Below are 72,089 nucleotides of genomic sequence, written 5' to 3' on the forward strand. Positions count from 1 at the left end.
GCCCACTGCTTGGTCCTGGGGAGTGCAAGGCCAAAGTCTCTCAAGTGGGCGGTCTGCCCACTACTTGGTCCTGGGGAATGCAAGGCCACAGTCTCTCAAGTGGGTGGTCTGCCCACTGCTTGGTGCTGGGGAGTGCAAGGCCACAGTCTCTCAAGGGGGTGACTACTGCCACTGATTCTGTAGGGGGCATTGTGCCCAGTGTTCTTCATCCTGGGAAGGATGGGTGAGTGGATGGCTTCTCCACTGGTTCTGGAGGGGGCATTGTGCCCAGTGACCTTCATCCTGGGGAGGCTGGGGTGAGTGGATGGCTTCTCCACTGGTTCTTGAGGGTGCTTTGTGCCCAGTGTTCTTCATCCTGGGAAGGATGGGGTGAGTGGATGGCTTCTTCCACTGGTTCTGGAGGGGGCATTGTGTCCAGTGTTCTTCATCCTGGGGAGGATTGGGTGAGTGGATGGCTTCTCCACTGGTTCTGGAGGGGGCATTGTACCCAGTGAGCTTCATCCTGGGGACGATGGGGTGAGTAGATGGCTTCTCCACTGGTTCTTGAGGGTGCTTTGTGCCCAGTGTTCTTCATCCTTCGAAGGATTGGGTGAGTGGATGGCTTCTTCCACTGGTTCTGGAGGGGGTGTTGTGCCCAGTGAGCTTCATCCTGGGAAGGATGGGGTGAGTGGATGGCTTTTCCACTGGTTCTGGAGGGGGCATTGTGCCTAGTGATGCAGATCTTGGGGAGTGCAAGGTCACAGTCTCTCACCTGGGTTTCACACCCACAGGATTTTCTGGGGCCAGGCCGCACAACAGCCCATGGATGCAGGACTACACATCATTTGCCAGCGGTGACGGCTGCTCACTGGTGGCAGTGGTGCTGCTGGTTGAGCTGGCAGTGGTGGGGGGAGGCTCCAGCCCAGCCCCTGCAGCCTTGGACGGCTTACCACTGGGGCTGCTGCTGCTGGCAGTGGTGCTGGTGGCGGTGCTGGAAGTGGTGGGGGGAGGCTTCAGCCCTTCCCCTGCAGCCTCGATGGTTTTCCACTGGGACTGCTGCAGCTGGAAGTGGTGCTGGTGGCGGTGCTGGCTGTGGTGGTGGTAGGCTGCAGCCCTTTCCTTGCTGCCTCGGACGGCTGAACAACCATAGTTGGTGGTGGTGGCTCCGAATGAGTCTCAGCACCAGAGCTCCTGTCCTTCCTGTCTGCAAGTGCAGGCCCCTTGCCCTTCCCCGGGGCAGCTGGTGGTGCCTCCTTGCCCTTCCTCAGGGCAGCTGGTGGTGCCTCCTTGCCCTTCCTCAGGACAGCTGGTGGTACCTCCTTGCCCTTCCTCGAGTCAGCTGGTGCAGGCACCCTTTCAGTGTGGCTGCCTGGTGCCCGGTATCCTCTCCCTCCTGGAGTATCTGTTGTCACTACAGTGGCCGTGGACTGGGTGGCTGAGGTGCACACCTGGGTTCAGTGGGGGGGAGTGGTACGGATGAGGTCAACGGTGGAGAGGTAAAGCTTCTTAGCGATATTGGGGTGGGAAGAGGGTGAAGGTTTGGGAGTGGAGGAAGAGGAAGAGGTTGTAGGAGGTGTCAGTCTGCTGTGTTTGGGTGCCGGTGCATTGGCTGGATGCTGTTGTGAGGTAGATGGCTGTTGGGTGTCTGAGTGCCTGCGTTTGTGTACTTTGGGAGGAGGGGGCACAGACACAGTGGGAGAGGACACAGGGGACGTGTGCATGGAAGTGGGGGTGGTTACTGCTAGTGAGGGGTGTGTAGTGATGGTGGTAGTGGATGTGGATGTAGTGCATGCAGGTGGGAGTGGAGACGCTACTGGGAGGGAGGTAGACGAGGAGGAGGTGGCCACAGTGGAGACAGTGGATGTTGGTATGTCTGATTCTGGATGGTGTTTGTGTGAGTGCCTGTTGGATGAGCAACTCTTGAGTGTTGTCTTGTGTGCATGCTGGTCTGCCTGTGTGCTTGGGATGGGTTGGGCTTGAGGGGAATGGGACTGGGCAGAGGAAGTTGGAGGGGGGAGGCTGGAAACAGGGACAATGGCTGCTCTCGGGGACGAGGCCAGAGCCTGGATTAATCTCTGTTGGGCTGCCATGTCAGTGTGAATGCTCTCCAGGAATGCATTTGTCTGTTGCATTTGGGCTGCCAGCCCCTGGATGGCATTCACAATGGTTGACTGCCTAACAGAGATGGATCGCAGGAGGTCAATAGCCTCCTCAATCAGGGCAGCAGGGCTAACTGGGGCAGGGCCTGAGGTCCCTGGGGCGAAGGAGATGCCCACCCTCCTGGGTGAGCAGGCACGGGAAACACGCTGAGGGGCTGCTTGGAGGACGGTGCTGGTACAGGGGATTGCGGCTGTACTTGTAGTTGGGGTGGGCACAGAGGTGTCCGCCACCACCAGGGAGCTTCCATTGGAGGAGGTATCACTGTCAGGACTGTCCTCTCCAGTCTCCGTCGTGGTGCTCCCCTTGCCCTCTGTCCCATTGGTGCCATCACCGTCTGTGGATTCGGCATCCTGGGTCCTCTGGGATACAGCTCTCTCCGTCCCGGTGCCTCTGCTCCTCTGCCAGATGATGCTAATGCACAGAAGGACAGGGTGACATTCAAAAAGGGGGGGAAGAGACAAAGGATACACTTGGTCAATGGCAGCAACAACACCACCGTTGGCGTACACAGCACCCTCACACACAGGGAGCAGTCCTACACAGTAGGCAATACACTACCAGTCACAATGCCAGTGACCAGCCCATGTACAGGCACACCTAACGCCAATTGCAGCATACCTGAGACCCACAGACCCCTGCCCAGTAGTGGATGCCTACTAGCCAGTTTGGAGGAAGTTTATATCAGACCCTGCCCAACATGGGACCTACCCTGCAGTGTCAGGCCTGGCCTAGGGGCACCAACAGGCCCACATCCCCCACCCGGAAGCCACCCCACCAGGTGTAAGGTTGTAATGAAGGGCACTGTACTCACCCCCTTGTGCCTTCTGTGATGCCCCCAAGCACATATCCAGCTGTGGATAGGCCACCGCCAGTATGTGGGCCATCAGGGGGGTCAGAGTTTGACAGGCACTGCTTCCTCGTTGGGAGGCCATCCCCAGCTGGGCCTCCACCGTCTTCCGTGCCCAGCGTCTAAGGTCCTCCCACCGTTTCCGACAGTGGGTGCTCCACCTGCCGTAGACCCCCAGGGTCCGCACTTCCTTGGCGATGGCACGCCATATACCCTTTTACTGATGGGCGCTGACCTGCAGAGAAATACACACAGACAAATGTATCAGTTGTAGGAGGGTAGCCTATTTCTAGACTTGTTACCCCCACTTTTGGCCTGTTTGTGTGTATATGTCAGGGTGTTTTTACTGTCTCACTGGGATCCTGCTAGCCAGGGCCCAGTGCTCATAGTGAAAACCCTATGTTGTCAGTGTATTTCATATGTGTCACTGGGATCCTGCTAGCCAGGACCCCAGTGCTCATAGGTCTGTGGCCTATATGTGTTCCCCGAGTGGTGCCTAACTGTATCACTGAGGCTCTGCTAACCAGAACCTCAGTGTTTATGCTCTCTCTGCTTTTAAAATTGTCAGTGCAGGCTAGTCACCATTTTCACCAATTCTGATTGGCACACTGGAACACCCTTATAATTCCCTAGTATATGGTACCTAGGTACCCAGGGTATTGGGATTCCAGGAGATCTCTATGGGCTGCAGCATTTTTTTGCCGCCGATAGGGAGCTCAGACAATTCTTACACAGGACTGCCACTGCTGCCAGAGTGAAATAACGTCCACATTATTTCACAGCCGTTTTCACTGCACATAAGTAACTTATAAGTCACCTATATGTCTAACCCTCACTTGGTGAAGGTTAGGTGCAAAGTTACTTAGTGTGTGGGCACCCTGGCACTAGCCAAGGTGCCCCCACATTGTTCAGGGCAAATACCCCAGACTTTGTGAGTGAGAGGACACCATTACACGCGTGCACTACACATAGGTCACTACCTATGTGTAGCGTCACAATGGTAATGCCGAACATGTATAGGATCATAAAATTGGCCCACCCAATACCATTCTGGTATTGGGGGGACAATTCCATGGATCCCCGGGTCTCTAGCACAGAACCCGGGTACTGCCAAACTGCCTTTCCAGGGTTTCCACTGCAGCTGCTGCTGCTGCCAACCCCTCAGACAGGTTTCTGCCCCCCTGGGGTCTGGGCAGCCCAGTCCCAGGAAGGCAGAACAAAGGATTTCCTCTGAGAGAGGGTGTTACACCCTCTCCCTTTGGAAATAGGTGTAAAGGGCTGGGAGGAGTAGCCTCCCCCAGCCTCTGGAAATGCCTTGATGTGCACAGATGGTGCCCATCCCTGCATAAGCCAATCTACCCCGGTTCAGGGATTCCCCAGCTCTGCTCTGGCGCGAAATTGGACAAAGGAAAGGGGAGTGACCACTCCCCTGACCAGTACCTCCCTGGGGAGGTGCCCAGAGCTCCTCCAGTGTGTCCCAGACCTCTGCCATCTTGGATTCAGAGGTGTTGGGGCACAATGGACTGCTCTGAGTGGCCAGTGCCAGCAGGTGACGTTAGAGACCCCTCCTGATAGGTGCTTACCTCTTTGAATAGCCAAGCCTCCTTTCTTGGTAGCCAAACCTCCTTTTCTGGCTATTTATGGTCTCTCCACTGGGCTATTCCTCAGATAACGAATGTAAGAGCTCACCAGAGTTCCTCTGAACTTCCCTCTTTGACTTCTCCCAAGGATCGACCGCTGACTGCTCCAGGACACCTGCAAAACCACAACAAAGTAGCAAGACGACGGCCAGCAACATTGTAGCGCCTCATCCTGCCGGCTTTCTCGACTCTTTCCTGGTGGTGCATGCTCTGTGGGTCATCTGCCTTCACCCTGCACTGGAAGCCAAGAAGAAATCTCGTGTGGGTCGACGGAATCTCCCCCCTGCTAACGCAGGCACCAAAAGGCTGCATCACCGGTCCTCTGGGTCCCCTCTCATCCTGACAAGCCTGGTCCCTGGAATACAGGAACTCTATCCAAGTGACTCCCACAGTCCAGTGATCCTTCAGCCCAAGTTCGGTGGAAGTAAGTCCTTGCCTCCCCACGCTAGACTGCAAACCTGTGTTCTGTGTGATTTGCAGCTGCTCCGGCTTCTGTGCACTTCTCCAAGGATTCCTTGGTGCACAGTCTAGTCTGGGTCCCCAGCACTCCATCCTACAGTGCTCAACCCTCTGAGTTGGACTCCGACATCGTGGGACCCTCCTTTGTGAATCTGAGCCAGCTCAGGTTCACAAATCTTCTAAGTTCCTGCTCTGGTACTTCTGCTGGTGCTGCCTGCTTCTGTGGGGGCTCTCTGAGTCGCTGAGCACCCCCTCTGCCTCCTCCTCCAAGGGGCGACATCCTGGTCCTTCCTTGTCCCTAGCAGCACCCAAAAACCTCTACTGCAACCCTTGCAGCTAGCAAGGCTTGTTTGTGGTATTTCTGGGTGGGAACACTTTTACAACCTTCAGCACGAAGTGGGACATCTTCCATCCAAAGGAAAAGTTCCTAGTCCTCTTCGTTGTTACAGAATCCTAGGTTTCTTCCATCCAGAGGCAGCCTTCTTTAAACTTCATCCTGGGTTTCCTGGGCTCCTGCCCCCCCTGGACACTATTGCGACTCTTGGACTTGGTCCCCTTGCTTTGCAGGTCCTCAGGCCCAGGTATCCATCTTCAGTGCTTTGCTGGTGTTTGTAGTTCTTGCCGAATCCCCCTATCACGACTATTGTGTCCTTTTCGGGTGGTAGTGGTGCTTTACTCCCACTTTTCTGGGTCTTGGGGTGGGGTATCTTGGACACCCTGACTGTTCTTTTACAGTCCCAGTGACATTCTACAAGCTCCCATAGGTCTGGGGTCCATTTGTGATTCGCATTCCACTTTTGGAGTATATGGTTTGTGTTGCCCCTAGACCTATGTTCACCTATTGCATCCTATTGTAATTCTACACTGTTTGCATTACTTTTCTTACTATTACTTACCTGTTTTGGGTTTGTGTACATATATCTTGTGTATATTACCTTCTTACTGAGGGTACTAACTGAGATACTTTTGGCATATTGTCATAAAAATAAAGCACCTTTATTTTTAGTAACTCTAAGTTGTGTTTTCTTATGAGATTGTGCTATATGATATAAGTGGTATAGTAGGAGCTTTGCATGTCTCTTAGTTCAGCCTAAGCTTTGCCATAGCTATCTTCTATCAGCCTAAGCTGCTAGAAACACCTCTTTTCTACTAATAAGGGATAATTGGACCTGGCACAGGGTGTAAGTACCACAAGGTACCCACTATAAGCCACGCCAGCCTCCTACACAGGTGCAGAGGACATGGCCTGTTTGAGCTCATCAAAAGCTTTCGGGCAGCTAGCTGTCCACAATACCTTTTTAGGCATCTTTTTACTAGTGAGGTCATTAAGAGGGGCTGCAATGGAGCCATCATTCTTAATAAACCTCCTATAGTACCCTGTGAGGCCTAAAAAGGCTCTCACCTAGGTTTGAGTTCTAGGGGGAGCCCATTCCATAATGGTCTGGATCATCCCCTGCAGTGGTGCAATCTGTTCCCCACCCAGCAAGTGGCCCAGATAAACCACTTTCCCCTGCCCTATCTGGCACGTTGAGGCCTTGATAGTGAGGTCTGCCTTCTGCAGGGCCTCCAAAACTTTCTACAGGTGGATCAGGTGATCATCCCAGGTGGAGCTAAAGACAGCTATATCATCCGGATATGGTGCACTAAAAGCTTCTAACCCTTGCAGGACTGTGTTCACCTACCTTTGAAAAGTGGCAGATGCATTCTTCAGACCAAAGGGTATTACAGTAAATTGATAGTGCCCTCCAATGGTTGAGAATGCAGTTTTAGGTTTTGCATCTTCTGATAACTTAATCTGCCAATACCCTGCAATTAAGTCAAAAGTGCTCAGATACTTGTCAGAGGCTAGTGTATCAATCAGCACATCTGCCCTGGGTATAGGGTGAGCATCTGTCTTGGTTACTTGGTTGAGCCCTCTATAGTCAACACAAAACCTCATCTCTCTTTTTCCATCTTTCCATCTTTACTGTGAGGTTTTGGAACCAGCACCACAGGGCTAGCCCATGGGCTTTCTGAAGGCTCAATCACTCCTAAGTCTAACATTTTCTGAACCTCTTGTTTAATGCAGTCCCCGACATGGTCAGGCTGCCTATAAATCTTACTTTTGATAGGTAAACTGTCTCCAGTGTTGATTGTGTGTTCACACCAAGTAGTGGTACCTGGTGAGAAGAGTTCAGAAAACTGTCTTAAAAGATTTACACAGTTATCTTTCTGCTCAGCAGTAAGACAATCTGCCAGTACTACTCCCTCCACTAAGCCATCAGCTTCAGTGGTGGAAAAGAGATCAGGGAGAGGGTCACTATCTTCTTCCTGTCCTTCATCAGTTGCCATGAGCAGGGTGAGATCAGCCCTGTCATAGTAGGGTTTTAGGCGGTTGACATGGAGCACCCTAAGGGGACTCATGGCAGTGCCAAGGTCTTACCAAGTAGGTAACCTCACCCTTTTTTTCAACAACTAGATGGGGTCCACTTCATTTTTCCTGGAGTGCTCTTGGGGCCACAGGCTTTAATACCCACACCTTCTGTCCTGGGTGGTACTGTCATTCAGGTCATGCCATTGCTTTTGCAGCTCCTGGCTGGCCGGAAGGTTTTTACTGGCCTTTTTAATGTACTCAGCCATTTGTGATCCTAGGCCAAGTACATAGTCCACAATGTCCTGGTTAGGAGCTTTTAGAGGTGGTTCCCAACCCTCCTTAACAAGTGCAAGGGGACCTCTCACAGGGTGCCTAAAGAGGATTTCAAAGGGGCTAAAGCCCACTCCTTTTTGGGGCACCTACCTGTAAGTAAAAAGGAGACAAGTTAACAGGACATCCATCTTGCCTGGCATGTTACCCCCATATTTCACTGTATATATGTTGTTTTAGTTGTATGTGTCACGGGGACCCTGCCAGCCAGGGCCCCAGTGCTCATAAGTGTGCCCTGTATGTGTTCCCTGTGTGATGCCTAACTGTCTCACTGAGGCTCTGCTATCCAGAACCTCAGTGGTTATGCTCTCTCATTTCTTTCCAAATTGTCACTAACAGGCTAGTGACCAATTTCACCAATTTACATTGGCATACTGGAACACCCTTATAATTCCCTAGTATATGGTACTCAGGTACCCAGAGTATTGGGGTTCCAGGAGATCCCTATGGGCTGCAGCATTTCTTGTGCCACCCATAGGGAGATCTGACAATTCTTACACAGGCCTGCCAGTGCAGCCTGAGTGAAATAACGTCCACGTTATTTCACAGCCATTTACCACTGCACTTAAGTAACTTATAAGTCACCTATATGTCTAACCTTTACCTGGTAAAGGTTGGGTGCTAAGTTACTTAGTGTGTGGGCACCCTGGCACTAGCCAAGGTGCCCCCACATTGTTCAGGGCAAATTCCCCGGACTTTGTGAGTGCGGGGACACCATTACACCAGTGCACTATACATATGTCACGACATATGTATAACGTCACAATGGTAACTCCAAACATGGCCATGTAACATGTCTGAGATCATGGAATTGTCACCCCAATGCCATTCTGGCATTGGGGAGACCATTCCATGATCCCCAGAGTCTCTAGCTCAGACCCGGGTACTGCCAAACAGCCTTTCCCGGGGTTTCACTGCAGCTGCTGCTGCTGCCAACCCCTCAGACAGGTTTCTGCCCTCCTGGGGTCCAGCCAGGCTTGGCCCAGGAAGGCAGAACAAAGGACTTCCTCAGAGAGAGGGTGTTACACCCTCTCCCTTTGGAAAAAGGTGTTAGGGCTGGGGAGGAGTGGCCTCCCCCAGCCTCTGGAAATGCTTTCATGGGCACAGATGGTGCCCATTTCTGCATAAGCCAGTCTACACCGGTTCAGGGATCCCCAGCCCTGCTCTAGTGCGAAACTGGACAAAGGAAAGGGGAGTGACCACTCCCCTGACCTGCACCTCCCGTGGGAGGTGCCCAGAGCTCCTCCAGTGTGCTCCAGACCTTTGCCATCTTGGAAACAGAGGTGCTGCTGGCACACTGGACTGCTCTGAGTGGCCAGTGCCAGCAGGTGACGTCAGAGACTCCATCTGATAGGCTCCTCCAGGTGTTGCTAGCCTATTCTCTCTCCTAGGTAGCCAAACCTCCTTTTCTGGCTATTTAGGGTCTCTGCTTTTGGGAATTCCTCAGATAATGAATGCAAGAGCTCATCAGAGTTCCTCTGCATCTCTCTCTTCACCTTCTGCTAAGGAATCGACTGCTGACCGCGCTGGAATCCTGCAAAACTGCAACAAAGTAGCAAAGACGACTACTGCGACCTTGTAACGCTGATCCTGCCTCCTTCTCGACTGTTTTCCTGGTGGTGCATGCTGTGGGGGTAGTCTGCCTCCTCTCTGCACTAGAAGCTCCGAAGAAATCTCCCGTGGGTCGACGGAATCTTCCCCCTGCAACCGCAGGCACCAAAGAACTGCATCACCGGTCCTCTGGGTCTCCTCTCAGCACGACGAGCGAGGTCCCTTGAACTCAGCAACTCTGTCCAAATGACTCCCACAGTCCAGTGACTCTTCAGTCCAAGTTTGGTGGAGGTAAGTCCTTGCCTCCCCACGCTAGACTGCATTGCTCGGAACCGCGTGTTTTGCAGCTACTCCGGCTCCTGTGCACTCTTCCAGGATTTCCTTTGTGCACAGCCAAGCCTGGGTCCCCGCCACTCTAACCTGCATTGCACAACCTCCTGAGTTGTCCTCCGGCTTCGTGGGACCGTCTTCTGCAACTTTGGGTGAGCTCCGGTTCACTCCACTTCGTAGTGCCTGTTCCGGCACTTCTGTATGTGCTGCTTGCTTCTGAGTGGGCTCTTTGTCTTGCTGGACGCCTCTTCTGTCTCCTCACACAATTGCCAACATCCTGGTCCCTCCTGAGCCACAGCAGCATCCAAAAACCCTAAGTGCAACCCTTGCAGCTAGCAAGGCTTGTTTGCGGCCTTTATGCACGGAAACACCTCTGCACAACTCTTCACGGCGTGGAACATCCATCCTCCCAAGGGGAAGTTTCTAGCCCTTGTCGTTCTTGCAGAATCCACAGCTTCTACCATTCGGTGGCAGCTTCTTTGCAACCACAGCTGGCATTTTCTGGGCATCTGCCCACTCCTGACTTGATCGTGACTTTTGGACTTGGTCCCCTTATTCCACAGGTACTCTCGTCAGGAAATCCATCGTTGTTGCATTGCTGGTGTTGGTCTTCCTTGCAGAATTCCCCTATCACTACTTCTGTGCTCTTTGGGGAACTTAGGTGCACTTTAGACCCACTTTTCAGGGTCTTGGGGTGGGCTATTTTTCTAACCCTCACTGTTTTCTTACAGTCCCAACGACCCTCTACAAGGTCACATAGGTTTGGGGTCAATTCGTGGTTCGCATTCCACTTCTAGAGTATATGGTTTGTGTTGCCCCTATCCCTATGTGCCCCCATTGCATTCTGTTGTGACTATTCATTGTTTGCACTGTTTTCTATTGCTACTACTGCATAGTTTGGTATTGTGTACATATATCTTGTATATAGTTGCTATACTCATACTGAGGGTACTCACTGAGATACTTTGGCATATTGTCATAAAAATAAAGTACCTTTATTTTTAGTATATCTGTGTATTGTGTTTTCTTATGATATTGTGCAAGTGACACTAGTGGTACTGTAGGGCTTCACTCGTCTCCTAGTTCAGCCTAAGCTGCTCTGCTAAGCTACCTTTTCTATCAGCCTAAGCTGCTAGACACCCCTCTACACTAATAAGGGATACCTGGGCCTGGTGAAAGGTGTAAGTACCCCTTGGTACTCACTACAAACCAGTCCAGCCTCCTACAACATCCCATCTCCTTATGAGTTTTTTAGGGAGTCCCATTATCATACCTTTGAGAGTTTTATTACACCTCTTAACTAGACCATTTTTTTGTGGATGATAAGGGGTAGTGAATTTGTATGTTACACCACACTCCTTCCACGTTGCCTTGAGGTATGTAGACATGAAGTTGCTACCTCTGTCTGACACCACTTCCTCAGGGAAGCCAACTCTGTAAAAGATTCCCAAGAGGGCCTTTGCCACTGCAGGAGCTGTAGTGGTCCTTAAGGGGATGGCTTCAGGGTACCTAGTGGCATGGTCCACTACCACCAGGATATACCTATTGCCTGAAGCTGTTGGAGGGTCAAGGGGGCCAACTATGTCAATCCCTACCCTCTCAAAGTGCACCCCAAACACTGGGAGTGGGATTAAGGGGGCCTTTGGAGTGCCACCAGTCTTGCCTCGAGCTTGGCAGGTCACACAAGAGCAACAAAACTCTTTAGTGTCCTCTGACATATGAAGCCAGTGAAACAGGGGAACAAGCCTGTCCCAAGTTTTACTTTGGCCCAAATGCCCCGCCAAGGGAATGTCATATGCCAAGGTAAGAAGAAACTCTCTGTATTGCAAGGGAATGACCAATCTCCTGGCAGCTCCAGGTTTAGGGTCCCTTGACTCAGTATACAAGAGGTTGTCTTCCTAATACACCTTATGGCTATCACTGACATCCCCATTCTGCTGTTTGACAGCTTGCTGTCTCAAACCCTCTAGTTTGGGACAGGTCTGCTGTGCCACACTCAGCTCTTCCCTAGCAGGCCCCCCTGCACCCAAAAGCTCAGCAGTGTCTGCTGCCAGCTCCTCTGGGTAGATTCTGCACAGGGAGAGGATTCCTCTTCCTCAAAATGTGAATCTTCTGTTGAGGGAGGGATAGTGGGCAAGGATTTACCATTCCTACCCCTAGCTTTTGGTAGTACTTGGTCCATTGTTCCAGGATCCAAGTTTCCCTGTCCTTTTTGCTTTTTGGCCTGAGCCCTTGTGAAAGCAAAAATATGCCCAGGAATGCCCAGCATTGCTGCATGCGCCTCCAACTCCACTTCAGCCCAAGCTGATGTCTACAAATCATTGCCTAGTAAGCAATTGTAGGAGGCTGGACTGGCTTGTAGTGAGTACCAAGGGGTACTTGCACCTTGCACCAGGCCCAGTTATCCCTTATTAGTGTATAGGGTGTCTAGCAGCTTAGGCTGATAGATAATGGTAGCTTAGCAGAGCAGCTTAGGCTGAACTAGGAGACGTGTGAAGCTACTACAGTACCACTAGTGTCACTTGCACAATATCATAAGAAAACACAATACACAGATATACTAAAAATAAAGGTACTTTATTTTTATGACAATATGCCAAAGTATCTCAGTGAGTACCCTCAGTATGAGGATAGCAATTATACACAAGTTATATGTACACAATACCAAAAATATGCAGTATAGTCTTAGAAAACAGTGCAAACAATGTATAGTTACAATAGGATGCAATGGGGACACATAGGGATAGGGGCAACACAAACCATATACTCCAAAAGTGGAATGCGAACCACGAATGGACCCCAAACCTATGTGACCTTGTAGAGGGTCGCTGGGACTATTAGAAAATATTGAGAGTTAGAAAATTAGCCCTCCCCAAGACCCTGAAAAGTGAGTGCAAAGTGCACTGAAGTTCCCCAAAAGACAAAAAAGTCGTGATAGAGGAATAATGCAGGAAAGACACAAACCAACAATGCAACAACTGTGGATTTCCAATCTAGGGTACCTGTGGAACAAGTGGACCAAGTCCAAAAGTCACAAGCAAGTCGGAGATGGGCTGATGCCCAGGAAATGCCAGCTGCGGGTGCAAAGAAGCTTCTACAGGACAGAAGAAGCTGCGGTTTCTGCAGGAACAAAAAGGGCTAGAGACTTCCCCTTTGGTGGACAGATCTCTCTCGCCGTGGAGAGTCGTGCAGAAGTGTTTTCCCGCCGAAAGAATGCCAACAAGCCTTGCTAGCTGCAAATCGTGTGGTTAGCGTTTTTGGATGCTGCTGTAGCCCAGGAGGGACCAGGAGGTCGCAAATTGGACCAGAAGATAGAAGGGACATCGAGCAAGACAAAGAGCCCTCTTAGCAGCAGGTAGCACCCGCAGAAGTGCCAGAAACAGGCACTACAAGGATGTGTGAAATGGTGCTCGCCGAAGTTACACAAAGGAGTCCCACGTCGCCGGAGACCAACTTAGAAAGTCGTGCAATGCAGGTTAGAGTGCCATGGACCCAGGCTTGGCTGTGCACAAAGGATTTCCACCGGAAGTGCACGGAAGCCGGAGTATTTGCAAAAGACGCGGTTTCCAACAATGCAGTCTGACGTGGGGAGGCAAGAACTTACCTCCACCAAACTTGGACTGAAGAGTCACTGGACTGTGGGAGTCACTTGGACAGAGTTGCTGGATTCAAGGGACCTCGCTCGTTGTGCTGAGAGGAGACCCAAGGGACCGGTAATGCAGTTCTTTGGTGCCTGCGGTTGCAGGGGGAAGATTCCGTCGACCCATGTAGGAAAGTACCATCTTGCCTGGCATGTTACCCCCATTTTTCACTGTATATATGTTGTTTTAGTTGTATGTGTCACTGGGACCCTGGTAACCCAGGGCCCCAGTGCTCATAAGTGTGCCTGAATGTGTTACCTGTGTAGTGACTAACTGTCTCACTGAGGCTCTGCTAATCAGAACCTCAGTGGTTATGCTCTCTCATTTCTTTCCAAATTGTCACTGACAGGCTAGTGACCATTTTTACCAATTTACATTGGCTTACTGGAACACCCTTATAATTCCCTAGTATATGGTACTGAGGTACCCAGGGTATTGGGGTTCCAGGAGATCCCTATGGGCTGCAGCATTTCTTTTGCCACCCATAGGGAGCTCTGACAATTCTTACACAGGCCTGCCACTGCAGCCTGAGTGAAATAACGTCCACGTTATTTCACAGCCATTTTACACTGCACTTAAGTAACTTATAAGTCACCTATATGTCTAACCTTTACCTGGTAAAGGTTAGGTGCAAAGTTACTTAGTGTGAGGGCACCATGGCACTAGCCAAGGTGCCCCCACATTGTTCAGAGCCAATTCACTGAACTTTGTGAGTGCGGGGACACCATTACACGCGTGCACTACATATAGGTCACTACCTATATGTAGCTTCACCATGGTAACTCCGAATATGGCCATGTAACATGTCTATGATCATGGAATTGCCCCCTCTATGCCATCCTGGCATTGTTGGTACAATTCCATGATCCCAGAGGTCTGTAGCACAGACCCTGGTACTGCCAGACTGCCCTTCCTGGGGTTTCTCTGCAGCTGCTGCTGCTGCCAACCCCTCAGACAGGCAGCTGCCCTCCTGGGGTCCAGCCAGGCCTGGCCCAGGATGGCAGAACAAAGAACTTCCTCTGAGAGAGGGTGTGACACCCTCTCCCTTTGGAAAATGGTGTGAAGGCAGGGGAGGAGTAGCCTCCCCCAGCCTCTGGAAATGCTTTGTTGGGCACAGATGTGCCCAATTCTGCATAAGCCAGTCTACACCGGTTCAGGGACCCCTTAGCCCCTGCTCTGGCAAGAAACTGGACAAAGGAAAGGGGAGTGACCACTCCTCTGACCTGCACCTCCCCTGGGAGGTGTCCAGAGCTCCTCCAGTGTGCTCCAGACCTCTGCCATCTTGGAAACAGAGGTGCTGCTGGCACACTGGACTGCTCTGAGTGGCCAGTGCCACCAGGTGACGTCAGAGACTCCTGCTGATAGGCTCCTTCAGGTGTTAGTAGCCTTTCCTCTCTCCTAGGTAGCCAAACCCTCTTTTCTGGCTATTTAGGGTCTCTGTCTCTGGGGAAACTTTAGATAACGAATGCATGAGCTCAGCCGAGTTCCTCTGCATCTCCCTCTTCACCTTCTGATAAGGAATCGACCGCTGACCGCGCTGGAAGCCTGCAAACCTGCAACATAGTAGCAAAGACGACTACTGCAACTCTGTAACGCTGATCCTGCCGCCTTCTCGACTGTTTTCCTGCTTGTGCATGCTGTGGGGGTAGTCTGCCTCCTCTCTGCACCAGATGCTCCGAAGAAATCTCCCGTGGGTCGACGGAATCTTCCCCCTGCAACCGCAGGCACCAAAAAGCTGCATTACCGGTCCCTTGGGTCTCCTCTCAGCACGACGAGCGAGGTCCCTCGAATCCAGCGACACCGTCCAAGTGACCCCCACAGTCCAGTGACTCTTCAGCCCAAGTTTGGTGGAGGTAAGTCCTTGCCTCACCTCGCTGGGCTGCATTGCTGGGAACCGCGACTTTACAAGCTACTCCGGCCCCTGTGCACTTCCGGCGGAAATCCTTCGTGCACAGCCAAGCCTGGGTCCACGGCACTCTAACCTGCATTGCACGACTTTCTAAGTTGGTCTCCGGCGACGTGGGACTCCTTTGTGCAACTTCGGCGAGCACCGTTTCACGCATCCTCGTAGTGCCTGTTTCTGGCACTTCTTCGGGAGCTACCTGCTTCAGTGAGGGCTCTTTGTCTTGCTCGACGTCCCCTCTCTCTGCAGGTCCAATTTGCGACCTCCTGGTCCCTCCTGGGACCCAGCAGCGTCCAAAAACGCAAAACGCACTATTTGCGTGTAGCAAGGCTTGTTGGCCTCCATCCGGCGGGAAAACACTTCTGCACAACTCTCCAAGGCGTGGGGGATCCATCCTCCAAAGGGGAAGTCTCTAGCCCTTGTCGTTCCTGCAGTATTCACAGTTCTTCAGCCTAGTAAGAGCTTCTTTGCACCAACCGCTGGCATTTCTTGGGCATCTGCCCATCTCCGAGTTGCTTGTGACTTTTGGACTTGGTCCCCTTGTTCCACAGGTACCCTCAGTCAGGAATCCATCGTTGTTGCATTGCTGATTTGTGTTTTCCTTGCATTTTCCCTCTAACACGACTATTTTGTCCTTAGGGGAACTTTAGTGCACTTTGCACTCACTTTTCAGGGTCTTGGGGAGGGTTATTTTTCTAACTCTCACTATTTTCTAATAGTCCCAGCGACCCTCTACAAGGTCACATAGGTTTGGGGTCCATTCGTGGTTCGCATTCCACTTTTGGAGTATATGGTTTGTGTTGCCCCTATCCCTATGTTTCCCCATTGCATCCTATTGTAACTATACATTGTTTGCACTGTTTTCTAAGACTATACTGCATATTTTTGCTATTGTGTATATATATCTTGTGTATATTTCCTATCCTCTCACTGAGGGTACACTCTAAGATACTTTGGCATATTGTCATAAAAATAAAGTACCTTTATTTTTAGTATAACTGTGTATTGTGTTTTCTTATGATATTGTGCATATGACACTAAGTGGTACTGTAGTAGCTTCACACGTCTCCTAGTTCAGCCTAAGCTGCTCTGCTAAGCTACCATTATCTATCAGCCTAAGCTGCTAGACACCCTATACACTAATAAGGGATAACTGGGCCTGGTGCAAGGTGCAAGTACCCCTTGGTACTCACTACAAGCCAGTCCAGCCTCCTACATTGGTTGTGCAGTGGTGGGATAAGTGCTTGAGACTACTTACCACTCTTGTCATTGTACTTTTCATAAGAGAAAAATATACAAAACAAGGTCAGTGTATATACACATAGCCAAAAAGTTTTGCATTTCCTCTTTTCACTCTTTTCTAAGTGCTGAAAAGTACTTCTAAACTTTCAAAAAGTTCTTAAAAGTTTAAAAAGTTTTTTTCTGTCTTTCCAAAAAGTTCTGAAAACTTTTTTCTCTTTTTCTATCACTTTAACTCTCTCTAAAAATGTCTATCACAGGCCAAAATGTTGAACTGTCCAAACTTGCATATGATCACCTTAGCTGGAAAGGAGCAAGGAGTCTCTGCATAGAGAGAGGTTTGAGTGTAGGGAAGAATCCTTCCTTAGAACTGTTAATTAAAATGCTTAGAGTACAGGATAAGGCCATAATTGCCCAATATGGTGAAAAAGTAGCTAATGGTTCTCAATCTGATCCAGGGACTCCCCCAGGAAAAGATTCAGGAAAGAAACTTCTCAGCCTGCCCATTACTAGACAGTCTAGCATAGTTGGTACAGAGGTTGAATCACACCATACTGATGGTGTGCTCTCACATTATACTGTTAGCCAAGCTGTTAGGGTGCCCTCTGTAAGGGACAGGTCTCCTTCTGTTCATTCCCATCATACCTCTGTATCTAGAAATGTCCCTCCCACCCACCCTGATGACAGATTGTTAGAAAGGGAGCTCAATAGATTGAGAGTGGAACAAACCAGACTGAAGCTCAAGAAGCAACAGCTGGATTTGGATAGACAGTCTTTAGAATTAGAGAAGGAAAGACAGAAGTTGGGTTTAGATACCCCTGGTGGCAGCAGCAGTATTCCCCATAGTCATCCTGCAAAAGAGCATGATTCCAGGAATCTGCACAAGATAGTTCCCCCTTATAAGGAGGGGGATGACATTAACAAGTGGTTTGCTGCACTTGAGAGGGCCTGTGCTGTACAGGATGTCCCTCAAAAGCAGTGGGCTGCTATCCTATGGCTATCATTTAGTGGAAAGGGTAGGGATAGACTCCTTACTGTGAAAGAAAGTGATGCCAATAATTTTACAGTTCTTAAGAATGCACTCCTGGATGGTTATGGCTTAACCACTGAACAGTACAGGATAAAGTTCAGAGAGACCAAAAAGGAGTCTGCACAAGACTGGGTTGATTTCATTGACCATTCAGTGAAGGCCTTGGAGGGGTGGTTACATGGCAGTAAAGTTACTGATTATGAAAGCCTGTATAACACAATCCTGAGAGAGCATATACTTAATAATTGTGTGTCTGATTTGTTGCACCAGTACCTGGTAGACTCTGATCTGACCTCTCCCCAAGAATTGGGAAAGAAGGCAGACAAATGGGTCAGAACAAGGGTGAACAGAAAAGTTCATACAGGGGGTGACAAAGATGGCAATAAGAAGAAAGATGGTGAAAAATCTCAAGATAAGCATGGGGATAAGGGTAAAACCAAAGATCCCACTTCAAATCTTAAACACTCTTCAGAGGGTGGGGATAAAACTAATTCTTCCTCTTCTTCCCAACCTGCACACATTAAAAAGCCTTGGTGCTTTGTGTGTAAAAATAGAGGCCATAGGCCAGGGGATAAGTCCTGTCCAGGTAAACCCTCTGAGCCTACCACCACTAATACATCAAGCTCTAGTGCCCCTAGCAGTAGTGGTACTAGTGGTGGGACTGCTGGCAACAGTCAAGCAAAGGGTGTAGTTGGGTTCACTTATGGGTCCATAGTGGAAACTGATGTAATCAGTCCCAAGACAGTTTCTGTCACACCTAGTGGCATTGGCCTTGCCACACTGGCTGCTTGTCCCCTTACAATGGATAAGTACAGGCAGACAGTTTCAATAAATGGTGTTGAGGCCTTGGCCTACAGGGACACAGGTGCCAGTTTCACTTTGGTGACTGAAAACCTAGTGCACCCTGATCAACACATCATTGGACAACAGTATAAGATTATTGATGTCCATAACTCCACTAAGTTTCTTCCCTTAGCTATAATTCAGTTTAGTTGGGGTGGAGTTACTGGCCCTAAGCAGGTGGTGGTATCACCTAGCTTGCCTGTAGACTGTCTCTTAGGTAATGACCTAGAGGCCTCAGGTTGGGCTTATGTAGAGTTTTATGCCCATGCAGCTATGCTGGGCATCCCTGAGGAATTGTTCCCTCTCATTTCTACTGAAATGAAAAAGCAAAGGAGAGAAGGCCTGAAAACTCAGGATCCCTCTCCATCAACAGGTAAAAAGGGTATCACAGTATCCCCTAACCACCCTACCATTCAGGATACCATTCCTGTGGTGGGAGAAACCTCTCCTGGGGTGGCACCTGTTCCAAGGGAATCATCAGCTGGCAAAGCTGGACTCCCTGAGGTAGAAGTACCTCTCTGTGGGATAACTAACATTGGTGACAAAAAGAACACCATTTTAGTTAACATGGAGCATCCCTCCAACCCTCCCAGAGAAACTTTAGTGCAGAAACCCTGCACTGCCTCACAACACTTAGGACAGCATCCCTGCCCTAGTGTGGAGCTCATAGGACAGCATCCCTGCCCGGCTCCAACTCAAGAGAAACAGCATCCCTGTTCTCTCTTCCAGCCAAATGGACAAAGTTTGTGCCCAGCTATGGCTTTATTGAGACAGCATCCCTGTCTGGCATTTCCATCACTACAAATAGGTTCAGTGGACAATTCCCACTGCTCTAAACTAAAACTTACTGATAGAAACTCTGAAAATACATCTTCACATTGTTGCTTAGCTAAAAAACTTCAAACAGGGTGGTTTACATCCCCACAGGGAAGTAACCATATAGTGGATGATAAAGGGAGTAACCAGTCTATTGCAGAGCTACTCTCTACTTATCACCACTTAGACAATAAAGTCTCAACTGGCCAAGGTTAGCCTTATTGTCCTTCGTTTGGGGGGGGGTTGTGTGAGAAGGTAGCCTCTTTCTAGCCTTGTTACCCCCAATTTTGGCCTGTTTGTGAGTGTATGTCAGGGTGTTTGTCACTGTTTTCACTGTCTCACTGGGATCCTGATAGCCAGGCCTCAGTGCTCATAGTGAAAACACTATGTTTTCAGTATGTTTGTTATGTGTCACTGGGATCCTGCTAGTCAGGACCCCAGTGCTCATAAGGTTGTGGCCTATATGTATGTGTCACTGGGACCCTGTCACACAGGACCCCAGTGCTCATAGGTGTGCATGTATGTGTTCCCTGTGTGGTGCCTAACTGTCTCACTGAGGCTCTGCTAACCAGAACCTCAGTGGTTATGCTCTCTCATTACTTTCAAATTGTCACTAACAGGCTAGTGACCAATTTTACCAATTTACATTGGCTTACTGGAACACCCTTATAATTCCCTAGTATATGGTACTGAGGTACCCAGGGTATTGGGGTTCCAGGAGATCCCTATGGGCTGCAGCATTTCTATTGCCACCCATAGGGAGCTCTGACAATTCTTACACAGGCCTGCCACTGCAGCCTGAGTGAAATAACGTCCACGTTATTTCACAGCCATTTTACACTGCACTTAAGTAACTTATAAGTCACCTATATGTCTAACCTTTACCTGGTAAAGGTTAGGTGCAAAGTTACTTAGTGTGAGGGCACCCTGGCACTAGCCAAGGTGCCCCCACATTGTTCAGAGCCAATTCACTGAACTTTGTGAGTGCGGGGACACCATTACACGCGTGCACTACATATAGGTCACTACCTATATGTAGCTTCACCATGGTAACTCCGAATATGGCCATGTAACATGTCTATGATCATGGAATTGCCCCCTCTATGCCATCCTGGCATTGTTGGTACAATTCCATGATCCCAGTGGTCTGTAGCACAGACCCTGGCACTGCCAGACTGCCCTTCCTGGGGTTTCACTGCAGCTGCTGCTGCTGCCAACCCCTCAGACAGGCAGCTGCCCTCCTGGGGTCCAGCCAGGCCTGGCCCAGGATGGCAGAACAAAGAACTTCCTCTGAGAGAGGGTGTGACACCCTCTCCCTTTGGAAAATGGTGTGAAGGCAGGGGAGGAGTAGCCTCCCCCAGCCTCTGGAAATGCTTTGTTGGGCACAGATGTGCCCAATTCTGCATAAGCCAGTCTACACCGGTTCAGGGACCCCTTAGCCCCTGCTCTGGCACGAAACTGGACAAAGGAAAGGGGAGTGACCACTCCCCTGACCTGCACCTCCCCTGGGAGGTGTCCAGAGCTCCTCCAGTGTGCTCCAGACCTCTGCCATCTTGGAAACAGAGGTGCTGCTGGCACACTGGACTGCTCTGAGTGGCCAGTGCCACCAGGTGACGCCAGAGACTCCTGCTGATAGGCTCCTTCAGGTGTTAGTAGCCTTTCCTCTCTCCTAGGTAGCCAAACCCTCTTTTCTGGCTATTTAGGGTCTCTGTCTCTGGGGAAACTTTAGATAACGAATGCATGAGCTCAGCCGAGTTCCTCTGCATCTCTCTCTTCACCTTCTGATAAGGAATCGACCGCTGACCGCGCTGGAAGCCTGCAAACCTGCAACATAGTAGCAAAGACGACTACTGCAACTCTGTAACGCTGATCCTGCCGCCTTCTCGACTGTTTTCCTGCTTGTGCATGCTGTGGGGGTAGTCTGCCTCCTCTCTGCACCAGAAGCTCCGAAGAAATCTCCCGTGGGTCGACGGAATCTTCCCTCTGCAACCGCAGGCACCAAAAAGCTGCATTACCGGTCCCTTGGGTCTCCTCTCAGCACGACGAGCGAGGTCCCTCGAATCCAGCGATGCTGTCCACGTGACCCCCACAGTCCAGTGACTCTTCAGCCCAAGTTTGGTGGAGGTAAGTCCTTGCCTCACCTCGCTGGGCTGCATTGCTGGGAACCGCGACTTTGCAGCTACTCCGGCCCCTGTGCACTTCCGGTGGAAATCCTTCGTGCACAGCCAAGCCTGGGTCCACGGCACTCTAACCTGCATTGCACGACTTTCTAAGTTGGTCTCCGGCGACGTGGGACTCCTTTGTGCAACTTCGGCGAGCACCGTTTCACGCATCCTCGTAGTGCCTGTTTCTGGCACTTCTCCGGGTGCTACCTGCTTCAGTGAGGGCTCTTGGTCTTGCTCGACGTCCCCTCTCCCTGCAGGTCCAATTTGCGACCTCCTGGGCCCCAGCAGCGTCCAAAAACGCCAAACGCACGATTTGCGTGTAGCAAGGCTTGTTGGCGTCCTTCCGGCGGGAAAACACTTCTGCACGACTCTCCAAGGCGAGTGGGATCCGTCCACCAAAGAGGAAGTCTCTAGCCCTTTTCGTTCCTGCAGAAACCTCGGCTTCTTCTGTCCAGTCAAAGCTTCTTTGCACCCGCAGCTGGCATTTCCTGGGCATCTGCCCATCTCCGACTTGCTTGTGACTTTTGGACTTGGTCCCCTTGTTCCACAGGTTCCCTAGATTGGAAATCCACAGTTGTTGCATTGCTGGTTTGTGTCTTTCCTGCATTATTCCTCTAACACGACTCTTTTGTCCTTAGGGGAACTTTAGTGCACTTTGCACTCACTTTTCAGGGTCTTGGGGAGGGTTATTTTTCTAACTCTCACTATTTTCTAATAGTCCAAGCGACCCTCTACAAGGTCACATAGGTTTGGGGTCCATTCGTGGTTCGCATTCCACTTTTGGAGTATATGGTTTGTGTTGCCCCTATCCCTATGTTTCCCCATTGCATCCTATTGTAACTATACATTGTTTGCACTGTTTTCTAAGACTATACTGCATATTTTTGCTATTGTGTATATATATCTTGTGTATATTTCCTATCCTCTCACTGAGGGTACACTCTAAGATACTTTGGCATATTGTCATAAAAATAAAGTACCTTTATTTTTAGTATAACTGTGTATTGTGTTTTCTTATGATATTGTGCATATGACACTAAGTGGTACTGTAGTAGCTTCACACGTCTCCTAGTTCAGCCTAAGCTGCTCTGCTAAGCTACCATTATCTATCAGCCTAAGCTGCTAGACACCCTATACACTAATAAGGGATAACTGGGCCTGGTGCAAGGTGCAAGTACCCCTTGGTACTCACTACAAGCCAGTCCAGCCTCCTACACACAGGCAAAAACAAACATACATACAATTAAAAATGGGGGTAACATGCCAAGCAAGATGGTACTTTCCTACACTCTGCTGTTGTTTTTATGTTCGCAGAGGGAGCTGGTGGGGAGGAGGGACTGAACACACACCCACAGTGTAAGACGAACAGGCAAATTCTAAAAAAAACAGTCCCTTGCACTTCATACCTGTAGGAGGCTGGACTTGCTTGTAGTAAGTACCAAGGGGTACTTGCACCTTGCACCAGGCCCAGTTATCCCTTATTAGTGTATAGGGTGTCTAGCAGCTTAGGCTGATAGATAATGGTAGCTTAGCAGAGCAGCTTAGGCTGAACTAGGAAACGTGTGAAGCTTCTACAGTACCACAAGTGTCACTTGCACAATATCATAAGAAAACACAATACACAGTTATACTAAAAATAAAGGTACTTTTTTTTATGACAATATGCCAAAGTATCTTAGAGTGTACCCTCAGTGAGAGGATAGCAAATATACACAAGTTATATGTACACAATACCAAAAATATGCAGTATAGTCTTAGAAAACAGTGCAAACAATGTATAGTTACAATAGGATGCAAGGGAAACACATAGGGATGGGGGCAACACAAACCATATACTCCAAAAGTGGAATGCGAACCACGAATGGACCCCAAACCTAGGTGACCGTGTAGAGGGTCGCTGGGACTATTAGAAAATAGTGAGAGTTAGAAAATTAGCCCTCCTCAAGACCCTGAAAAGTGAGTGCAAAGTGCACTGAAGTTCCCCAAAAGACAAAGAAGTCGTGATAGAGGAATAATGCAGGAAAGACACAAACCAACAATGCAACAACTGTGGATTTCCAATCTAGGGTACCTGTGGAACAAGAAGACCAAGTCCAAAAGTCACAAGCAAGTCGGAGATGGGCATATGCCCAGGAAATGCCAGCTGCGGGTGCAAAGAAGCTTCTACTGGACAGAAGAAGCTGCAGTTTCTGCAGGAACGAAAAGGGCTAGAGACTTCCCCTTTGGTGGACGGATCCCACTTGCCGTGCAGAGTCGTGCAGAAGTCTTTTCCCGCCGAAAAAATTCCAACAAGCCTTGCTAGCTGCAAATTGTGCGGTTAGCGTTTTTGGATGCTGATGTAGCCCAGGAGAGACCAGGAGGTCGCAAATTAGACCAGAAGATAGAGGGGACGTCGAGCAAGACAAGAAGCCCTCTTATCAGCAGGTAGCACCCGGAGCAGTGCCAGAAATAGGCACTACAATGATGCGTGAAACAGTGCTCACCGAAGTTGCACAAAGGAGTCCCACGTCGCCGGAGACCAACTTAGAAAGTCGTGCAATGCAGGTTAGAGTGCCGTGGACCCAGGCTTGGCTGTGTACAAAGGATTTCCACCGGAAGTGCACAGGGGCCGGAGTAGCTGCAAAAGTTACGGTTCCCAGCAATGCAGTCTAGCGAGGTGAGGCAAGGACTTACCTCCACCAAACTTGGACTGAAGAGTCACTGGACTGTGGGAGTCACTTGGACAGAGTTGCTGGATTCGAGGGACCTCGCTCGTCTTGCTGAGAGGAGACCCAAGGGACCGGTAATGCAGCTTTTTGGTGCCTGCGGTAGCAGGGGGAAGATTCCGTCGACCCACGGGAGATTTCTTCGGAGCTTCTAGTGCAGAGAGGAGGCAGACTACCCCCACAGCATGCACCACCAGGAAAACAGTCGAGAAGGCGGCAGGATCAGCGTTACAGAGTTGCAGTGGTCGTCTTTGCTACTATGTTGCAGTTTTGCAGGCTTCCAGTGCGGTCAGCAGTCGATTCCTTGGCAGAAGGTGAAGAGAGAGATGCAGAGGAACTCTGATGAGCTCTTGCATTCGTTATCTAAAGTTTCCCCAGAGACAGAGACCCTAAATAGCCAGAAAAGAGGGTTTGGCTACCTAGGAGAGAGGATAGGCTACTAACACCTGAAGGAGCCTATCAGAAGGAGTCTCTGACGTGACCTGGTGGCACTGGCCACTCAGAGCAGTCCAGTGTGCCAGCAGCACTTCTGTTTCCAAGATGGCAGAGGTCTGGAGCACACTGGAGGAGCTCTGGACACCTCCCAGGGGAGGTGCAGGTCAGGGGAGTGGTCACTCCCCTTTCCTTTGTCCAGTTTCGCGCCAGAGCAGGGGCTAAGGGGTCCCTGAACCGGTGTAGACTGGCTTATGCAGAATTGGGCACATCTGTGCCCAAGAAAGCATTTCCAGAGGCTGGGGGAGGCTTCTCCTCCCCTGCCTTCACACCATTTTCCAAAGGGAGAGGGTGTAACACCCTCTCTCAGAGGAAGTCCTTTGTTCTGCCATCCTGGGACAAGCCTGGCTTGACCCCAGGGGGGCAGAAACCTGTCTGAGGGGTTGGCAGCAGCAGCAGCTGCAGTGAAACCCCAGGAAAGGCAGTTTGGCAGTACCAGGGTCTGTGCTACAGACCACTGGGATCATCGAATTGTGCCAACAATGCCAGGATGGCATAGAGGGGGCAATTCCATGATCTTAGACATGTTACATGGCCATATTCGGAGTTACCATTGTGAAGCTACATATAGGTAGTGACCTATATGTAGTGCACACGTGTAATGGTGTCCCCGAACTCACAAAGTTCAGGGAATTGGCCCTGAACAATGTGGGGGCACCTTGGCTAGTGCTAGGGTGCCCTCACACTAAGTAACTTTGCACCTAACCTTTACCAGGTAAAGGTTAGACATATAGGTGACTTATAAGTTACTTAAGTGCAGTGTAAAATGGCTGTGAAATAACGTGGACGTTATTTCACTCAGGCTGCAGTGGCAGGCCTGTGTAAGAATTGTCAGAGCTCCCTATGGGTGGCAAAAGAAATGCTGCAGCCCATAGGGATCTCCTGGAACCCCAATACCCTGGGTACCTCAGTACCATATACTAGGGAATTATAAGGGTGTTCCAGTAAGCCAATGTAAATTGGTAAATTGGTCACTAGCCTGTTAGTGACAATTTGGAAAGAAATGAGAGAGCATAACCACTGAGGTTCTGATTAGCAGAGCCTCAGTGAGACAGTTAGTCACTACACAGGTAACACATTCAGGCACACTTATGAGCACTGGGGCCCTGGAGAACAGGGTCCCAGTGACACATACAACTAAAACAACATATATACAGTGAAAAATGGGGGTAACATGCCAGGCAAGATGGTACTTTCCTACAATACCCTTCCTGCACTCCTTCCATGGCCTTCTCAGGTTCCGTGCACTGTGCATGGTATCTACAGCTCTTTTTCCCTCCCTTCCCTTCAGCGCCTAAATGCCTCTCCTTGGCACTGACACCGGGCACACATAAACCCAGTGCACTGTGTTCTGGCATGCCTCTGCCATTTTCTCTGAAACACAAGATCTCCTGAGCTTTTCTTCACCCTCCGCTCGCTGGGAACCTAGCTGAGTCATGTGTGGGAAAGCAAATATATCCTATTATAAGGAACTTCCAGTGGACTGGAAAACTACACGGTTACATAATTGCACCAGCTCGGGGGAGTTTTTTAACAGTGGGAGGGAAGGCAGGTGGCTTGTCCTCTAGAATATAAATAGAAACCGCGTCCAACCAAAGGATAGGACTGGTAGCACCCACGAGAAGGTATCATGGCACCTGGGTATTGCACTAAGACTCCCCTCCTGGTCCTTCTCGGCCTGGCACTCACCACCACTGTGTGCAGCAAGGTAAGCAGGTGTAACCTGTAAATCTCCCCAGGACCCCAGTTTTTCTCCTATAAGACTGGCTCTACCACCTCTGTGTGCAGCAAGGTAAGGGGATGAAACCTGCAAGGACCCCAGTCCTTATCCCTGTGGGTTTAGCTCTCACCACCTGTCAGCAGCAAGGTAAGGAGGTGTAACCTGTAAACCTCCCCAGGCCCCCAGCCCTTCTCCCTATGAGACTGGCCCACACCACCACTGCCTGCAGCAAGGTAAGGAGATGAAACCTGTAAGGCCCCCAGTCCTCCTCCCTGTAGGTCTGGCTGTCACCACCTTTGTCAGCAGTAGTGTAAGGAGGAAGGAGGTGTATACTGTAAATCTCCCTATTCCCCAGTAGGTCTGACTCTTGCCACCTCTGTCAGCAGCAAGGTAGGGAGGTGTAACCTGTAAATCTCTCCAGGCCCCCAGTCCTCCTGCCTGTGGGGCTGTCAATCACCACATCTGTCTGCAGAAGGTAAAGGGGTGTAACCTGTGAATCTCTCCAGGTCCCAGTCCTTTTCCGTGTGGGTCTGACTCCCACCACCTCTTTCTTCAGCAAGGTTAGGGGGTCGGTAACCTGTAAATCTCTCCAGGTCCCAAGCTTTCACCCTGTGGGTCTGGCTTTCGCCACCTCTACTGCAGCAAAGTAAGGAGGTGTAACCTGTAAGTTTCTCCAGTTTCCAGCCTCCAGTTCTAGCCCATGTGGGCCTGGCTCTGACCAACTCTGTCAGGAGAAAGGTAGGGAGGTGTAACCTGTAAATCTCCCCAGACCCCAGTCCTCCTTGCTGTGGGTCTGGCCATCACCACATCTATCTGCAGAAGGTAAGGGGGTGTAACCTTTGAATTCATCCAGGTCCCAGACCTTTTCCCTGTACGTCTGACTCCCAGCAGAAAGGTTGGGTGGGATAACCTGTAAATCTCTAGAGGCCCCAGTCTTTTTCCCTGTGGGATTGGCTCTCAACACCTATCTGTGTAGCAAGGTAAAGAGGTGCATACTGTAAATCTCTCCAGGCCCCAATTGTTCACCCCATGGGACTGGCTCTCACCACCTCTAATGCAACAAGGTAAGGAGGTGTAACCTGTCAATCTCTCCACTTCCTAGTCCTTCTGCATGTGGGCCTGCCTCTCACCACCTCTGTCTGCAGCATGGTTAGGAGGAGTAACCTGTAAATCTCTCCAGGTCCCCCACCCTCCCTGTGAGACAGAACCTCACCCCCTGTGTCAGCAGCATGGTAAGGAGGTGTAACCAGTAAGGGCCAGATTTAACAGAAAATTATGGTGTGCGTCGCTGTGCCAAATTTGGCAGTGTCGCACACTGTCATTTTCAAAATGCAGGGATGAGCCATATTTACTAGAATATGACGTACCCCTGTGTTTCCCCATGCCCCTGAGCTAAATTTGCTGCTGTGTACCAATTCAGCAAGCCTTGCACCATAGTGCAAGGATGGCTGGGTTGAGGGGGAGATAGTTTTTCTGCAGGAAGGAAGAATTTCCTGCACAAAAACAATCTTAAATGGTGATTTGCTCTTTCCATGTGTGCTGCAGAATTCATCACACATAGAAAGAGCAAAAAACAAAGAGAAATGAAATCATTTCTCCTCGTTGCGCCATGTTAACGCTACCCCTGGAGTGGTGCTAGATTTCGGTGCTGCCTCAGGTTTATGAAAATTCGTAAATTTGGGGCAGTGTCAAAATGCAATAGGTGTTGCTGTGGCACGCTCACAGCAATACCCATTGCATGCCTCTTCCACACTAAGTGCTGCATGTGAAGGGGCTGTACATACATGGCTGCGTTAAGCCACAAAATGTGGCTTAAAGTCACCTTGTAAATACGGTGCATGGCATTGCACCACCAGAGCTTCACAAAAAGTGACCCTCCTGTGGTGCTAGGGGCTCTTAAATATGCCCCTAAATCTCTCCAGGTCCCAGTCCTCCCTCTGGGACTGACCCTCATCATCTCTGTCAGCAGCAAGGTAAGGGTTTGTAACCTGTAAATATCTCTAGGTCCCCAATTCTTCCCTCTGTGTGTCTGGCTCTCACCACTTCTGTCTGCAGCAATATAAGGAGGTGTAGCCTGTAAATCTTCCCAGGCCTCAGTCCTTCGTGGGTCTTCCTTTTCCGCCTCTATCTGCAGCAAGGTTAGGCGGCGTAATCTGTAAATCTCTCCAGGCCCCCCAGTTCTTCTCGCTGTGGGTATGTGTGGCCCTCACCATCTCTGTCTGCAGCATGTTTAGGTGGTGTAATCTGTAAATCTCCCCAGTCCCCAGTCCTTCTACCTGTGGGTCTGGCTCTCACCACCTCTGTCTGCATCAAGGTAAGGAGATGTAAGCTGGAAATCTCCCCAGGCCCCAGTCCTTCTTCCTTTGGGTCTACCCTTACCACCTCTGTCTGCAATAGGTTAGGAGGTGTAACCTGTAAATCTCTCCAGACCTCAGTCCTCCCTGTGGGACTGATCCTCGCCACCTCTTTGTGCAGCTAAGTAAAGAGGTGTAACCCATAAATTTCTCCATGCCCCCAGTTCTTCTCCCTGTGGGACCGGCCCTCCACACCTCATTGTGCAGCACTGTAGGAAAGTTTAACCTATAAATCCCTTCAGGCCTCAGCCCTTCTCCCTGTGTGACTGGCCCTCACCACCTCTGTCTGCAGCAATCTTGGGGGAGGGGGGTTACCTGTGAAACTCTCCAGGCCCTAATCTTTTTCCCTGTGGGATTGGCTCTCACCACCTCTACTGCAGCAAGGTAAGGAGTTGTAACCTGTAAATCTCTCCAGGCCCCCATGCTTCTCCCTGTGAGTTTGACTCTCACCACCTCTACTGCAGCAAAGTAAGGAGGTGTAACCTGTAAATGTCTCCACTTCCCAGTCCTTCTCCCGGTGGGACCAGCCCTCACCACCTCTGCAGAAAGGTTAGGCGGTGTTAGCTGTAAATCTCTCTAGGCCCTAGCCCTTCTCCCTGTGGGTCTGGCCATCGCCACATCTGTCTATAGAACGTAAGGAGGTGTAACCTGTGAATCCCTCCAGGTCCCAGACCTTTTCCTGTGGGTCTGACTCCCAAGACCTCTATCCGCAGCAAGGTTTGGGGGGTAACCAGTAAATCTCTCCACGCCCCAGTCTTTTCCCCTGTGCGATTGGCTCTCAACACCTCTCTGTGCAGCAAGGTAAGGAGGTAAAGAGGTGTATCCTGCAAATCTCTCCGGGCCCCAATCCCTCTTCCTGTGGGACTGGCTCCCACCACCTCTGTCTGTAGCATGGCTAGGAAGTGTAACCTGTAAATCTACCCAGGACCTAGTCCTCCCTGTGGGACTGATCCTCACCACCTCTATGTGCAGCTAGGTAAGGAGGTGTAACCCATAAATGTATCCATGCCCCCAGTACTTCTCCCTGCGTGACTGGCCCTCATCACCTCTGTGTGCAGCACGGTAAGGAGGTGTAATCTTTAAATCTCTCCACGTTCCAGCCCTTCTCCCTGTGTGACTGGCCCTCACCACCTCTGTCTGCAGCAAGATAATGTGGTGTAACGTGTAATGTTCTCCAGGGCCCCAGTCCTTCTCCCTGTTGACTGACTATCACCACCTCTATCTGCAGCAAGGTAAGGTGGTGTGACCTGTATATCTCTCCAGGGCCCTGTTCTTCTCCTTTGAGACTGGCCTACACCACCTCTGTCAGAAGCAAGCTAAGCAATCAATATAACAATCACTATTTCTATACCGCAGCTAATCATCCATTGGGTCTCAAGGCGCTGTTTGTTGGCATACTGCTCAATTGAAAAGCCAGGTCTTGAGGTCCTTCCTGAACTGCTTCAGTAATGTAGTCTGTCTGAGTTTGAGAGGTAGGGTGTTTGTCCGGGCTGCAAGGTAGGAGAAGGATATTCCTCCTGCTGTGCTTTTTTGAATCTTGGAAATGGCTGAGAGGGTGAGTTGGGAAGAACAGATTTGTCTGTAGGGTACGTAGAAGGTGAGGCTGTGGTTGCGTTATTCCAGTCCTATGTTGTGTACTGCCTTGTAGGTGTGAATCTAAAGTTTATATGTGATGCGCTTGCTGACTGGGAGCCGGTATGGGTCTTTGAGGTGGGAGGAGATCTGGCTGTGTTGGGGGATGTCCAGGATGAGCCTGGCTGCTGCATTCTGGATTCTTTGTAGTCTTGATTGCAGTTTCCTGGTGATGCCTGCATAGAGTGAGTTGCCATAGTCCAGTTTGATAGTGATGAGTGCATGGGTGGCAGTCCTCCTTGTGTCAGTGGGAATCCACTTGAAGATCTTTCAAAGGAGTCGAAGCGTGTGGGAACATGATTGATATGGTGGGTCATGTACAGAGAGGAGTCCAGGATGATGCCCAGATTGCGTGCCTGGTCAGTGGGAGCGGGGGTGTTTTCCAGTGCAGTAGGCTACCAGGAGTCATTCCAGGCTGAGGATATGGAGCCGATTATGAGGATCTCTGTCTTGTCCAAATTGAGTTTGAAGCAGCTAGCTTTCATCCTGGCGGCGACTGCTCTCATCCTGTTGTAGAAATTTCTCTTGCCCTTTACAGGTTCGTTCGACATGGAGAGGATCAGTTGGGTATCGTTGGCATGGGAAACAATGTTTAGCCCGTATTGTTTGATGATCTCGGCGAGTGGGACCATGTAGATGTTGAAAAGCGTGGGGCTGAGTGATGATTGTTGGGGCACTCCGCAGCATGTTTCTTTGGATTCTGATGTCAACGGCAGTAGTATGACACTCTGGCCCTCATTCTGACCCTGGCGGTCGGCGGAGAGACGGCGGTCGGACCGCGAACAGACCGGCGGTATTAAAAATGGCATTCTGACCGCGGCGGTCCCCGCCGCGACCGACCGCTACTTCTCCACTCCGACCGCCACGGCGGTCATGACCGCGGGGCTGGAGTTTGCGCACTCCGGCCCGGCGGTCGTCCCAAGACCGCCAAGGGTATTATGACCCTGCCTACCGCCGCGGTTTCTTGGGGGCGGGAACCGCCGTGCGAACCATGGCGGTAAGCACTATCGGGGCCAGGGAATTCCTTCCCTGGCACTGATAGGGGTCTCCCCTACCCCCCACTACCCACCCGAGTCCTCCCCCCACACCCTCCACCCCCCTGCCACCCCCCAGAGGTGGTACGAACCCCCTCCCCACCCCCACCCCGACATGCACATACATGTACCCCGACATGCACACACCCCCAACATGCACATATACACACCCCCTACACACACATACACAACGGGGACACATACCCGCACACATACATGCCGACATGCGCACCTGCCGAACAGCACACATTACCCATAGACACAGCAGCACCCCCCGCCCGCATGCACGCACTCACACACCCCCTCTACACACTCACACGCACACCCCCATGCACGCCCACATCACACAACACCCCCCCACCCCCTCCCCTCACGGACGATCAACTTACCTTGTGCGTTGGTCCTCCGGGAGGCGACGGGAGCCATAGGGACGTGACCGCCAACAGAAGACCGCCAACAGAAGACCGCCACACGGAAATGTGGGTCGTAATTCTGTGGGCGGTGTTCTGCTGGCGTGGCGGTGGAGGTTGACCAGTCTCCACTTTCCCGCCGACCGCCAGTGTGGCTGCTGGCGGTTTTCCGGCGGAACGCTCCCAGCGGTCAGAATGCGCACAGCGGCACACCGCCGCGGTCGGCGGTCTTCACCGCGGCGGTAACTCAGCGGTCTTGCGAAAAGACCGCCAAGGTCAGAATGAGGGCCTCTGTGTTCTTCCAGCGAGGAAGGATCTGATCAATTCCATAGCTTTATTGCGGATGCCAGCGTCGTGGAGTCTGGCGTAGAGGGCGGAATGGGAGACGGGTCGAATGCAGTGGAAAGGTCGAGGAGAATGAGTGTGACCATGTCTCCGTGGTCTAGTATGGCGCTTACGTCGTCAGTGGCTGCTAGAAGTTCTGTTTCGGTGCTGTGGTTGCTCCTGAATCCGGATTGTGAAGGATCTAGGATTTGGTGTGTCTTGAGGAATTCTGTGCTGGTTGACAGTCTTTTCCGTTTCTTGGCTGGGAAAGGGAGCAGAGAGATGGGTCTGTAGTTTTTCATCACCCTTGGGTTGGCGGTGGGTTTCTTGAGAAGCAGGTTGATCTCAGCGGGCTTCCAGTCTGATGAGAAGGTGGTGGACTCGAAGGATCGGTTGATAGTGCGGCAGAGCTCAGGTGCTATAGTGCCACTAGACAGGTTGAAGAAGTGATGAGGGCACAGATCTAAGAGTGCTCCAGAGTGGATGGAGTTCATGAGTCTTTGGGTATCCTCTGTGGTGATGGGGGTCCAGGAGTTCATGAGCTGGTGTGGTGTGTGGTCCATGGTGGTATTTGCGGGCAGTGTCGGTGGGTTTTGGTTCTTGAAGCCTTCCCATATGTCCTGGATTTTCCAGTGGAAGTAGGTGGAGAGGTCGTCCAGGGGTGTTGGGAGGGAGGGATAGATGAGGTGTCTGTCCAGGGGTTCATGAACTCCTTGATGATAGCGAAGAGCTCCTTGCTGTTATGAGCGCTGGTGCTGAGGCATTCTTGAATGGCATTTATTTTTGGCAGCTCCGATGTTCTGGTGATGCGTGGTGACTGCGTTCTTGTAGGCTATGCAGTCTTTGGTTGATTTTCTGCTCCTACTTTTCCTTTCCAGTTGTCTACAGGAGCGTTTGGACTCTTGGAGGTCTGTCATGAACCATTTAGGTGTTTTGCTTTGTTGGTTTCCTGCGGGTTACCTGAGGGGGGTTATGCTGTTAGCACATTCTGATAACCAGGGGTGTAGATTACGTCTGGATTCATTAGTGTTTGCTGCATCCGGTGGGGGTGTGTGGCTGAGATCGTTGGTGAGTTGCTCTTCTGTATCTTCGCCCCAGTGTCTGCCGGGGGGGCAGGGGGAGCATAGTGGCATGCAGGGTTCTTCGTGAAGGTAAACTGGGTGCACTTGTGGTCAGTCCAATGATGTTTGGAGGTCTGAGAGATGGTGATGTTGTTCCCTGCTGAGAAGACGGGGTAGAGGATGTTTCCAGCTTTGTGGGTAAGGATGTTGACAAGTTGTCTGAGGTGAAGTGTTGCAAGATTGTCCAAGAGGTTTGTGGTGTTCGGGTCATTGTGGATATCAAGGTGGAAGTTGAGTTCACTGAGTAGGAGGTAGTCGCTGGAGGTGAGAGCTTGGGGGGGCTGACAAGGTCAGTGATATCTTCACTGAATTGAGGTCGTGGTCTGGGCGGACTGGAGATGAGTGTGCCAAGGAGGAAGGAGTTGGGGTTGGTCTAGATCTGGAAGCGTAGGTGTTCATGGGTTGGCTGACTATGTCACTCGTTGGTCAGGCGGAGGGTGTTCTTGTAGACTAAGGTGATGCCTCCTCCTGGACAGTTGGCTCTCTCCTTGTGGATGATTGGGATTTCCATGGCGATGTCCGGGTCTGAGGTGGTGGTTAACCATGTCTCCGCGAGGAAGGCGACATCTGGAGCGGTCGAGTCGAGGAAGTTCCAGGCTTCTACTGCCTGCTTGATGAGGGAGCGTGTATTGAGGACTTTGCACTTGAGTTGGTCGTCTATGCTTGGTTCCTGATCATGTGGTGGTCAGTGGAGGTTGAGAGAGCATGCACGGCATGATAAAGGTCCATGAGTGTTCCTCAGGTCGCCTGGGTGGAAAGCTGAGGATCTTCACAGTTTGAGGGTGCGTGGTGTGTTGAAGTTGAACTGGCGGATGGAATGAGGACCAGGGTTCACGGCGCTAAGGAGGGATAAACTGTAAATCTCTCCTGGCCTGAGTACTTCTTCCTGTAGGGCTGCCTCTCACCAACTCTGTGTGCAGCAAGGTATGGAGGTGTAACCTCTAAATCTCTCCAGGGTCCCAATCCTTTTACTTTTGGGTCTGGCTCTCACCACCTGTGTCAGCATCAAGGGCAGAAGGTGTAACCTGTAAATCCCTCCAGGCCCCAGTCATTCACCCTGTGGGACTGGCTCTCACCACTTCTGTCAGCAGCAAGGTACGGAGGTGTAACCTGTCAATCTCTCCAAGCCCACAGTCTTCCCTGTGTGACTGACCTTCATCACCTCTTTGTGCAACAAGATAAGGAGGTGTAACCTGTTAATGTCTCTTGGCCCTCAGTCCTTCTCCCAGTGAGTCTGGCTCACACCACCTTTCTCTGCAGCATGGTTAGGAAGTGTAACCTCTAAATCTCTCCATGCCCCCAGCACCTCTCCCTGTGTGACCGGACCTCACCACCTCTGTGTGCAGCAAGTTAAGGAGCTGTAATATGTACATCCCTCCAGGACCACAGTCCTTCTCCCTGTGGGTCTGCCCTTACCACCTCTGTCAGCAGCATGGTTAGGAGGTGTAACCTGTAAATCTCTTCAGGCCCCAACCCTTCTCTCTGTGTGACTGGCCCTAACCGTCTCTGTCTGCAGCAAGGTAAGAAGGTGTAACCTATACATCTCTCCAGGGCCCCAACCCTTCACTCTGTGGCTCTGGAACTCACCACACTTGTGAGCTGCAAGGTAAGGAGGTGTAACCTGTAAATCTCTCCAAGCCCACAGTCCTTTTCCCTGTGAGAGTGGCTCTCACCACCTCTGTATGCAGCAAGGTAAGGAGGCATAACCTTTACATCTCTCCTGCCCCCAGTCCTCCTGTGAGACTGGCCCTCACCACCTTAATCAGTAGCAAGGTAAAGAGGTGTTACCTGTAAATCTCTTCAGGTCCCCAGTCCTTCTCCCTGTGGTACCGGCTACCCCCCAGTGTGCAGTAAGGAAAAGATCTGGAGACTGTATGTCTCTCCAGGTCCCCAGTACTACTTCCTGTGTACCTGGGCGCGCCTAGGTAAAGAGGTGTAACCTGTAAATCTCTCCAGGGCCCCATTTATTCTCCCTGTGGGTCTGGCCCTCACCACCTCTGCCTGCAGCAAGGTACATTGATCTAATCTGTAAATCTCTCCAGGGCCCCAGTCCTTCTCCTTTGTGGGCCTCACCTGTTCTATCAGAAACCAGGTAAGAGAGGTCACAGTCTGTAAAGGTCTCCTGAACCTCAACCCATCTCTTTGTGGGTCTGGCTTCACTACTTGGGTCAGCAGCAGGGTAAAGGGGCACCTTCGGTAAACTTCTCCACAGACTTCCTTCCTTCTCCCTGTGGACCTGGGGGTTTCAATGTTTGAACCACTAGAAGGGGGTCATTCCATTTTACATGTCACATGGTCCGGTTCGGAAAGAGACATACTGCTGTGTCCCGTGTGCAGATTGAAATTCCTGGGTGGTGTCACAGCCTTTCATTCTGAGATCATATGAGTATTGCTGATATGGATAAGAGTTAGACCCGGTATTGACAGTGCTGAGAAGCTGAAAGATTGGGGTTGTGAGTGCTCCCCGTATAATATAAGGTATCCTCAGGCTAATATCTCAAGTGTCTTGCAGCAAGCAGTGGCCATCGCTTATTTTTGTATGTCGAATAGAAACAGTTCACCCCCTTATTGGGTTAGATAGCTCAGTGGATTCAGAGGTGATTGTTGCCAGTAATAGGTGTGAATCCTTTCAGGTTTCTTCAGTCTCTCCCCCATCAAGGTCAATCATTATGTAGCACTATGCGGCAGTAATATCTATTCTAGGCACTGTGAGAGGCACCCTACAGGTACATTGAATGAGTGGCAGCTGTTGCAGTGTTGTTGTGTGCAGATAGTGCCATCTCAGCTCTGGTGTGACAGGCTCACACATCACGCCCTAGGATGGGCAAGAAATTTAGAGTTCCCTCTTACAAGCTGGCTGGGGAGGTCACCTGCACATGGGGCTGGGGCTTAGAAACATGAGCCTGGCCATAAAGCCTGTGCTTCAAGTCTGAAATGGGGCTGATATGGGAGTACTGGTGAATAATGGTGATAATGAGGGTGGTATTGTGGTACCGGTACATGAGGGGGTTGGGAAAGCCGGTACACGAGGAGGAAGGGGACGTTTGTACAGGTGGTATAGTTGTAAAGCAGCGTTTCCTAAAGTGTGGGGCTGGAATCCACACAAGCTAATTTTGGTAGGCTGCTAAAGTCCTGGAGCCTCATTTACAAGGAGCTTGCACTGCCGTTGTGACTTTTCTTTTGACACAGTGGTGGTGCTGTGTTTGCCCCATATTTACAAAGTGACGCATGTATAAAACAAAACCTGTGTGGAATTCAGCTGCTTCACGTAAATTTTGAAGTATGCAGAGTTGGTGTTCAGTCACTAGTGACGTAGTGGTATTTACATCATTTTCTATGTTTGACGCTTCTTCAAGATGCATCACGCATAGCCTTCAATGCGTCAGAATTCCTATGCCACCAAAACCCAGGCTTAGGGACTGACGCATTAGCTTTTAAACAGGAACATGGCATTTTGAAGTCACTTCACATCCTGGAAGATTTCTGTTTTGCACCTCCCCACTGTTTGTAGTAGATCTACACGTGTGCCAATCATGTTGTAGGACCCCTTGACCAACCTAGGACCATGGCACCTGTGAGCCTATCATCCACTGTAGCAAGGCAAGGTGACATTGTGTACTTTTTGCAAGGAACAGGCCAGGATTGTCACTTCTCCAAAGATGAATGGGTCAACAAATCCAGGTTTGAGTACCCCAAATGACCACAGGTAAGCACACACATAAGGTAGGTAATAAATGTATTGCCACTTCACATTCCAACACATCCTTGTATTCACTTACATTACACTGTCACTCGCAATGTCACACATAATCAGGTCTGTAGATATACATCAGTAGGCCATGCCCACAGTAATGTGACACATAGCCATACTGTATACATTACCTCTTGCATCTAGGACCAATGCAAAAGTGTAGCAGGTGATATTCCACCATTTAACAGTCTTTTACATTGGTCCTAACACATTAGGCTCCATGAGTCAATCTGAACTGACGCATCGCCTCAGATTTCTGATGCATTGCTGAAGTTGCATCAATTCTGAAACAAACTTAAGCAATGAGTCACTTTTTGAGTGGATGCATTGCAGCATACTTCCATTGGATGTGTCAGCATTTCTAATACATCCTGGTACCCTATGCCATGGAGCGACATATTGTAAATATGACACATCCATGGCATTGTAAGCTTTTCTGCCAAAGTGCAAGTTTTTTTGATGCATCGTTGCCACGACGCAGTGATGCATCAGTTCTTGTAAATGAGGCCCCTGGTCAGTATGCAAGTAATACCTAAGATGATTAGCCCCATCTGCTCACCGGTGCAATGTGCTGAACAATGTCCCTATGTCCAGTTTTAAAACATACCTTTGCAAGTATCCCCGTGCACTTTGCAAATTAAATATTAGGGGGCATATTTACAAGAACTGATGCATCACTGCATGAAGGCAACGATGTGTCAGAAGGACTTGCACTTCGTAATGACAGATCCAAGCGCTTTTGATGCGTCATATTTATGACGCACCATGGCGTAATGTCCCAAGATGCATCAGAAATGCTCACACATCTGTGGGAAGATTGCCGTAACGCATCTGCCCCAAAAATGGCACACTACTAAAGTCGGGCTTAGCACATGCTCAATTTCAGCAATGCATCAAAAAACAGATCTGATGCGTCGGTTCTGACTAATAGAATTGACCTAATGTGTGGGGAACCAATGTAATAGAGTGTGAAATGATGTAAAACTCACCTTGGACACCATTTCATTGGTCCTGGTCACAGTACAGTGGGCATAGTCTACTTATATGTACAAAGATACCTAACTATGTGGGACATGTTGAGTGAACCCTTAATGTGAGTCGATAAAAGTAATTAATGTAAGCTGAAGTGAAAATCCCTCTGTTACCTACCTTATGTGTGTTTAACTTTTGTGGTTTGGAGTAGACTTTGCTGGACTTGGGGACCCATTCCTATATTGATATTTGACAATCCTGGCCTGTCCCTTACATGGACTACACGGCATCATATTGCATTGCTGCAGTGGTAGATAATATATATTACTGACCATGATCCCAGGTTGCTCAAGGGGTCTGTCAACATGATTGTTCCATATGTAGACCTGCTACTAGTTGAGTGATTTACTTAGTTATTACAGTGTTTTAAGAGACCTCCTATGCCACAGCCACTTCATCATTTCCTACATCTGAGTTACTGAGACGTAGGAATTTTGACACATTACAGGCTTAGAGCAACGCATGCTTTACACATTACAATATCGCTGGTTCCAGCACAGGTATACTCTGAAGCAGGGCTACAAAAAACTGACAATTGGGCCAAATGCATCCCCATTTGTAAATATGGCTTACTGAATGTGCCGCAGGGGTGTGGGGGCAAAAATAATGATGTAACGGTGGTGCAAGCTCCTTGTAAATATGCCCCTAGAAATAGAATGGACACAATACTTCTTTCGTTCTCTGAAAGCAAAGTACACTTAGAACTTAGGAAACAAACTTGATTGGTCCGAAGAATGTTCGAAAATAATGCAAGCCAAAAATTCCTGGAACTACCACTCGGCTTGGAGCAATATGGAAAACTAGTGAAAATAAGGTGCTTCCGATTAGAGGTTTCCGTTACTGTGGTCAAAATGGCAAGCTGACACTATGGGGCATATTCACAAAGAATTGGCGTAGGGCAGCACTGCAAGTTTATTTGCAGTGCTGGCCTGCACCAATTTGAAAGGGCAGAAATGCACCGGATCTACAAGAAACAGTGCATTCTTGTCCATTCATCCAGCACTGGGCACAATTAGGTGCCTAGCGCCAACACAGACATCCTTGCACCATGGTGCAAGGGTGTGTGAATTGTTGGCAGCAATGTTTTTGTGTAGAATGCAGCACACAAAGAAAGAGGAATAACAAGGAGAAATAAACATATTTATTCTCATTACGCTTCCCTGGGGAGGTGTACAGTTTTGATGAAGTCCCAGGTATACACATCCTTGTAAATCTGGTAATGCCTCAAAACCTGTGGGTGTTGTGTGGGAAATACGATGCAGCACCCATGGAATGCCCACCTAATGCAGTGTAAGGCAATGCAGCAACATGTGCTCCGTTGCCTTACACCATATCTACAAGGTTATGAAAAGCCACATATAGTGGCTTTGATTGGTCTTGTACATATGGGTCTGCACTTTGTGCTGCCGGTGTGTCATAAAAAGTGATGCACTGGTGGTGTAAGGGGCTCGTAAATATGCCCATTAAATGCATACTCGGGGCATATTTAAAAAGAGTTTGCGTAGGGCAGCGTCACAAGTCTATTTGCTGAGCTGCCTTATGCCTAATGCCAGGAATCCACCGCATCTACGAGATACAGTGCATTACTGTCCTATCAGCCAGCACCGGTGCACAATTTGGTGCCTTGCTCTAAGAGTGTCAGCGTTCTTAGCAGGATTACTTTTGTGCAGAAAGGCTCACCTTCCTGAATAAAAACAATCCATGGAGGCTTTTTTCTCATTCTATGTGTGCTGAAGAATTTTCTCCTTGCTATGCCTCCCCTGTGGAGGCGTACAGGTTTGACGCATTCACAGGTTTACATGTCTTTGCAATCTGGAAATGTGTCAAAATCCATGGGTGTTGTGTGGGAAAACCCCCCTGCAACGCCCTGGAACACCCCCAACATAGTGTAAGACAATTCAGTGACTTGCGCTGCAGTGCCTTACACAATATCTACGAGGCCATGGAAATGCACAGAGATATGTGTCTGCACTCTGAGCTGCTGGGGCGTCATAAAAAGTGACACACTGGTGGCACGGTTGGCTTGTAAATATTTGCCTTTATATGTTGGGCAGAGAGACCCTAGTGCACATATTACATTTCAACAGTAAATGGACTGTGTTAAGGCACATACCACAACACCTTTGCTAAGGCCAAGGGAAAGACATACCCTACTACCCCAGGGTCATGCATTTGACACGGGTCACACAACGAAGTTAAGCCACTCAAACAAACTCCCATCAACTGTTGAGATCTGTGAAACACAGCAGTGTGTTGAGTTTACAATGAGGGTGCAGTGTCAATGAAATGTGAAGCATTATGCACTGTGAATATAGCTCACTTCCTCTTTGGAGAAGAACCACTATGTATGACAATACTTTAGTGTCCGTAATAAGTGATTTTATGTGTAGTGCTACATCCCTCAAGCTCCCCCTCTGGAAGATAAGTTGAAGGGGTCTCCCACATCTTAATCAGTAGGGGCTGCGGGGGCCCCCTCCAGTATGGGTAAGGCTGCGGACCCCGTGCTGCAGAGGCTGTGGGCCTCTGTTACGTCCCTGCTCAAGCCGCAAGGTGCTGCATCCACAGATGCTGTGGTGCATCACGACCTGTGGTGCCTTTCCACCTTGTGGAGTGGCTGTCACTGACTCCACCCACCAGTATGTTGTCCTACATGGTTGTGGACCTGAACATGGCTCCTGTTTGTCTCTCCCTGCAGTGTGATCTCTCCGGGAAGTGGAAGAACGGTCTTGGCTCCACCATGTCCATCGGAAGTGTCGATTCCAAAGGGGGCTTTGAGGGTTCATATCTGTCGGCTCTTTCTTCAACAGACAACACCATCAAAGAGTCCCCTCTGGCAGGTGCCCAACAGCTCGACGACGAACCCACTGTGGGCTTCACTGTGAAGTGGAACTTCTCCTGTATGGCTTTATCCTATGAGTTTATTTATTGAAATGAAATGTTCAGCCATTGTTTGCTCTCACTCCAGCATGCTTCCTCCAGGGCATCTTTATTCTTAAACATTTTCCTGTGCATCCCACAGCTTCTTGTCCTCTTCCAGATTTTAGAGCTACTAAAATGATTTATTTAAAAAACTTAGGGTGTCATTACGACCCGGCGGTTGGCGATAATGTGGCAGTATTACCACCAACAGGCTGGCGGTACATACCGCCACATTATAACATTGGCGGTGTGGCTGAAGTCACACTGCCAATGTACCACACCGACCACCCCGCAGTAACAGCCACCGGGCTGGAGATAGCCATCTCCAGCCCGGCGGCCGTCACTGTTCCGTCAGTGGGATTATGACCCCGTCTACAGCTATATTTTTTGTGGCTTTTTTAACGCCTCAAAAACCATGGTAGGCACTATCAGTGACAGGGAATTCCTTCCCTGTCACTGATAGGGGTCTCCCCCCTCCCACTCCAGTTTCCCCCACCCCATACCTCTCCAGACTCTCCCACCCCCATACATTTACTCCCCTTCACACACACACGCATACACACACCTATTCCAACATGCATCCACCCATGCATACATCCATTCACACACACATCCGCACATACTTGCAGACATATACGCAGACACGCATTTACATTACACCACAGACACACACTCGCACCACCATACATGCACAAACGCATTCATCAAGAAACATACACCCGCATTCACGCACACACATACATTCACACACCCTCACACTCACACACAACCCCCTCACCCCACTTCCCTGGCGGAGACCCGACTTACCTCTAGTCAGGGGGTCCTCCGGCAGGAGACGGAACGGGGCGCTGCTATCGCCAGCAGCGCCCGCCAGCAGAACACTGCCAGGCCGTATTATGGGTCATAATACGGCTGGTGGTGGACTTCTGGCGTGGCGCTGCTGGTGGCAGCAGCGCCACCTTACCACCATCTGCCGGCATGGCCTCAGCAGGATTTCCGCCATTCTCCTGGTGGAAATCAGGCTGGGGTCATAATATGGCAGACAGCTGGTAGCTGCAGAGACGGTCTTTTGGCAGCCGCCGCCACGGTGGTAGGCGGTTTTTACCACCGATGTCAAAATGAGGGCCTTAATGTATTACTCAGGCAGCAGTATATAGAACAGTTTATCCAATCTTGTCAATATGAAAAAATTAGAGATCTCTCTTTAAAGATTGGTCATTCATTACTGATTACTGAGGCAACAAAGCTTTAAAGCATCACTGCTCACCATATTCCATTGCATTAAAAAAGTTTATTTTAGACTTTTTTTATTTCAGCCTTCAGCTCTGGGCTGCAGCAGAGACTGTGTCATTGGCTCACTTTAGTAACTGCACAATCAATAATGTTGAATCTTGTTTGAGTGGTTGAACCAGGAAGCAAGAGTGTAGCTTTATGGGAGGGGAGGAGTGTTTGGTGTGTGACCCCCCCCCCCAAATAAATGCATCTTGGCATCAGAGTTGGGTTTGGAGACCTGAGTTGAGAGTCCTATGCCTTTGTTGGTTTTTCTCTTTGTCCTTATTGATCAAAGGTCTTAATTTGCTATTTTTTTATTAGGAGCTTAGACAGAGGCCCAACTAGTACAAATCAGTATTGAACCGGTTCCTCCCGGGAACTGTGCATCCCAAACCTTGGCCATCTCATCCCTCCAACCTTCTGCATACTGTTTTATAGTTGGGAAATGTGTGATTCACACCCCCCTGAACCTCAGTGAGGCTTCAGCAGGCACCAAACTTCAGCTTCACTGGTCCTCTGGGTCCCCTCTCATCATGACGAGCGTGGCCCCTGGAACACAGGTGGTGGACCCAAGTGACCCAGACTCTCCAATGGTCCATCTGTCCAAATTTAGAGGCGGTAAGTCCTTGCCTCCCCTCTCCAGACAGTAATCCTGTGCACTGCATGAACTGCAGCTGTTAGGGCTTCTGTGCACTTTTGCAAGGAATCCTTCATGCACAGCCAAGCCCAGGTCCCCAGCACTCCGTCCTGCATTGCTCAACTCACTGAGTTGACCACCGGCTTCGTGGGACCCTTTTTTATAGTGTTGATATGACTGCTGTGCTCAGTCTTCTTGAACCTGTGTTCAAGGACTTCTGCGGGTGCTGCCTTCTTGTACGTGGGCTCTCTGTGTTGCTGAGGGACCCCTCTGCCTCCTCTCCCAAGTGGCAACATCCTGGTCCTTCCTGGGCCCGGGCAGCACCCTTTTTCTTTAGCCGCGATCTTTACAGTTAGCAAGGCTTGTTTTCGATCTTTGTCCAAGGAATCAACTCTGCATCCTCCAGCATGCCATGGGACATCTTCTGCAAAAAGGAGAAGTTACTGGCACCTTTCGTTGTTGCAGAATCTTCAGCTTCTTCCATCCTGAGGAAGCCATTTTGCAGCTTCATCCGGGGTTTATTGGGCTCCTGCCCCCCGGACACTTTCACAACTCTTAGACTTGGGTGGTCATTCCGACCTCGGCGGTCTTTTCAATAGACCGCCGAGGGACCGCCGTAGGAAAGTACCATCTTGCCGGGCATTTTACCCGCATAATTCACTGTATATATGTTGTTTTAGTTGTATGTGTCACTGGGACCCTGCCAGCCAGGGCCCCAGTGCTCATAAGTGTGCCTGACTGTGTTACCTGTGTTATGACTAACTGTCTCACTGAGGTTCTGCTATCCAGAACCTCAGTGGTTATGCTCTCTCATTTCTTTCCAAATTGTCACTAACAGGCTAGTGACCAATTTCACCAATTTACATTGGCATACTGGAACACCCTTATAATTCCCTAGTATATGGTACTAAGGTACCCAGGGTATTGGGGTTCCAGGAGATCCCTATGGGCTGCAGCTTTTCTTTTGCCACCCATAGGGAGCTCTGACAATTCTTACACAGGCCTGCCATTGCAGCCTGAGTGAAATAACGTCCACGTTATTTCACAGCCGTTTACCACTGCACTTAAGTAACTTATAAGTCACCTATATGTCTAACCTTTACCTGGTAAAGGTTGGGTGCTAAGTTACTTAGTGTGTGGGCACCCTGGCACTAGCCAAAGTGCCCCCACATTGTTCAGGGCAAATTCCCCGGGCTTTGTGAGTGCGGGGACACCATTACACGCTTGCACTATACATAGGTCACTACCTATGTATAGCTTCACAATGGTAACTCCGAATATGGCCATGTAACATGTCTATGATCATGGAATTGCCCCCTCAATGCCATCCTGGCATTGTTGGCACAATCCCATGATCCCACGGGTCTCTAGCACAAACCCGGGTACTGCCAAACTGCATTTCCCGGGGTTTCACTGCAGCTGCTGCTACTGCCAACCCCTCAGACAGGTTTCTGCCCTCCTGAGGTCCAGCCAGGCTTGGCCCAGGATGGCAGAACAAAGGACTTCCTCAGAGAGAGGGTGTTACACCCTCTCCCTTTGGAAAAAGGTGTTAGGGTTTGGGAGGAGTAGACTCCCCCAGCCTCTGGAAATGCTTTCATGGGCACAGATGGTGCCCATTTCTGCATAAGCCAGTCTACACCGGTTCAGGGATCCCCCAGCCCTGCTCTGGCGCTAAACTGGACAAAGGAAAGGGGAGTGACCACTCCCCTGACCTGCACCTCCCCTGGGAGGTGTCCAGAGCTCCTCCAGTGTGCTCCAGACCTCTGCCATCTTGGAAACAGAGGTGCTGCTGGCACACTGGACTGCTTTGAGTGGCCAGTGCCAGCAGGTGACGTCAGAGACTCCTTCTGATAGCCTCCTTCAGGTGTTGCTAGCCTATCCTCTCTCCTAAGTAGCCAAACCCTCTTTTCTGGCTATTTAGGGTCTCTGCTTTTGGGAATTCCTTAGATAACGAATGCAAGAGCTCATCAGAGTTCCTCTGCATCTCTCTCTTCACCTTCTGCCAAGGAATCGACTGCTGACCGGGCTGGAAGCCTGCAAAACTGCAACAAAGTAGCAAAGACGACTACTGCGACCTTGTAACGCTGATCCTGCCGCCTTCTCGACTGTTTTCCTGGTGGTGCATGCTGTGGGGGTAGTCTGCCTCCTCTCTGCACTAGAAACTCCAAAGAAATCTCCTGTGGGTCGTTGGAATCTTCCCCCTGCAACCGCAGGCACCAAAGAACTGCATCACAGGTCCTCTGGGTCTCCTCTCAGCACGACGAGCGAGGTCCCTTGAACTCAGCAACTCAGTCCAAGTGACTCCCACAGTCCAGTGACTCTTCAGTCCAAGTTTGGTGGAGGTAAGTCCTTGCCTCCCCACGCCAGACTGCATTGCTGAGAACCGCGTGTTTTGCAGCTACTCCCGCTCCTGTGCACTTTTCCAGGATTTCCTTTGTGCACAGCCAAGCCTGTGTCCACGGCACTCTAACCTGCATTGCACGACCTCCTGAGTTGTCCTCCGGCGGCGTGGGACTCTCTTGTGCGACTTCGGGTGGGCACCAATTCACTCCACTTTGTAGTGCCTGTTCCAGCACTTCTCCGGGTGCTGCTTGCTTCTGAGTTGGCTCCTTGTCTTGCTGGACGCCCCCTCTGTCTCCTCACGCAATTGGCGACATCCTGGTCCCTCCTGGGCCACAGCAGCAACCAAAAACCCTAACCACAAGCTTTGCAGCTAGCAAGGCTTGTTTGTTGTCTTTCTGCACGGAAACACCTCTGCGCAACTCTTCACGACGTGGGACATCCATCCTCCAAAGGGGAAGTTTCTAGCCCTTGTCGTTCTTGCAGAATCCTCAGCTTCTACCATCCGGTGGCAGCTTCTTTGCACCCACAGCTGGCATTTCCTGGGCATCTGCCCACTCCCGACTTGATCGTGACTCTTGGACTTGGTCCCCTTGTTCCACAGGTACTCTCGTCAGGAAATCAATTGTTGTTGCATTGCTGGTGTTGGTCTTTCCTGCAGAATTCCGCTATCACGACTTCTGTGCTCTTTGGGGAACTTCAGTGCACTTTGCACTCACTTTTCAGGGTCTTGGGGTGGGCTATTTTTCTAACCCTCACTGTTTTCTTACAGTCCCAGCGACCCTCTACAAGGTCACATAGGTTTGGGGTCCATTCGTGGTTTGCATTCCACTTCTAGAGTATATGGTTTGTGTTGCCCCTATCCCTATGTGCCCCTATTGCATCCTATTGTGACTATACATTGTTTGCACTGTTTTCTATTGCTATCACTGCATATTTTTGGGTTGTGTACATATATCTTGTGTATATTTTGCTATCCTCATATCGAGGGTAGTCACTGAGATACTTTGGCATATTGTCATAAAAATAAAGGGGGTCATTCTGACCTTGGCGGACGGCGGAGGCCGTCCGCCAAGGTACCGCTGTCAGAACACCGCACCGCGGTCGAAAGACCGCAGCGGTGATTCAGACATTTGCCCTGGGCTGGCGGGCGGCCGCCAAAAGACCGCCCGCCAGCCCAGGGCAAATCAACCTTCCCACTAGGATGCCGGCTCAGAATTGAGCCGGCGGAGTGGGAAGGTGCGACGGGTGCAGTTGCACCCGTCGCGTATTTCAGTGTCTGCTGGGCAGACACTGAAATACTTTTTGGGGCCCTATTACGGGGGCCCCTGCCGTGCCCATGCCATTGGCATGGGCACGGCAGGGGCCCCCAGGGGCCCTGCGGCACCCCCTACCGCCATCCTGTTCATGGCGGGAGAGCCGCCATGAACAGGATGGCGGTAGGGGGTGTCAGAATCCCCATGGCGGCGGAGCGCGAGGATTCAGACGGGCATCGGAAAGTCGGCGGTACACCGCCGACTTTCCGTTTCTGGCCGCGGCTGAACCGCCGCGGTCAGAATGCCCAGCGGTGCACCGCCAGCCTGTTGGCGGTGCTACCGCCGACCTCCGCCATGGCGGTAATTACCGCCATGGTCAGAATGACCCCCAAAGTACCTTGATTTTTAGTATATCTGTGTATTGTGTTTTCTTATGATATTGTGCAAGTGACACTAGTGGTACTGTAGGAGCTTCACTCGTCTCCTAGTTCAGCCTTAGCTGCTCTGCTAAGCTACCTTTTCTATCAGCCTAAGCTGCTAGACACCCCTCTACACTAATAAGGGATACCTGGGCCTGGTACAAGGTGTAAGTACCCCTTGGTACTTACTATAAGCCAGTCCAGCCTCCTACAACCGCCGTACGGGAGAACGCCAGTGCTGGCGGTCTTTCGCACGGGCCATTATGACCGTTGGCAGCGCTCCGCCCGTCTCCGGGCGAAGAGCCACATACAGCCATACTGGCGGCAGGCGGGGAAGTGGAGGTAGCTCCACCTCCACTGCCACGCCCACAGAACACCGCCCAGCGAATCACGACCTGTGATTCGCTGTGGTGGTGTTCTGTTGGCGTGGCGGTGTTGGCGGAGCTGCCCCCATGGGTCCCGTTCCCTCCCGGAGGTTCACCGGAACAGGTAAGGTGATCGTCCGCTAGGGAAGGGGGTGGGGGGGTGTTGTGAGTTGTGTGCGTGCATGGGGGTGTGCGTGTGTGTATGTTGAGGGGGCGTGTGAGTGCGTGCATGAATGCGGGGGGAGTGTGTGTATGTGCATGAGTCCGTGCATGACTGCGGGGGGTGTGTGTATGTGCATGAATGCGTGCATGACTGCGGGGGATGTGTGTATGTGCATGAGTGCGTGCATGAATGCGGGGGGGATCGGGGTTGGGACGGGGGTCCTGCAACCTTTTGGGGGTGGCAGGGGTGGTGGGGGGGGTAGGGGAGGGAGTCGGGGTGGGGGTTGGGGGTGGGGGAGACCCCTATCAGTGCCAGGGAAGGGATTCCCTGGCACTGATTGTGCTTACCGCCATGGATTTCATGGCGGTCCCAAACCGCATGAAATCCATGGCAGTAAGCCGGGGTCAGGCGGGTTGGAATACCGCCAGCGGTATGTGACGACCGCCGGGCTGGAGACCCAGGTCTCCAGCCCGGCGGTCGTTACCGCCGTGGCGGTCGGAACTGTGAAGCGGCAGCTGGCCATGGCGGTAACCACCATGGTCAGAATTCATGAAAAAAGACCGCCAGCCTGTTGGCGGTCTTACCGCCGTTTCACCGCCGACCGCCAGGGTTGTAATGACCCCCTTGGTCCCCTTCCTTTACAGGTCCTCAGGTCCAGGAATCCGTCTTCAGTGCTTTGCAGTCTGTTGTAGTCTTTGCAGAATCCTCTATCACAAGTTTAGTGTGATTCTGGGGAAGTAGTAGCACTTTAACCCTCCTTTTCAGGGTCTTGGGGTGGGGTATCTTGGACACCCTTAGTGTTTTCTTACACTCCCAGCGGCCCGCTACACACTACACTAGGCCTGAGGTCCCTATTTTCTCCCTTTGCATTCAATAGCATTTTCTATTGTTTGCCCTATCCTATGTCTAATTACTTACCTCATGTTGGTGTCTAGTGGATATATTGATTATAATAATACTTACCTCCAGAAGGAGTATTGCCTCTAAGATATTTTTGGCCTTGTGTCACCCAAATAATCTACTTTTATTTCTGTTAACACTGCGTATTGTCTTTACTTGTGTATAAGTACTGTGTAACTATAAGTGGTATTGTAGGAGCTTTACATGTCTCCTAGTTCAGCCTAAGCTGCTCTGCTATTGCTACCTTTTATCAGCCTAAGCTGCATCTTCACAATTCTGAGATCTCACGTCGACAGCATCTACCTTGTCTTTCAAGATGCCTTTCCCACTTCCCACTGAAGTTGTACACACTGTATCCTCTCTCTTCTTCAGATTCAGTGACATCCTTCGTCGGGCAGTGCTTTGTGGATGACAATGGAAATGAGGTTTTGGAGACAATATGGCTGCTTAGAAGTCATGTTGGTGAGAGAACCGACAACTGGAAAGCAACAAGGTAAGTGATGGTGGTGCCTTTTCAATAAGAAAGACAAGTGTGTTTTTTTTTATCAGACTTAGGCGTAGCTCAATAGAGAAAAAGGGTAGAGAAAGAAGAACGAACAACATGTTGGGAAAGCAATGGAAAGGAGAGAAAGTAGGAAAGCATTGGCAAAACTAATAGGCCTAGCCTTTCTCATGGTTGCAGTACTTCATGTCATTACTACATGTCCCTCTCGACGCAGAAATAGCAGCTTGCAGTCTTCAACACGGCTGCAGTCCTTCAAGATTTTAGTAGATGCCCCTCATGCAGTGCCCTAAGATGTTAGTAGATCTCCATTACAAGTAAGATGCAGCTGCTTCAGATGTCTTTCCCAAAGCTTAGGGAGTGTGACTCAACATAAAAATGTGCAGATACACTAATGATACTCTAATGAATTCTGCTTGTTTTAAACAGGATAAGTAAATATGCCAAAGCTTGTTTTTAATGAGTCAATGTTGCAACTTTTGATACATTTTGTATTGTGTTGACATCCTAGTATACATGGACACTAGCAATCATTGGTAAATTCAAGTGCCTTATACTTTATTTTTTGTAAATTGGTTTTCGAGTGGCTCCATACATGTGTGGCTCTGTATTACAGATGCTTATAATAAAGTCAGCCAATGACTGAGTGGTGATGATCCATCGCCCAATGATGTGTGTTGTGGTAGGAAGAAACAAAATGTCAGCCAGCTGAACAAACCAATCGATAGAGAAATTTGATTAAATCAGTCAATCAATCAGTATTTGTAATGGGAAACATATCACCAGTGAGGGCATCCAGGCGCTGGGCTGCTGCGTTTTAGTCAAAAAGCCAGGTCTTCAGTCTCTTCCTGAAGTCCGTCAGTGAGGGTGAAGACTGGCAGTGCGGAGGGACGGCGTTCCAGGACTTGGTGGAAAGGTGGGTGAAGGAGAGGATTCCATTGAGTCTAGGGCAGATGAGCAGAGTCTGAGCAAGAGCGAGGGAGGCAAAGCAAAGTTTTCTGGGTGGTTGGTGAACGTTTAAGTGTTTGTTCATGTATGCTGGACCTTGGTCGTGTAGAACTTTGTAGGCGTGCGTCAGTAGTTTGAATTGGCATCTTTTGTGGACAGGGAGCCAGTGGAGGTCCCTCTGGTGCTGGCAGATGTGGGTCCCTTTGGGCAGTTTGAGGATCAGTGGCTACACTAGCCTAGGGGTCAATTTTTGGTTCACATTCCACTTTCTTGGTATATGGTTTGTGTTGGCCCCAGGCCTATTGCATCTTATTGTATTCTACAGTGTTTGCACTACTTTTCTAACTGTTTACTTACCTGATATTGGTTTGTGTTTAAATGTTTTGTATTTTACTTACCTCCTAAGGGAGCATATCCTCTGAGATACTTTTGGAATATTGTCACTAAAATAAAGTACTTTTATTTTTTAGTAACTCTGAGTATTGTGTTTCTTATGATATAGTGCCTTATGATATAAGTGGTATAGTAGGAGCTTTGCATGTCTCCTAGTTCAGCCTAAGCTGCTCTATTATAGCTACCTCTATCAGCCTAAGCTGCTAGAACACTACTAATCTACCAATAAGGGATAACTGGACCTGGCACAAGGTGTAAGTACCACAAGGTACCCACTATAAGCCAGGCCAGCCTCCTACATTGGTGGTGCAGCGGTGGGATAAGTACTTGTAACTGCTTTACCACTTTGTCATTTGTGCTTTTCATAGGAAAAACATATACCAAATACTTCAGAATATACACAGTAACCTAAATAGTTTAACTTTCCTTCTCTAAAACCAGTAGAGCATTATGGAATGCTGTTGTGTAGTGCATCATTTTTTACCATTCAAAGATGAGCAACACATTCGTTATGAATGTGGCGCCATTCTTGAACTTTAAAACAACTACTTACAATGGTTTTGGAGGATGGACACACACTGCTATGTTTAGTTCTGTTATTAAAAACTTATCCTTTCCATTTATTTTGCATATGTTGCATAGTTTGTGTATATTTTATTGTGGTTGTGTCAGAGCACGTATCGAAGGATCAATCAATGAATTGAAGAATGGATACATGTGTGAAATAAGAGGAGTGATATTGTGTGTGCATAATGATTTATTGAGTGTCTACACCTATCAGTCACCCAAAATACACTTTTGTTCATAAGCCGGAGGTTTTGGCGCTGTCAGTGCTTGTTTAATGGGCTGTGGCAGGGGTCAATAGGCCAGACTTGACAGAGGGAGGGACAAATCCTTGTAATTCAAATAATTTATTGATTGATTGAGCAGAGATTTTCTCAGCAATGTCCGTCCTTATCTGGGAGAGTTTTTCGAGAAGATTAATATCTGAATGTGACCTTGGCTGAGTAACAGGTATAAGGTTCATTCATTGTTTGATCATTGAAAATACAGACTGAGTGGTTACAAAAGGAGGTAATTAGATTTTGGAAGAGGTGGATTGAACTTTGTTCAAGATGATGAATATGTTGAGTGTCTTTGCTGAAATCCTAATGTGTATGTTTTATTTATGCCCTGCAGCGTTGGGACAAATAGTTTTACTCGACAGCTCTGAGAGGATCCTTGAGGCTGCACCAAGGATTAGACACCATAGATGGATTGACATCTGCTGAACTCTCTTCTGCTCTTATTCATATCAGCTCTGCAAAGTTTCACTCAAATCAGCCACGACTCAGGAGTTATGGATCATCGACCTGCTGAGAGTCACTACTGCCAATCACTGCTCAAGGGCCTGCTGAGGTTTACAAACTCATTCTGATTCTGCTCACCTAGTATCCCATTCCATGAGCTTCTAGGAAGTTAGGAAGATGTTTAAAGGCATTCTTGCTCTGTCATTAAGCTTTGTATCATATTCAAATAAAAAGAAGTCATTAAAAAACGAATCCAGAATTCTTGCCTATGAGTATTTTCTTTCATGGTGCACAACTTTTGAAGTAAGTTTCTATAATCAGTGCAAGTCTGGGTGAAGCTGACATCTTAGAGGAAAGAGCATGTTCCAAACTTCAGGGTCCATTGCTACTCAAAGAGACAGAGGGCCTGATTACAACTTTGGAGGAGGGTGCTAATCCGCCCTAAATGTGACGGATATACCACCAGCTGTATTACGAGTCCACTATATCCTATGGAACTCGTAATACGGTGGGCAGGATATCTGTCACATTTAGGACGGATTAACACCTTCCTCGAAAGTTGTAATCAGGCCCAGAGTGTCCTGCAGTAGTGAAATGACACATAGAACGGAAAAGACCAGTCTGAGCTTTCATTCCTTAAGGTGGTTTCAGTGATAGGTCTGGACATGGAAAACCCTAAAATGTTACTGTAGGTTTTAGATGGGTTGGCAGTGTATCTCATAGCCCTCTGAATCCATCACTGGTTGCAGGAGGCTGGCCTGGTGTGTAGTGGGTACCTTGGGTACTTACATCTTATACCAGGTCCACTTATCCCTTATCAGTGAAATGAAGTAGTGTTCAAGCAGCTTAGGATGATAGAGGTAGCTATAGCGGAGCAGCTTCGGCTGATCTAGGCTCCTGCAGTACCATTTATAGTTACACAGTACTTATACACAAGTAAAGACAACACTCAGTGTTACCAAAAATAAAGGTCGTTTTTTGGGTGACACAGCACTAAAAATAGCTTAGAGACAATACTCCTTCTGGAGGTAAGTATTATACACAATATATACACTAGACACCAAAATAAGTTAAGTAATTAGAAATAGGTTAGTGCAAACAATCGGAAATGCTATAGAATGCAATGGGAAAAAACAGGTCTAGGGGAAACACAAACCATATACTAAGAAAGTGGAATACGAATCACAAAGTCCCCCCTAGACAAGTGTAGTGTATATAAAAACGCTAGAAGAGTAAGAATACAGCAGGACTTCAGGACAGTCTGTGTCGATGGGGTCCACCCTCTGTGTTCCAAGGAGCACGCTCGTCACCAGGAGAGGAGTCCAAGAGAACCAGTCGTCGACTTAGAAGGTGCCTGCTTTAGCAGGGAAGTGACTCCATCACTCCACAGGAGATTTCTTCGGCCCGTCTGGTGCAGGGTGAAGAGTGTCCACACCGTGGAAACTGTTGCAGCTGCTGGCTGGAGCTGAAGTTGCAGAGGAAAAGTAGCCCTTCTATATACTTTGTTGCTGTTACAGTGGTTCCTGGAGCAGTCTGTGGTCGATCCAAGGTCAGAGGATGTAGTAGTAGTTGCAGAGGATTCCTGATGGAAACTTGCAAGCAGAATATGAAGAGAAGAGACCCTAAGTAGCCCTGAGAGGGGGATTGGCTACCTTATCAGGTATGGACCTACCAGGAGGGGTCTCTGACGTCACCACTTGGCACTGGCCACTCACAAGCCTCCAGAGTGTCCCCACACCTTGCAAAGCAAGATGGCTGAAGTCTGGTACACACTGGAGGAGCTCTGGGCACCACCCCTGGAGTGGTGATGGACAGGGGAGTGGTCACTACCCTTTCCTTTGTCCAGTTTCATGCCTGAGCAGGGACTGGGGGTAGGCTACTGGTGTAGACTGGCTTATGCAAGGAGGGCACCAACTGTGACCTTCAAAGCATTTACAGAAGCTGGGGGAGGCTACTCCTCCCCAGCCTGTAACACCTATTTCCAAAGGGAGAGGGTGTAACACCCTGCTCCCAAAGGAAATGCTTTGTTTTGCCTTCCTGGGACTGAGCTGCTCAAACCCCAGGGGGGCGGAACCCTGTCTGTGAGGTGGCAGCAGCTGTAGCTGCATTGCAAGCCTCAGAGAGCTGGTTTGGCAGTACTGGGGGTCAATAGTGGAGCCCCCAGGATGCATGGAATTGGCACTCCAATACCAGCTTTGGAATGGGGGGACAATTCCATGATCTTAGACACCTTACATGGCCCTATTCGGAGTTACCCTTGTGAAGCTACATATAGCTATTGAGCTATATGTAGTGCACACGTGTGATGGTGTCCCCACACTCACAAAGTCCTGGGAATTGGCCCTGAACTATGTGGGGGCACCTTTTCTAGTACAAGGGTGCCCTCACACTTAGTAACATTGCACCTAACCTTCAGCAAGTGAAAGTTAGACATATAGGTGACTTATAAGTGCAGTGAAAATGGCTGTGAAATAGTGTGTGCTCTATTTCACTCAGGCTGCAATGGCAGGCCTGTGGAGGGGGTTTGTCTGAGCTCCTTATGGGTGGCAAAAGAAATGCTGCAGCCCATAAGGATCTCCTGGAACACCAATGCCGTGGGTACCTAGGTACCATATACTAGGGACTTATAAGGGGGTCCAGTGTGCCAAGTGAAATTGGTAAATTAATTCTCTAGCCTATAGGGACAAATTTAAAAGCAGAGAGAGCATAAGCACTGAGGTTCTGGTTAGCAGAGCCTAAGTGACACAGTCAAGCACTATACACACACACACATTAGGCCATAAACTATGAGCACTGGGGTCCTGAACAGCAGAATCCCAGTGAGACAGGCAAAAACATACTGACATACAGGTAAAAATAAGGGTAACATGCCAAGAAAGATGGTACCGTCCTATACTAGTGTAAAAGGCATAAATCCTAGAACACATCATGTAGGGCAGCAGGTCAAAGATTAGTTGGAGCCCAACAAGTCATCCTCACATGGAGCAGGAGCACAAGAAATAGAACTGACACTGAGGGAGTTTGAACAGGTTTTCCTACCCTAAGGTTATATGCATGAGGATACTGTGCCCCTCTATCAAATATAGTCCCATGAAGAGATATAGTTGGGTGCCAAAGGAATCACCTGAAATGAAAGGCAGCAGCTGGCATTATACTCTTGCGTGAACTGAAGCAAGTTCCAGCAATATGTGGTTTTCCTATGCCCTATCGTCCCTTGCTGTGTTACAAAGCTGGGTAGATTTGCATATTTAGTGGATCACAGCAGAAGGCCCCTTCTGAGATGATACAGCAGTAGCAAGTTGCAAATGACCCACTATGGTGTGAAACTGATGGTCTCCTGATTCCCTGCCTCAAGGGTCATTGGTACAGAGGAAACGGTGCCACTCATGAGGGCCATATTCCCGCGGGAACCTCTTAAACACCCCATAATTGTGCTGAGTGTACTTAAACCATCAGATGAAGATCTGCCTCTCCAAACCCAAGCCAAGTAGATATGATGATTGATTAGAGTGTATCTCTGCTAAACTCAATTTTCACTTATTTCTCCAGGAAAATCTTGATCTGTCCTGGAGTCACAGCTTGCCTTTATTAAAGACCTTGGAGGATTCCACAAAATGATTGGCTTTCTTTTGGACTCTTTCTCTATGTTTACATGTTGCATGAAAGCTGAAATGGATCCGATTCTAGTTTTGGTAAGAGTTCAGTGGTTTCTACCCAGGAGTACCCTGCTCAGTAGTTGACCCAGAATTGCATTGGATATGCAGTAAATTCTGTATTGGGGCCTCTAAGACTGTGTCGTTTTCCCCTAAAGAAGTATGTCAGTATTCAGCCGGTGGGTTGCTGGAACCCAAAAGTATGATAATGCAACTCCCATCTTCAAGCCTCTTTATTGGCTCCTTCTTGATCCCCACATTAACTTCTGGCTGGGAAGCCCTTGTTTGCTTATAGGTCATTATGCCTGACTCACCCTCACTGTTCCCATGTGGATTCCAAAATGATGATAGGTGGGTTAGGTGTCCTGCAGACAGTAGCGTGTGGATTACTTACTGGTAATCTTAATTTCTCTGATTCTTCCTTCCTCCTCCCATTGCTTACTCTATTGAGTTGCAGGTGACCCTTCAGCTCCAAGCATTCAGTCTCCAGGCCTCTTTTATGTCTATTGGAAATCTATCTCCAGTCCCATATCACATGTTTCAAACCCTCATCCTTCCAGTTTTGACAAGAAAAGGGAGAGGAGCAGAGGGACAAGGGTTTACTGTTGATTCATAGTGCTTAGATATCCCATGTAATGTTGTGAAGCACTCATATGTCCTCAGCAGTGGGTAGCCCTGTGTAAAATAGAGAAAAATATACTGTAAATTCTGCATCTCCCACCCACGGTACTGTTCCTCCAAGAATTAAGAGCTGAGCATTCATCTGTGATGTCAAAAAGAGATACCAACAGGTGACTGAATTAAAGAGTGTGAAACAGGAACATCTGGCATCAATCTCTGCTTCCTGCTTCTTTTGCCATTGGGCTCTTCTTTTGACCTCACTCACAGCTTAGTCTGTAATTACCTCCAGCTAAACTAAAAAGTTGAAATTCTTAACATGTCAATCAATCAATCGATAAATCAGAATTTATGAAGCGTGGCTAATCACTGAATAAAGTATCCAGGCGTTTGCACGTTTGGCGGCTCATTCAAACAGCCAGGTCTTGAGGGCCCTAAGGATTTGCGGATATGAAGTGATGGTCCATAGTTGCGTGGTAAGGCTGTTCCATATCTTTCTAGCAATGTGGGAGAAAGGTCATCCTCCACTTCTGCTGTGATAGATACAAGACTGGGGGTAAGTTATGGGAAAGTGGAGTGTAGTCTTCTCAAGAATTGGTGGAAGTTCAGGTGGTTGTGAATTTAGGCAGATCCTTCGTTGTGTAGAGCCTTGTGTGCATGGGTTGAATTGGCATCTCTTCTGCATTAGGAGCCAGTGGAGTTGCCTGAGTTGTGTTGTGTTGTGTTGTAGGTTTGTCACAGAAGATGGAGGATGAGCTTGGCTACTGTGTTCTGTACGATCTGAAGTCTTTTTAGGAGGCGTGTGGCAATTCCTATGTAGAGGGTATTGCCATAGTCAAGTCATCTGGTGATGAGGGCCTGTGTCACGGCTAGTCGCGTGTTCAGTGGTAGCCACTTGAAGATCTTGTCAAGCATGCACAAATTGAGGAAGTAGGCTGAGGAGATGGCGTTGATCTATGAGTTCATGGTGAGCTTGTTGTCAATGATGATTCTGAGGTTTCTGGTATTTTTGGATGCAGTGGGAGGGGATCCTAGGTCTGAAGGTCACAAAGAGTTGCTCCAAGTGTTGCTGCTGTTGCTGAAATTCAGAAATTCTGCCTTGTCTTTGTTGAGCTCCAGACAGTTGTCCTTCATGCAGTCTGTGAAGTCTGTCATAAATCTGAGGAAGTTGGTTTTGGTGATGGTAGGTTTAATTGGGGAGTGAGAGGATGAGCTAGGTGTTGTCTGCTTAGGAAATTATGATGAGGCCTTGGGATCAGATGATGCTGGCTAGTGGGATCATATATGCATTGATTTTGGTGTGTTTACGGGTGTCGGGAAATGTTGCATTGGTGATGGAGGTGTTGAGGAGGAAGGTGAGCTCCTGGCCTATCCTTTGGTTTCCGAGATTGAAGTTGAGGTGAGGGCAAGGGTCTGTGGGGGTTCCTCGGTAGATAGATTTCGTGGTGAGGTGGTGTCCTGGGTGGAGAGCAGGTTCCAGGTGGTCAGTCTGTTGTTTGTGTGGCTATGGTGGTGCTGTATCTGATGATGAATTCCATCGGTGTAGGTTGGGGGTTGATGTTAAGGGGGCCAATGTGGATCATAATATCTGGCAGGTCAACTTTCAAGTATATCCTCCTTTCCTTTCTCGAGGTGCCGTGCAAGAATGTCACTCACATGCATGGCATGTTATAAAATATTATTATCATCATTATTATTATTATTAGTAGTAGTAGTAGTAGTAGTAGTAGTAGTAATATTATTATTTTTATTATTTTGTAGTGCAATCATAAATCCAGTTGAAAAGGCAGCTAGCAGGGCCTGATCAAGATCTATTCTGCCTTTGCCTAGTTACAATTGAACTGTGAATGTCATTTTAAAACACAGCTAGTTTGCAGGAAACAGCCTTCCAACAGACCTCACTCTTGCTCAGTCTCCAGATTGTGTTGGGTGCTGCTGCACCGCCTGCACCCCTAGTTCCAGCCCTCTGAGGGGTGGAGAAGTAAGTACGATGTGCGTGGTGGTGCTTGCACCACTGCTTGGGGTGTCCTACAGACCTGCCTGGTCTGAGGTTGAATAATAGAGTTCTCTAAAGGTCAGAGGACACCCTTTCATTTGTTGATGGTGGGAGCTTTTGCATGGCTCAGTACAGAGAGTAAAATTATGATAAAATGTTCCTAGTAGGGAGAGGTAGTTATAGGTATGTTCATTATAAGTATTTATATTAATTACAGGGAATAATATGATCATGTTTAAGGACAGATATTTTCCATATCATAATTTTTAATACTGTTTTCTAATTGGGGCCAGAACACTTATTGGTCATCGGGTTTTAAATGTAGGATTGTCAGTAAAACATTACAAATTAATGCATCATTGCAATGAATCATTGCCAAACTGTAGGCTATATTGTGCGATGTTAGCTTTTAGCCAACTGTCATCAATTTTGCATAGAATTCTGAGCAGACTATTCCCTTTTTTGGTACAAAGTTGTCTAGTTGTTAAGGACATAGGCTATGCTCTGTCAACTAACAGCGATAGACAACTGTCAATTTTAGCAATATGGTCGTCAGAATAAATTAATGTTTTCAATTACTATATAATCTTCAAACCTCCTTCTCTTTCAAACATCCCTTTGCATGGAACCACCCTCATCCAATGTAAGCCAACTCAAATGTGCTAAATATTTCCCCATAATAGTCTTGTATTTGCAGCCAATGAAGCTACAACCTGACAGCTATGTCCATCCCAGAGGCAGTTGGACAAACAATATTGCTACTTGGCCAATCTGTTGAATGCCAGAGAGGAATATCATTGTCAGAGCATCAACAGGTGTCCCAGCCTTACTCATCCATCTATTCTGTACATTTACATCTTCTCGGTTGTCTGTTGCTGTCACTTTCTGCAGCTTTGTCACCACAAGTGGACTCACCGTGCTTTAACACACTTTTCACTTGTTCTCCCCATATCATAAAAGTTGGTAGTAGATGCACTCTCTCTTTTTGTGCATATTTTCACAAAACAACTATCAGCATTCATCAAAATGTCAGTGCCCTTAACTTACAGAAAATACGTCTCCACCCTGGGAGTGGGAGGGAAACTGCACTGGTGAAGGCAATGGAAAGTCTGAGGTTGTATTTGTACATAAGGGCGATGCGCTGCAACACTTTTCCACATTGATTATGGCTGAGTGCTCAGACAAAGAACTAAAGAATGAGACTGAGGGAATGAGAATCAGTTGAAAACTCATTCAAAGAATTTAAAATAAAATACTAGGTTTACCACTCAATGTATGAATAAAGGAATGAGAATGAGTTGACCTCTCAATCAATTAATCAAGGAGTGAGAATGAGCTGATCTCTCTTTCAAGGAATCACTGAAAAGGAATGAGTTGACCACTCAATGAATCTAGGAATGAGAATCAGGTAACCAATCAATCTATGAATCAAGGACTGATAATCAGTTAATCACTCATTCAATGATTCAAAGAACAAAAATCATTTAACCTCTCATTCAATGACTCAAAGAATGAGAATCAGCCGAGCACCGAATTATTAAACCAAAGAATATGAATCAACTGATCACTCAATCAATGAATCAAAGAATGAAAATCAGTTGATCACTGAATTATTAAATCAAAGAAAGCAAACCATCTGGCCACCAAATCTGTGGATCAAGGAATGAGCATCAGTTGACCAGTCATTTAATGATTCAGAGAATAAGAATAGGTTGACCACTCAATCAATGAAGGAGAATCAGTGGACCTCTCTATCAATGAATCAAAGAATGAGAATCAGTTGATCATTCAGACAATAAATCAGAGAATGAGAATTAGTTGACCACTTATTCAATGAATCCCAGAATTAGAATCAGCTGATCAAACATTCAACACATCAAAGAATAAAAAGCAGCTGACTACTCAATCAATGAATCAAAGAATGAGAATCAGTTGATTATTCATTTAATAAATCAGGGATTGAGAATCAATTTATCACTTATTCAAAAATCAAAGAATGAGAATCAGTTAACAAATACATCAATGTATCAAAGAATTGGAATCAGATGATAAGTCAAAGAATGAAAAGTAGCTGATTACTCAATCAATGAATCAAAGAAAGAGAATCAGTTGACCACTTCAACAAGGAATGAAGGAATGAGAATCAGTTAACCACTCAATCAATGAACCAAAGAAAGAAGATCCCAAGACCACTACTTCAATTAATTTAAATGAAAAGAATGAGTTGACAGCCCAATGTATAAATTAAGAATGAGAATGAGGTAGCTACTCGGTCAATGAATCTAAGAATGAGCATCAGTTGATCATTCAATATATGAATCAAGGAATGACAATCAGTTCATCACTCAATCAATTAATCTAAGAAAGAGAATCAGTAGACCACTCATTCAATAAGTGTAAAGCAAAATAATAAGTTAACCATTCAATGTATCAATGTATAAACAGAGGATGAGAATGAGGTAACTACTCAGTCAATGAATCTATGAATGAGAATCAGTTGACTACTCAAACTATGAATCAAGGAATGAGATTCAGTTGACCACTCATTCAATGAGTCAAAAATGAGAACCATTTGACCTCTTGCTCAATTAATAGAAGAATGCCAATCAATTGACCAGTCACTTAATGATTCAGAGAATGGGAATAGGTTGGCCCCTCAATCAAGGAAACAAAGAAGGAGAATCCGTTGACCGCTCAATCAATAAATCACAGAAGCAAAGATTGAGAATCAGATGACTGTGCAACCAGTGAATCAAAGAAAGAGAATCAGTTGACCATTCAATCAATGTGTCAAGCATCAAAATCAGTTGACCACCTAGTCAATGAAACAAAGATTGAGAGAGGTTAGAATTGCGATCACTCCTGTGTAATGGCTGGTTATAATTCCAAGAGCATCTTTAATAACTCTACCTGCGATCCATAATATATCAAAGAACTCCATGGTACCTTAACTGTTATGACAGAGGTAATCTCTGTCACCATTGCTATTTAGTGTAAAAGTCCAACACCTCTCCAGCATTACCGGATTCTTCTGGCACAAAGCATTGCTATATGCAGATGACATTTAAGTGAATATCCTAATAGGTAATCAGACCTTGGGCTCCCTTTTGAATATTCACAGGTCCCTGAAGACTTTTCTGTTGTGGATAGAACATTATGGCCCATATTTATACTTTTTGACGCAAACCTGAGCTAGCGCAGATTTGCGTCAAAAAGATTACCGCCGGCTACCGCTATTCCTACACGCCAGCCGGGCGTCATATTTATGGAATGACGCTAGCCGGCGCTGCGGCCTGGTTGGCATCAAAATAAATGATGCAAACCGGGCAGCGGAGGCGTAGGGAAAATGTGGGTTGTGAGTCAAACAATGGTGCAAGTCAGATTAGCGTCAAAAATATTGACGCTAACCTGACTAGCGTAATTTGATGACATACAACCCCCATGGAAAGACTCCTGTCTAAAAATAGACAGGAGTCATGCCCCCCTGGCCAATGGTCATGCCCAGGGGACTTCTGTCCCCTGGGCATGGTCACTGGGCACAGTGGCATGTAGGGGGCCCAAGTTAGCCCCCCCCTATGCCACTTAAAAAAAAAAAAGATACGTACCTGGACTTACCTGGGATGGGTCCCCCATCCATGGGTGTCCTCCAGGGATGGGCGAGGGTGGCAGGGGGTGTCCCAGGGTGCAGGAAAGGGCCTCTGTGGACTGCTTTCATGGTCTCCCACCATGGAAATGAGCCCACAGGTCTCTTAACGCCTGCCCTGACCCAGGCGTTAAAAAATGACGCTATTCCAACATAGCGCCATTTTTTAAGGCTTGCCTCTTCCTGTGCATCATTTTGATGCGGGAGTATAAATAAGGCGCAAATGCCTTAGAGTAATTTCTTGGACGGGAATGCCTACCATGCATATCATTAGCGCAAGGTAGGTGTCCACACTAAAAAAATGACGCAAACTCCATGGATATTGGCTCTAGGCGGGTCTAGCACCAAAGTATAAATATGGAGTTAAGTTTGCGCCGGATTTGCGTAAAAAAATAAATACGTAAATCCGGCGCAAGCAGAGTATAAATATGCCCCTATGTTTTAAAAGGTAATACCTACAAACCAACAATACTTCTCACTAGAACAATTGAGCATTGTTACATTTCCCATTTGCTTTGGGAGATGCACAAGCACTGTTAGCAGAGTTTAAACCTTTAGTTAGCAGGAGTTATCCTAGACCGGGTACTTAGATCAGGAATTTTGAATTTGTGTTTTCTTATCAAAACCACTCCAAATGTGTAGATCAGAAAATCTCCATGAACACCCAGATTATCACTGTCTGTAGTGCATGGTTTTCTCTTCCATGCCACCTACAATGGGCAACATCTTATCTTCCTAATGAGTCCAACTTAGGTATGTCTTAATAAAGCCATTGGGGAGACCACCTGGCACAAGGGCATATGTGTGTGTTGGAGAGTCCCCACAGCCACAAACAGTGTTGTGTTGTTGTGCATGACATGTTAGTACAGTAGTACTTCTCAGGTACTACAAAATGCTATGATGAACCTCTGTGCAAAGACTTCCATCTCTCAAAACATCTCTGTGTGGAGCTCTCCGCCACCATGATGCAGATATCAGCTCACAAAGGTGTACATTTTTGTAGTAAGAATGGGAGGGATCAGGGACAGTGAAAAAGGGAGTACCTACTACTAAATGCGGGGGTATTAAGAAGGAATAGGGTGGGGTTCATAGAGGTTGAAGGAGGTTGGTAGGGAGGAAGATCGGAATACAAACACTCACCCGCAAAAGAGTAGGGATTTGGTTTATATTGAGGAATACAGTACATCCATCTGTGGCTATCTCTCACATTGGCAGAAACAGCCATATTGGCAGTTCCTGTCAATGCACTGAAATGAGATATGTAGCTCCATCAACATAACGGTGCTATGTAGCACACTTTCAACATCTTTTTTTCATATTCAAAAACGAAATCCCAGAGCAGAATTTTCTTTTTGAAAATTAAAAAATCAATGACCCTCTCAATGTGGGAGTTATCTACCTTGGTGTGCGTGGGGATTAAACACATTTTTGTCCCACTTAACACTATGCTTTAGATGGCAGTGTGTGAAAGTAAAAAGTGGACATTTGTCTGCACACTCTAAATAGAACTTGCAGACAAACGGACAAACCTTATATAGTCTTTACTCACTCTGGTTGTCAGAAGAGTGTCAGTGGTTGAGACAAAGTAGTCTCCGTCACTGACATACTTAATTTCCACCCAACTATTTCACCATTGCAATGGTGTACCCCCTCTGCCAAATTTAAATCAGGCCCTAAGAGCATAGCCATTTATAAAATTAACTTCTAAAATTACTACAGCCCAAAGATCACAAAAAAGTTGAATTTGTTCTGTATCCTAGCCTTGGAGTAATTGAGCAGTACACATGGCCACTTATGGCTGCCCACCAATACTGCAACTCACTCCCATAGAAATTAATGGAAGTATATACAATGTATTTAATATAACACCTCATAGGAAATAATTATAATAAACTTAATTATTTTAACTTTTGTGCTAAAAATATAAATATTTATTTGTTTTTAGTATTTAAAAGTTATTTTAAATGAAAAAATGCATATTTTATAATGTTAGCATTCATTAATAAATATATTTTTAAAAAACATTACATTATTTGGTAAATGTTTTTTATCCTTAATACACGCATATATAACGTTCAATAAAATGTGCTAAATCTTAACCAAATATTAAAATGGTACAGAAGGTGAGTTTTTTAAACATTTTAAATAAAGTATTCATAAAATAAATAATGTGTTTAATTATTCAATAAATATTTAATTTGATGAATTAATGTGCACTAACATTTTATTTTATTAGATCTATATTAATAACTATTTTAAATTAAGTTGCATTTGTATTTTACATTAAAATGTTTTTAGTATGTTTTTTAAGGATTAATAAAATGTATCATTCTTTCCCAGTCATTAGATGTCTGCACTGCACTGAGTTTAGGAGTTGGGGATTCTGAACTTAAATGTAAGCCTACACTTGAAAATGCAAAAAAGTGGAAAAAGTGTTGTCTTACTCCTAGGTGCAAGAGTAAATTCATATTTGTGAATATGGCCCAATGTGCTCTCATTGTCAAGGAGCACTCCTAGAGAAGGATGCTGTCCACAGTTTTAAAATCAGTTAGTCTATGCCATTGCCCCAGTATCTCTCGACAGGTTTGAAAGTCCAAACTCACCAGCACTCTGCTGTGTGGCTGCAGCAACACAGGTAAATCAAGGACCTCCTGTAGCCAGAATAGCCCTGAACACTCACTTGGAATGGTAAGATGGGACAGAAAAGCAAGAACCCCAGGTGGAGATCAGAGAAGGCAGCAGTCAACAGGTCTGCCGAGCCACACTTTCTATGGAATCTACTGCATAGCATCTTTCAATAGTAGGACCTAAAGGTTGGACCTCACCACCATTGAAGGAAGTAACAGAATCAAGTAGTTTCATAGGAAATGGGCAGTGTCTATTCAAGGATTGATAGAGAACTAGCCTGACAAATTATCTTGCAAATTTGAGACTGGAAATTGAAACCTAATACATAGCCTTTGGTGGCAAACTGTAATCATGCAAGGGCTGTCATTCTTTGTTTATATAAAGTATGCCTTTATGTGATATTTCCATGACAAGAAACTAGCCCAAGAGCAGAACACCTCTGTACAGGGTCACAGGCAAGACTACAGTCAATGGGTGATAGCAGAGGTATCTGGTTATTGGGTTGTCGTTCCCTAGTACCATGAGAACATTGGACATACATCCCAAAGTCGGACTATTTGTGATTGCAAAATGGCCTTTTTGTATGTAACAAACCCAAAATGTGATTAGGTGACATGCTGCCGAATAACATTGTGGGTCGGCGATTGCATACCAAATCTGCATTTGGAAGGGGAGTGTTTATGGCGTCCTTTATAAATAGTGATTCAGAAATTTACGAAATTAATATTTTGGAACCAAAATCCAGTAGCAAACAATTAATATTTTATTAACTACTGAAAGGTAGTGGTAAACCATTCGCATATGTGAAGGTGTCCACACAGAACCCCTTCGTGTTCATGAGTGTTGACAAAAACATATTTTAGGAGTAGGCAGTGGCCAAAGGGACCACTTCCTTCTCTTAAAAAATGTTTGCTAAATCTTTCATATTTTTCATATTTTTTTATTTGTCCCATTTTCCTTTAAAGGACCCCAGCAGTCCACCATCCCTGTGATGGCAGCGAGTCATAGAGGGCCACAATTTGCCTATTAACAAATAGGTTGGTTTGCAAAATATCACTCTGGTCGCTAATATCACTCTGTTCGCAAAAATACTGGTTGCAAATTGTGAACAGTTATTTGTATCCAGCGTTTCGTAAGTCTAGGCAATGGTTTCAATATTACATTTTCTTAAATGTTTTGTGAACAGTAACCAAACAGTTCCATTTTGGTTCTCAGACAAGCGCAGATATGTAAGAACTTATCACCTTAAGCAGAAGGAACAGACAAGTTCTCTTATCCTGCCTAAAGAGAATGTGTGTTAGGAATGTAATAGAACCTATCCAAGACTGACAGCCATTTAAATTTATTGTTGTGAATTCTGCCAACCTTTTGGCCCAACAATGCACACACACAAAATCCACATTGTATACTTTATTTTAAGCTGATTTTAATGCAGAGTAAATGAAACAATGTAATCGCAGAAATCAAAACTACACTAGTAAAGGTAACAGCACAGGTTATGAAAATTTTTAACGTAGACAACATGTTACACAGTACAATTTATGGATACCAAAAGTCTGACATTTCATGAAGGTTCAGTATTTAGATAAACTCATCCCATTTGCAACCCGAAAATCATCTAAGCGTTTCCTGAGTATCACTCATTTAAGTGAATACAAGAACAGATTCACTAGAAGTGGAATATCAGAATATATGATAAATTCGGAACATTGTTGTTAGATAATAAACATATATTTACTACATATTGCAATGGATTTCATGATCTGAGGCTTTAATGAAGAATTAGTCTAAAACACTCTAAATATGACACAAAAGGCAGATTATATATCCCTGAGGGGGGACTCATGAATATGTATTGTAGAGGGGGTGGTTCAGTTCCACATAGTCTTGAAAGTGCCTCAGCACCAACCTCTTCTGATAAAAGTGAGACTCAAGATGGTTCTGTATTTAGCCCAAATTGAAGAACTGGAAGATGTTTTTCTCAGGAGGCGGTTGATGGTGGAGAAGTTCAGTGGACCCTAGAGAGAGCCACAAAGCTGAGCACACTGGTGGTGTCCGCTGTGTCTGTCACAGCTGGGGGAAGACTTGTTTTAGGCATCAATCTAAGCATAGTCTGTCATGTGGGTAAGTGGGCTCTGTTGAAGAATGACAGATTTTAGAGAACTTTCCCTCAAATAACTAGAGAAGGATTCCACACTGTGTTGGGAGACAGAGGGGGCCCTCAGCAACAGAGAGAGCCCATGCACAAGAAGGTAGCACCCGCAGAGCACTTGAACATGGGTTCAAGAAGTCTGAACATGGCAGTAATCTCAACACTGCAAAAGAGGGTCCCACGAAGCCGGAGATCAACTCAGGGAGCTGAGCATCACAGGACGGAATGTTGGGGACCTGGGCTAGGCTGTGAATGAAGGGTTTTTGCAAAAGTGCACAGAAGCCCTAGCAGCTGCAGTTCATGCAGTTCACAGGATTACTGTCTAGCAAGGACTTACCTCCTCCAAATTTGGACAGATGGACCACTGGACAGTCTGGGTCACTTGGGTCCACCACCTGTGTTCCAGGGGCCACGCTCTTCACGATGAGAAGGGAACCAGAGGACCGGTGAAGCTGAAGTTTGGTGCCTGCTGAAGCAGGGGGAAGACTCCGTCAACCCACAGGAGATTTCTTCATGACTTCCAGTGCAGGATGAAGGCAGGCAGCCCCCAAAGCATGCACCACCAGGAAAGAGTCGAGAAAGCCGGCAGGATTAGGCGCTAAAATGTCGCTGGTAGTCTTCTTGCTACTTTGTTGCAGTTTTGCAGGTGTGCTGGAACACTCAGCAGTTGATCCTTGGCAGAAGGAGAGGAGAGAGGTGCAGAGAAACTCTAGTGAATTCTTGCAAGTCGTTATCTGAGGAATAGCCCACAGGAGAGACCCTAAATAGCTCTCAGAGGAGGATTGGCCACCTAGTCAGGTAAGCACCTATCAGGAGGGGTCTCTGACATCCCCTTCTGGCACTGGCCATTCAGAGGCCTCCAGAGTGCCCTCACACTTCTGGATCCAAGATGGCAGAGGTCTGGGACACACTGGAGGAGCTCCGGGCACCACCCCATGGGAGGTGATGGACAGGGGAGTGGTCACTTTCCTTTGTCCTGGTTCGCACCACAGCAGGGGCTGGGGGATCCCTGAACTGGTGTAGACTGGCTTATGCAAGGAGGGCACCATCTGTACCCTTCAAAGCATTTCCAGAGGCTGGGGGAGGCTACTCCTCCCCAGCCCTTAACACCTATTTCCAAAGGGAGAGGGTGTGACACCCTCTCTCAGAGGAAATTCTTTGTTCTGCCTTCCTTGAACTGGGCTGCCCAGACCCCAGGAGGGCATAACACTGTCTGTGGGGTGGCAGCAGCGGTAGCTGCAGAGAAATCCCCAGAGAGTTGGTTTGGCAGTACCCAGGGTCCATAGTGGAACCCCGGGGATGCATGGTATTGGCACCCCAATACCAGAGCTGTCATGGGCAGACAATTCCATGATCTTAGACATGTTACATGGCCATATTCGGAGTTACCATTGTGAAGCTACACATAGGTATTGACCTATAAGTAGTGCACACGTGTAATGGTGTCCCCCCACTCACAATTTCCAGGGAAATTGCCCTGAACTATGTGGGGGCACCTTTGCTAGTTCAAGGGTGCCCTCACACTTAGGGGGTCATTCTGACCCCGGCGGTCATGGACCGCCGGGGCCAGGGTTGGCGGGAGCACCGCCAACAAGCTGGCGGTGCCCCGCAGGGCATTCTGACCGCGGAGGTTTTGCCGCGGTCAGAAGTGGAAAACCGGCGGTCTCCCGACGGGTTTTCCGCTGCCCTAAAGAATCCTCCATGGCGGCGCAGCTCGCTGCGCCGCCATGGGGATTCTGACACCCCATACCGCCATCCTGTTCCTGGCGGCTCTGCCGCCAGGAACAGGATGGTGGTATGGGGTGTCGTGGGGCCCCTGGGGGCCCCTGCAGTGCCCATGCCAATGGCATGGGCACTGCAGGGGCCCCCGTAAGAGGGCACCACAAAGAATTTCAGTGTCTGCTTTGCAGACACTGAAATTCTCGACGGGTGCCACTGCACCCGTCGCACCTTCCCACTCCGCCGGCTCAATTCTGAGCCGGCGTCCTCGTGGGAAGGTTGTTTTCCACTGGGCTGGCGGGCGGCCTTTTGGCGGTCGCCCGCCAGCCCAGTGGAAAACCCAGAATCACCGCAGCGGTCTTACGACTGCAGTGCGGTATTCTGGAGGGGGGAACTCTGGCGGGCGGCCTCCGCCGCCCGCCAGAGTTAAAATCAGGGCCTTAGTATCTTTGCACCTAACCTTCACCAGGTGAAGGTTAGACATATAGGTGACTTATAAGTTACTTAAGTGCAGTGTAAAATGGCTGTGAAATAACGTGTGCGTTATTTCACTCAGGTTGCAGTGGCAGGCCTGTGTAAAGATTTGTCTGAGCTCCCCATGGTTGGCAAAAGAAATGCTGCAGCCCATAGGGATCTCCTGGAACCCCAATGCCGTGGGTACTTAGCTACCATATACTAGGGAATTATAAGGGTGTTCCAGTGTGCCAATTGAAATTGGTAAAAGTGGTCAGTAGCCTACAGTGAATAATTTAAAGGCAGATAGAGCATAAGCACTGAGGTTCTGATTAGCAGAGCCTCAGTGTAGGAGGCTGGCCTGGCTTGTAGTGGGTACCAAGGGGTACTTACACTCAGTACCAGGTCCAGTTAAACACTTATTAGTGTAGAAGAGGTGCTTATAGCAGCTTAGGCTGATAGAAGATAGCTATAGCAGAGCAGCTTAGGCTGAACTAGGAGACATGCAAAGCTCCTACTATACCACTGGTGTCATATGCACAATATCATAAGAAAACACAATACACAGATATGCTAAAAATAAAGGTACTTTATTTTTATGAAAATATGCCAAAAGTATCTCAGTGAGTACCCTCAGGATGAGGATGCCAAATATACACAAGATATATGTACACAATACCAAAAATATGCAGTAATAGCAAAAGGAAGTAATGAAAGCAATGTAAAGTTACAGTAGATTGCAATAGGAGCACATAGGCATAAGGGTAACACAAACCATATACTCCAAAAGTGGAATGCGAACCACGAATGGACCCCAAACCTATGTGAGCTTGTAGAGGGTCGCTGGGACTGTAAGAAAACAGTGAGGGATAGAAAAATAGCCCACCCCAAGACCCTGAAAAGTAGGTGTAAAGTGCACCTATGACCCCCAGAGAGCACAGAAGTTGTGATAGGGGGTTTCTGCAAGGAAGACCAACACCAGCAAAACAACAACAGCGGATTTTTGGACCTGTGAAACAAGGGGACCAAGTCCAAGAGTCACGCCAATGTCGAGAGTGGGCAGATGGCCAGGAAATGCCAGCTGAGGGTGCAAAGAAGCTGCCACCTGATGGAAGAAGCTTTGGTTTCTGCAAGAACGAAGAAGACTAGGAACTTCGCCTTTGGAGGACGGATGTCCCACGTCGTGAAGAAGCTTTCAGAGGTGTTCCCATGCAGAAAGACCGCAAACAAGCCTTGCTAGCTGCAAGGGATGCGGTTAGGGTTTTTGGATGCTGCTGTGGCCCAGGAGGTACCAGGATGTCGCCACTTGGATGAGGAGACAGAGGGGGCACCCAGCAAGTCAGAGAGCCCTCACAGAAGCAGGCAGCATCTGCAGGAGTATCGGAACAGCCACTTGGAAGAGGAGTGAACCGGAGTCCACCCGAAGACACAAAAGGGAGTCCCACGACGCCGGAGGAAAACTCAGAAGGTTGTGCTCTGCCGGTTAGATTGTCGGGGACCCAAGCTTGTGCTGTGCACGAAGGAAATCCTGGAAGAGTGCACAGGGGCCGGAGCAGCTGCAAATCACGCGGTACCCAGCAATGCAGTCTAGCATGGGGAGGCAAGGATTTACCTCCAACAAACTTGGACTGAAGAGTCACTGGACTGTGAGAGTTACTTGGACAGAGTTGCTGAGTTCCAGGGACCACGCTCGTCGTGCTGAGAGGGGACCCAGAGGACCGGTGATGCAGTCTTTTGTTGCCTGCGGTTGCAGGGGGAAGATTCCGTCGACCCACAGGAGATTTCTTCAGAGCTCCTGGTGCAAGAAGGAGGCAGGCTACCCCCAGAGCATGCACCACCAGGAAACAGGCGAGAAAGCTGGCAGGATGAAGCGATACAAGGTTGCAGTAGTCATCTTTGCTACTTTGTTGCGGTTTTGCAGGCGTCCTAAGCAGTCAGCAGTCGATCCTTTGGCAGAAGGTGAAGAGAGAAGTGCAGAGGAACTCTGGTGAGCTCTTGCATTCAGTATCTGAAGAATTCCCCAAAGCAGAGACCCTAAATAGCCTGAAAAGGAGGTTTGGCTACCTAGGAAGGAGGATAGGCTAGTAACACAGGTACGAGCCGATCAGAAGGAGTCTCTGACGTCTCCTGCTGGCCCTAGCCACTGAGAGCAGTCCAGTGTGCCAGCACACCTCTGAATCCAAGATGGCAGAGGTCTGGGGCACGCTGGAGGAGCTCTGGGCACATCCCCTGGGAGGTGCAGATCAGGGGAGTAGTCACTCCCCTTTCCTTTGTCCAGTTTCGCACCAGAGCAGGGCTGGGGGATCCCTGAACCGGTGTAGACTGGCTTATGCAGAGATGGGCACCATCTGTGCCCATCAAAGCATTTCCAGAGGCTGGGGGAGGCTACTCGTCCCCAGCCCTGACACCTTTTTCCAAAGGGAAATGGTGTAACACCCTCTCTCTCTGAGGAAGTCCTTTGTTCTGCCTTCCTGGGCCAGGCCTGGCTGGACCCCAGGAGGGCAGAAACCTGTCTGAGGGGTTAGCAGCAGCTGCAGTGAAACCCCGGGAAAGGCAGTTTGGAAGTACCCGTGTTCTGTGCTAGAGACTCGGGGATCATGGAATTGTCTCCGCATTGGGGTGACAATTCCATGATCTTAGACATATTACATGGCCATGTTCGGAGTTACCATTGTGACGCCATACATAGGTAGTGACCTATGTATAGTGCACCCGTGAAATGGTGTCCCCGCACTCACAAAGTCCGGGGAATTTGCCCTGAACGATGTGGGGGCACCTTGGCTGGTGCCAGGGTGCCCACACACTAAGTAACTTTGCACCCAACCTTCACCAGGTGAAGGTTAGACATATAGGTGACTTATAAGTTACTTAAGTGCAGTGGTAAATGGCTGTGAAATAACGTGGACGCTACTTCACACAGGCTGCAGTGGCAGGCATGTGTAAGAATTGTCAGAGCTCCCTATTGGTGGCAAAAGAAATGCTGCAGCCCATAGGGATCTCCTGGAACCCCAATACCCTGGGTACCTCAGTACCATATACTAGGGAATTATAAGGGTGTTCCAGTATGCCAATGTAAATTGGTGAAATTGGTCAATAGCCTGTTAGTGACAGTTTAGAAAGCAGAGAGAGCATAACCACTGAGTTTCTGGTTAGCAGAGCCACAGTTAATCATCACACAGCGAACACATACAGGGCACACTTATGAGCACTGGGGCCCTGGCTGGCAGGGTCCCAGTGACACATACACTAAAACAACATATATACAGGGAAATATGGGGGTAACATGCCAGGCAAGATGGTACTTTCCTACAGGTACCCACTATAAGCCAGGCCAGTATCCTACAGCAGCCGCCAGGCCGGAGATAACAATCTCCATCCCAGCGGTCACTATTGTACCACCGGCGGCATTTTGAGCATGCCTACCGTCATGGTTTTCGTGGCATGCGCAACGCCACAAAAACCATGGCGGTAGGCCCTACCAGTGACAGGGAATTCCTTCCCTGTTGCTGATAGCAGGCTCACCTACTACCCCAAACACTACCCAGACGCCTCGCACACCCCCATCCACACTCTCCCCTTCTGGTCCCCCACCCCTCATACACGAACACACTCGCAGACACGCACAATGCATGCACGCACTCACTCACACTGGCATACACGCATGCATCCATTCATTTTCGCACACATCTGCACACACATTCACATTGACATGCAGACACGCATTCACATTTCCATATGTACAGGCATTCTCACACATGCATACACCCACGCTACACACACAGTCGCATTCATGCATACACTCACACATTCATGCACACAACCCCACACACAAACACACACACAACGCCCCCACCCCCCTTCCCTGTTGGAAGCCCAACTTACCTGCATCCAGGGGTCTTCCAGCAGGGAACGGGACGGGGGGCTGCTACTGCCAGCAGCGCCCGTCAGCAGAACACCACCAGG

The 72,089-nt window shown here is 48.4% G+C and overlaps 1 protein-coding gene across 1 annotated transcript; it reads left to right on the forward strand.

Annotated features, from left to right (window-relative positions):
- The first annotated feature begins 26,084 nt into the window (after positions 1-26,084).
- Positions 26,085-51,523, forward strand: LOC138278827 (avidin-like). The gene is made up of 4 exons (XM_069219337.1): positions 26,085-26,191; positions 40,557-40,758; positions 48,505-48,625; positions 51,155-51,523. The coding sequence occupies exons 1-4, from the start codon at positions 26,114-26,116 to the stop codon at positions 51,186-51,188; spliced, it is 435 nt and encodes a 144-aa protein (XP_069075438.1). The 5' UTR covers positions 26,085-26,113; the 3' UTR covers positions 51,189-51,523.
- Positions 51,524-72,089: the final 20,566 nt, after the last annotated feature.

The sequence above is a fragment of the Pleurodeles waltl genome, unplaced genomic scaffold (assembly GCF_031143425.1).
Source record: "Pleurodeles waltl isolate 20211129_DDA unplaced genomic scaffold, aPleWal1.hap1.20221129 scaffold_65, whole genome shotgun sequence".
Classification (NCBI taxonomy): domain Eukaryota; kingdom Metazoa; phylum Chordata; class Amphibia; order Caudata; family Salamandridae; genus Pleurodeles; species Pleurodeles waltl.

Bases quoted from the DNA above. Each gene is read 5' to 3' on its own strand.
- LOC138278827 (XM_069219337.1), top strand. From the start codon at position 26,114: ATGGCACCTGGGTATTGCACTAAGACTCCCCTCCTGGTCCTTCTCGGC. The intron at 40,759-48,504 runs GTATGGCTTTAT...TCTCTTCTTCAG, and splicing joins TGTGAAGTGGAACTTCTCCT to ATTCAGTGACATCCTTCGTC. The intron at 48,626-51,154 runs GTAAGTGATGGT...TATGCCCTGCAG, and splicing joins GACAACTGGAAAGCAACAAG to CGTTGGGACAAATAGTTTTA.